Source organism: Prunus mume, linkage group LG3 (genome assembly GCF_029339155.1).
Source record: "Prunus mume cultivar Tortuosa linkage group LG3, ASM2933915v1, whole genome shotgun sequence".
Classification (NCBI taxonomy): domain Eukaryota; kingdom Viridiplantae; phylum Streptophyta; class Magnoliopsida; order Rosales; family Rosaceae; genus Prunus; species Prunus mume.
In genome coordinates, this window is record NC_142700.1 from 27,609,344 (window position 1) to 27,681,191 (window position 71,848).

The 71,848-nt window shown below is 37.3% G+C and overlaps 6 protein-coding genes across 6 annotated transcripts; 3 read left to right on the forward strand and 3 right to left on the reverse strand.

Moving 5' to 3' along the window:
* The first annotated feature begins 4,984 nt into the window (after window positions 1-4,984).
* On the forward strand, window positions 4,985-11,673 carry LOC103327122 (thiamine diphosphate-binding fold (THDP-binding) superfamily protein). Its single transcript, XM_008229410.3, has 9 exons — window positions 4,985-5,453; window positions 6,391-6,528; window positions 6,642-6,824; window positions 6,993-7,150; window positions 7,262-7,361; window positions 9,655-9,766; window positions 9,906-10,045; window positions 10,154-10,339; window positions 11,265-11,673. The coding sequence occupies exons 1-9, from the start codon at window positions 5,208-5,210 to the stop codon at window positions 11,430-11,432; spliced, it is 1,431 nt and encodes a 476-aa protein (XP_008227632.2). The 5' UTR covers window positions 4,985-5,207; the 3' UTR covers window positions 11,433-11,673.
* Window positions 11,674-21,543: 9,870 nt separating this feature from the next.
* LOC103327119 (3'(2'),5'-bisphosphate nucleotidase 1-like) lies at window positions 21,544-28,269 on the reverse strand. Its single transcript, XM_008229408.2, has 8 exons — window positions 28,000-28,269; window positions 26,998-27,073; window positions 25,020-25,093; window positions 24,716-24,921; window positions 23,509-23,719; window positions 23,331-23,429; window positions 23,088-23,241; window positions 21,544-21,841 (listed from the first exon to the last, which is right to left on the reverse strand). The coding sequence occupies exons 1-8, from the start codon at window positions 28,207-28,209 to the stop codon at window positions 21,678-21,680; spliced, it is 1,194 nt and encodes a 397-aa protein (XP_008227630.2). The 5' UTR covers window positions 28,210-28,269; the 3' UTR covers window positions 21,544-21,677.
* A 2,141-nt stretch (window positions 28,270-30,410) lies between these two features.
* CHX15 (cation/hydrogen exchanger 15) lies at window positions 30,411-33,480 on the forward strand. Its single transcript, XM_008229412.3, has 2 exons — window positions 30,411-30,783; window positions 31,042-33,480. Exons 1-2 carry the CDS (start codon window positions 30,550-30,552, stop codon window positions 33,382-33,384), a joined length of 2,577 nt encoding a protein of 858 aa, XP_008227634.2. The 5' UTR covers window positions 30,411-30,549; the 3' UTR covers window positions 33,385-33,480.
* A 4,512-nt stretch (window positions 33,481-37,992) lies between these two features.
* On the forward strand, window positions 37,993-39,672 carry LOC103327118 (U-box domain-containing protein 26-like). Its single transcript, XM_008229407.3, has one exon. The coding sequence runs from the start codon at window positions 38,137-38,139 to the stop codon at window positions 39,496-39,498; it is 1,362 nt and encodes a 453-aa protein (XP_008227629.2). The 5' UTR covers window positions 37,993-38,136; the 3' UTR covers window positions 39,499-39,672.
* A 1,752-nt stretch (window positions 39,673-41,424) lies between these two features.
* On the reverse strand, window positions 41,425-43,760 carry LOC103327117 (uncharacterized). Its single transcript, XM_008229406.3, has 3 exons — window positions 43,353-43,760; window positions 41,825-41,963; window positions 41,425-41,735 (listed from the first exon to the last, which is right to left on the reverse strand). Exons 1-3 carry the CDS (start codon window positions 43,737-43,739, stop codon window positions 41,551-41,553), a joined length of 711 nt encoding a protein of 236 aa, XP_008227628.2. The 5' UTR covers window positions 43,740-43,760; the 3' UTR covers window positions 41,425-41,550.
* A 19,101-nt stretch (window positions 43,761-62,861) lies between these two features.
* On the reverse strand, window positions 62,862-68,428 carry LOC103327106 (ras-related protein RABC1). The gene is made up of 6 exons (XM_008229393.3): window positions 68,106-68,428; window positions 67,912-67,980; window positions 67,045-67,110; window positions 64,160-64,281; window positions 63,492-63,620; window positions 62,862-63,225 (listed from the first exon to the last, which is right to left on the reverse strand). The coding sequence occupies exons 1-6, from the start codon at window positions 68,239-68,241 to the stop codon at window positions 63,115-63,117; spliced, it is 633 nt and encodes a 210-aa protein (XP_008227615.1). The 5' UTR covers window positions 68,242-68,428; the 3' UTR covers window positions 62,862-63,114.
* Between the last annotated feature and the right edge of the window lie 3,420 nt (window positions 68,429-71,848).

Consider the following 71,848-nt stretch of genomic DNA (forward strand, 5'->3'; position numbering starts at 1 on the left):
ATGTGAAAAACAAACGTCTGTTCTAATAAAAAACGACGTTTTGGAGCATTCAACGACCGCAATATATTTACCGACGTCTTAAAGCAACGTAACAATGAAGAACCACGACGCTATTGTGAAACAGTTATTCAGGATAACACGTCGGAGAAGCATAAAGAACCGCTATTTAATTCAAAATAACACGACTCTAATCCCATAATACCGACGTCTAAAAGACGAGATACCTAACTTGAATGTTACAAAAGACGACGTCGTCATAAATTTACCATGTCACATGTTCTTTCATAAACTAAGTGGAAAAGATGAATTCACGACGGTATTTGAAGTCCATTGGTAAATTTGTCGACATTAAGATATATTTGGACGTCGTTCCTTTAAAAAGACAACGTTATATTGTCGACGTTAAGATATATTTGGACGTCTCTTTTCTTATGATAATGCCGTTAAAATTGCTTTACACGGTGAATTTAGGATAAACAACGCTGTCTAATATGAATTAGACGATTGTAATTTTGTTAATGATGACGTATAAATTATGAAACACGGCTTTCTTTTTCATGATAACGACGTTGTTTATTGACGACAGCGTCGTCTTTATAAATTAATGTGTCGTAATTAATGATCCCAACATTTTTCCACGTCGTTTATTTTCAGATCGTGTTGTTAAAATTATTTTACACGGCGGTGGAATGAGAAACGATGTTGTCTCAAAGTCATTAGACGACGATTATATTTTAAAATATGACGTATAAATTCATGTAATACGGCTCTCATTTATTTGGAACAGACGTTGTTTATGTAGTTCAACGTCGTCTCTGTAAATACATGCGTCGTAAGTAATGACCCTAACATCTATTTCCACGTCATCATTCATAGAAAAATCGAAGTGGAAAATTTATTTCACGACGGTTGTTGGAAATGTAGTGACGTAGTAGGTGTCAATAACGTCATCTATTATGTATTTAAAGACGTCATATTTTTATTTGTCCTGAAAGGTGTATTTAATGGCGTTGAGTTTGTCGCTGTATGTGTATCTTGTGGCCATATTCTACTAATATATGTCATATGTTGCCTTTTTAACGACGTTGTTTTGTTAGAGTTGGTCGTCTACTCTCATCCTCGACTGTTTTTTTATCGTCTACTCTCATCCTTGACCTTTTTTTTTTATCTCTTTTTGCAGTATAAAGACGTCGGTTTTTATTTGTTGATGACGTTGTTTGTTTTAACAACGACGGGTATTTAGCGTAGTGGTTTGGTTAGGGAAAAGATGTCAGTGGATTCCACGACCATTTGAAAACGTAATACACGACGATGAATTCCCGTCGTCTTTTTCCCTTTTTGTAGTAGTGAACCAACACAAGTTGTCACTTGGTCCTCAAGGATGTGAGACATGTTCCAGACATGCGTCCCAATCTAATCTCCACTGGATTACTTGACGATGAAGGATACACCAATGTCTTTGCTGAAGGGAAATGGAAACTCAGCAAGAACTCTCTTGTCCTAGCACGAGGGAAGAAGGAGAACACCTTATACATGACACATGCAAAAGTCAGTAATAGGTACGTAAATGCTCTCGCAGAAGACTCGATCAAGCTATGGCATAAACGGCTCGGTCACATGAGCGAGAAAGGGCTGCAAATTCTAGCCAAAAGAGAGGCATTGAGTGGGATGAAGAAAAGCATGCCTCTAAAATCATGCACACATTGCTTGGCTGGAAAGCAGCATAGAGTTTCGTTTCAACATGGTCATGCACAAAGAAAACCTAATGTATTGGATGTTGTGTGCTCTTGTGGTCCTATGACCACTAGTACTCTTGGTGGTACAAGATATTTTGTTACCTTCATTGACGATCATTCCAGGAAGGTATAGGCTTATGCACTTAGAACAAAAGATCAAGTGTATGAAGTTTTCAAGCAGTTTCATGCTAGCATTGAACGAGAGACTGGTAGAAGCTTGAAATGTATTCGCATCGATAACGGATGAGAATATATGGGGACGTTTAGAAACTACTGTAGAAGTAATGGAATCAGGCATGAACAATCTGTTCCGAAGACTCCTCAGCATAATGGCATAGCTAAAAGAATGAACAGAATAATTGTTGACAGAATAAGAACAATGTTATCTCATGCCAAGCTGCCTAAAAGCTTTTGGGGTGAAGCCCTGATGACTGCGGTTGATCTAATCAACCTTTCTCCTTCAGCACTTTTGAATGGTGATGTCCCGAACAAGTTCTGGTAGGGAAAAGATGTTTCCTACAATCATCTGAAAGTTTTTGGTTGTAGAGCTTTTGTTCATATTCCTAAAGACGAGAGATCCAAGCTCGACGCGAAGTCGAAAGAATGTATCTTCGTGGGATATATGAATGAAGAATTCGGTTACAGGTTATGGTATCATGTAGCTAGAAAGATTATTAGAAGTAGAGATGTTGTCTTCTTTGAAGATCAGAACATTGAAGACATTCGAAGAGGTGATATACCTGATAATCCTAAAGAATATCAGCTAACTTAGATCCAGTTTCTTCTCCATTAGAGCAGAATGGCGGCGAGATGAATCAATGATACTGATGATCCAGCTAGTGATCCTATTATAAATGAACCAGTTGATGATGACATGAGTGATGGTCATACAACTGATGGTATAATGGATGATGTAGCGGGTGAGGGGCTAGAAGCACAAGTCCATGAAGAGCCAACGACTGAATTCCAACCAAGAAGATCTACCAGGGTACAGAGACCACCGAGTAGGTATTCTCCAAATAATTACGTTCTCCTAACAAACGGGGGAGAACCAGAATGTTGTGAAGAAGCATTGGCTCATGATCAACAAGATGAGTGGTTGAAAGCCATGCATGAAGAGATGCAATCTCTGCATGAGAACCACACATATGATCTGGTGAACTTACCAAAAGGTAGAAGAGCACTCAAGAACAAATGGGTGTATCGACTAAAGACGGAAGAAAACAACTCTAAGCAAATTTAAGGCAAGGCTTGTTGTGAAATGTTTCAGTCAAAAGAAAGGAATTGACTTTGAAGAGATTTTCTCACCCGTAATGAAGATGTCATCCATACGGGTTGTACTCGGTTTGGCTGCAAGCCTGAATCTCGAGATCGAACAGCTCGATGTGAAGACAGCTTTTCTTCATAGAGATCTTGAAGAAGAAATCTACATGGAGCAGCCAGAAGGTTTCAAAGTCAAAGGAAAAGAAGATTTGGTATGTCGGCTGAAGAAGAGCTTATACGGACTTAAACAGGCACCTCGACAATGGTACAAGAAGTTTGATTCCTTCATGATTGAACACATAGATCGGAGGACTACTTCGGACTATTGTGTGTTTGTGAAAAGATTTGATGATGGTGAATTCATCATACTTTTTCTCTATGTCGATGACATGTTGATCGTAGGACAAAACAGTGACAAGATTAGCAAGCTGAAGAAAGAGTTGAGCAAGTCTTTTGCTATAAAGACTTAGGACCCGCAAAATGAATCCTCGATATGAGTATATCCCGTGATAGAAAAAATCAGAAGTTAAAGTTATCACAAGAAAGTTATATTGAGAATGTACTAAAGCGGTTTAACATGGATTAAGCAAAACCAGTTACTCCATTTCCTAGTCACTTCAAGCTTACTTCAAAGCAGAGTCCTACATGTGAGAAAGAAAAAGAAAACATGGCTATGGTGCCATATTCCTCAGTTGTTGGTAGTTTGATGTATGCAATGATTTGCACGAGGCGGACATAACGCGCATCGGTGTTGTAAGCGATTCTGTCTAAACCAGGCAGAGAGCATTGGAATTCTGTGAAGTGGATTCTCAGGATATCTCAGGGAAAACTCCAAAATGAGTTTATGCTTTGGAGGTGGAAAACACTGAATTGATTGGCTACAGATGCACGACATGGCGGGAGATCTTGATTCTAGAAAATCTACTTGGATACGATTACATTTTCAGGGGGAGCAGTTTCATGGCAATCAAAGTTACAGAAATGTGTTGCTCTATCAACTATAGAGGCAGAGTTTATTGCAGCTACTGAAGCGTGCAAAGAAATGCTATGGATGAAGCGATTCCTACAAGAATTAGGGCAAGAGCAGCATAAATACATTTTGCATTGTGATAGTCAGAGCGCGATCCACTTGAGCAAGAATCCGAGTTTTCACTTGAGGTTGAAGCACATTGATATGCGATATCACTGGATACGTGATGTGTTGGAGTCTAAGCAATTACAGCTTGAGAAAATCCATACGATGACAATAGTTCAGATATGATGACCAAGTCCTTACCTAAGGACAAGTCCTTCTTTACTTTTAGACATGGTTATGTACTCTTTTTCCCTTCGACTAGTTTTTTGTTCCATTGGGTTTTACTAGCAAAGTTTTTAACGAGGCATATTCCATACATTGTGGTCTCCAAGAGGGAGTGTTGTAAAGAAAATGGTGGAGCTCACATAAAGAAAAGAAAGAAATAATATTCAAAAAGTTTAATGATGATGTTGAAAGCCATCTAATTTGCCTATAAATAGGCTTTCCATTGCTTAGCCATCCAATTTGCCTATAAATAGGCTTCCCATTTCTTAGCAAAACACACCAACGGAGAAGAGAGGAAAGAAAGGAAGAGTGAAAGGAAAGAAGAAAAAATTCTATTAGTGTAAACACCAGAAAAGTAAAATAATTCTACTCCCATATTCAGTGGTACTTTTCATACTCTGATTATTTTATTTTTATAACAGAATTAAGATAGTTATTGTTCATTCCACCCCGATATTTCTCTCCCTACTACACCCACATTCTCCTTTTAAAATTTCTTTTTATATATTCGTATGTTTAACTAATTAAAAGAGAGAGAAAAAAAAACTGTAAAAAGGGAGTAACCAATGGATACCGACACCGAACAAAATCATTATCTTGACGTGTCGGATATTACGTGCATCACATGACCTTTGGAGGACAGGTGTCGTTAATAAAAGTGGAAGAAAACGAGAAGATAGAATTTGGGATGGGGATGATTCAGACTTGACATGGCACTCTTGCGGAGTAGGCATGGCATTGGCATGGGTACAACAAAATAATACGAGGATTTTTGTGTCGTGCCAAAACGAAAGGCATCTTCTGATTTGGCACTGACAACTGACAGGCCACTCTCCCCTATCTCTCTGAGAAACAAGAACACAGAAACGAACATAGACATTGGCACCAGTTTGTTTGGTCTTGTTGAAATGCATCAATGGATGAGGAAATCAGGGACCATTGTCAACCATTTCAAATCTCTGCTCTTGGTTACCAACAGTCTCAGCTCTTGGAGGAGTTACTCGTTTGTTAAAGGATCTCAATTTGCTGCTTCATTTGCTCACAATCTCCCAGTCGCTGATGGAGATTTCATCAATTCATCAACCCATTTCTGCCCCCGCCGCTTTGAATCCGTGAAATCAGAAAAGATGGCGAATAATGTTGATGACAATCAGGTATTGTGAAAACCCCAACGCTCAACTCAATTTCAGCTTCCTATATAACTTTGGAGCCTGCAAATGTGTCTTGCGTTTTATTTTCTTTAAATTATTGTAAGTGCTCAATAATTGGTTGGTTAATCATGGAATAGAACCTTAGTTTTGCATAATCCGCACACATTACTCTTTCGGTTTGAGTAAGCTTCTACTGTTTGTAGTTATGAACACTGAAGCGTTCTCCTTGTGCTAAAATGCGGCACTGATTCACTGGTATTAGTTTTTTTTTTTTTTTTCTTTCGATTTTTATTGAATAATTTGACCCCTTTTCCAGTTTTCTGCAAATTTGGTTTCTACAGTTTTTCAGTATGTGTGCATAAGATGCAGCTTTCGCACCTCTGGTTTTTCTTACCGAAGCCAATTTTTCTGTAAAACATAAGCAATTTCATTGAATAAGTTGCGGCAAATTCAAACTCTTGAACACTTCATCCAGCAAATTCAAAATTAAGGACTTTTTTGAACCAAATTACCTTGGCATTTGATTGCCATCACTTTGTGAACATTGTAACCTCAACTTTAATGCGTACTGCAGAGAACTATAAGCAAGCACCTAAGTTTAATACGAACTAGGTAAAACTAAACATGCACCGTTCAATTTTTTCTCGTTTCTCTGACAAAAGGGTATCACAGCATATGGAAAGAATACTCCAAAAGGTCACTTGATCTGTTGTATACAACCATAAAATAGTTTGCTATTATACCTCTCTGGTGATGACTTTTGGTTTTGTTACTTCTCTGAGATTTACTACTGCACTTTAGGACCCGTTGAGGTGCTATAGGTATCTTGAATGAATTAGAAGATGAGACATTCTTCCATAGTTTCTTGAATTTGCTTCAGAGAGGACCCTTGAGCTTTCACAGCACACATATACTCGCTAAAGATCTCTTTTTATGACAGGCTTTAGAGCTTCCAGAAGGAAAGGTCAAATTCACTCCTAAATTGAGGTTCATATCTGAGACGGCTGATGAGCGGGAATGCTGCTATCGGGTCCTTGATGAAATGGGAAACCGAATTTCATCCAGCAACTATGTAGAGGTATTGTACTCCCCCTCTGCCTTGCTTCCAATAAGGAGCTTTTGTGTTCTTCTTGATAAACATAAATAAAACCCGTAGGAACCTTATGACTTATGGGTTAACAATTTAAATAGGTCAGTAAAGAAGTCGCTATAAAAATGTACACCGACATGGTTACTCTCCAGACAATGGACACCATTTTCTATGAAGCACAAAGGCAAGGAAGGATTTCCTTCTATGTGACCGCAGTTGGGGAAGAGGCCGTCAATATTGCATCTGCTGCCGCACTCAAAATTGACGACATTGTCTTTCCTCAGGTTTCTACCGCATATACGCATATAAGAACTTTCTTTACTATGTACATGTGCCACACCTGCAATCCTGCTCATTAAGATTTTAATTCTTTTTGGCTTATGAGATGATTCAGTAGCTTTTCATGTGAGGGGTTGAGAATAATATGACAGTTTTCTTTGGCATGCATGCAGTACAGGGAGGCTGGAGTGTTATTATGGCGTGGTTTCACTATACAAGAATTTGCAAACCAGTGTTTCAGTAACAAAGCTGATTATGGGAAAGGCCGGCAGATGCCAATCCATTACGGGTCTAACAAGCACAATTATGTCACTGTAGCCTCAACTGTGGCGTAAGATATAAATTTTTTTATCCAGGATTATTTTTTTGGGGCTGAACGTTGTCAATTATTTCACTAACTCATAAAGATCACACACCACAAATAATTTATTTGGCTTTCCAGTACACAACTACCGCAAGCTGTTGGTGCTGCGTATTCCTTAAAGATGGAAAAACAAGATGCATGTGCAATTGCGTATGTTGGTGATGGTGGCACTAGCGAGGTAAAATACTACTGAACTTTAACCTAAAAACTGCCACCACCTCTTTCCCATTTTAATATTCCTGAGGTGAAAATATTTGAACGAGTGGAACATGGTTTTTTTTTTTTTTAAATAGAAACATTATATTCAAAATAGGGTAACAAAACACAGCAGATGTGGGTAAGGGATCCACATGAGAATGCACAAGACAAGAGAAACTGCAGCCTCAGGAACAAAGCACCAAAGGAACAGCTAAAGGCAAAAACATGAAAACGCCGCACAAGCAAACATCAAATCACGACCCCTAATAAGTCTAGCATAATAGACGAAACAGCCACATTTCTAAACACAGGAGTGATGGACGCCCACAAGGCCGCCCAGAACTTCACTCTATCCCACAACTCGCTCGCCTCTACACCTTTATAATCATCAAATATTCTCCTGTTGCACTTCATCCATAAATTCCAGATCATAGTTCATCCATAAATTCCAGATCATAGCCTGCAACAAGTAACCCCATAGGACTTTAGCTTTCTTCCCTCTACCCAGAGCATCTATCTTGCACGATAGCAACTTGAAACAACCTTTAGGTGTAACCCAAACAGCATTAACTTCCCCAAGCAACAACCACCACACCTTAAGAGCATAAGGGCAGTGGATGAACAAATGGTCCACAGTTTAACCATCAGACTTACAGAGAGCACACCAACGGGGAGATAAACACATAAAGGGACGGTGCCCCTCCGTACTCTCCCACGAGCAACCTGCCATAAAAGAATTTTAACCTTTGGTGGTGTCTTGGTCTTCCATATTTGAGAGTACGGAGAGAAATCCTCCTTGTAGTCGTCCTTTGGAGTGAAGGAGCAAAACGAATGGCAAGAGAACAAACCCGAGTGATCAAGCTTCCACCTTCTTTTATCAAGTCTAGAGGGAACCAATCTAACCCCATCCAGGATATCCAGTAATCTAATCACCTCATCAATCTCCCCCACAATAAGATTCCTTCTCAAGTCAAGATTCCAATTATGAGGGTACACTCCAGTACTCACGAAGGAGGAAATGCTGGACTGTTTATTCCTAGAGAGAGAAAAGTGTAGGGAAAACCTCTTTGAGCACACCTCCCCTGCACCAATCATCTTCCCAATATCTCACACCATCCCTGCCTCCCACTACAAAAACACACTCTTGAAGGAAAAGGGTATACCCTCTGGAGATGTCCTACCACGGTTTACGGCACGAGCCACGGGACACAAAGTTTGCGTCCCATCTGTTAGAACTCATCCCATAAATACTCTTAATTACCCTATGCCAAAGAGAATTCGGTTCATTTGGGAAACACCATACCCACTTGGCACATAAGGCCGCATTCCTGGCTTTCAAAGGAGTCACCCCCAAGCCACCATTAGTTTTTGAACTACCCACCACCTCCCAGTTCACCAAATGTCTTATTTTTCCGTCATCCATACCTTCCCACAAGAAGTCTCTCATTAACTTCTCCACAGTTTGCACCACCCAGGTCGGCATCTTATAGATAGTGATACTACTTAAAACCGCCTGAATCAGAGTAAGCCGACCCCCTTTGGATAAACACGACTTTTTCCATTTCTGCAACCTTTTTTTCCACCTTTTCCACCACCGGATTCCAAAAACTAAGGGCTCTAGGATTCCCGCCAAGAGGAAGACCCAAATACGACATCGGCTAAACCCCCACTTCTCAACCCCAATCTTCAGCCAACCTGGACAGCTCCCTGTCGTTATAGTTGACACCAACTAATGAACATTTCGGTTTATTGATCTTGACGCAAAACAGAATAAGTCCAGCATCTAAAGTAAATTATGCTAGTATTCCAGCTTGTCCCCGGTTGAAATATAGTGTCATCTGCGAATTGGAGGTGAGACACCTCCACCCTCTCATGGCCAACTACGAGCCTACTTAGAGCGTCAATCACCAAGGTGAAAAGGAAATGGGAAAGAGGATCCCCCTGCCTTAAACCTCTAGAAGCTTTGAACAGTGGAACATGGTTATTAACTCCTCCTATGTTTCTGTTATTTGAAATATCATAGTATTTGAATATATGTATCGTATTGATACCAAACTAAACATCATTTCAATATAGTTGTAAATCCACTTTAGTAATGACTTAGTGTATTTTGCAATAACCCCAGTCGGAGTCTAGTTAGAGGGGAGATGAATTCTTTCTGGAGAGATGATAAAACAAAATGGAATGTTTGCAATTCACAGTGACGGGCATCACTTTAATTTATAGGTCATTGGTTTTGGTTATTTTGTTTCTAATATATCAAATAATGTTAGGGCGATTTCCATGCTGCATTGAATTTTGCGGCTGTTACGGAGGCTCCGGTTATATTTTTCTGTCGGAACAATGGATGGGCTATCAGTACACCTACTTCAGACCAGTTTCGGAGTATTCTTCCTCTCTGCTTGTTCATGCTTGTACTTGTTTTTGATATTTGTATCACAACAAGTCTCTTGATGACTAGAAGCAAGTAATGTTTTTATCCTTATTTTTGGGTGGGGGGTTTTGGGGTTTCTTCTATTTTCAGGTGATGGTGTTGTTGTCAAAGGTCGGGCTTATGGAGTTCGAAGCATCCGAGTAGATGGTAATGATGCACTTGCCGTGTATAGTGCAGTTCATGCAGCACGTGACATGGCTATCAGAGAACAGAGACCAATCTTAATTGAGGTGAAAAAAAAAAGGATTCTTGTTTGATTTCTGGTCTCGTGAGGCATATTGTTGAAACGTAGATTCTTTAACTTCTGATGTTTGGTTTTGATTTTTTTCCATTGGCAGGCGTTAACATATAGAGTGGGACACCATTCCACTTCAGATGATTCGACCAAGTATCGTCCAGTCGAAGAGATTGAATGGTGGAAAATGGAACGAGACCCTGTAACTCGATTTAGAAACTGGATGGAAAACAACAGTTGGTGGAGTGATAAGGCAGAATTAGAGGCTAGAGGCAGTGCGAGAAAGCAGGTAAATCCTACTATTATGTCTGGAACAACTTGAAAAACAACAAACAACTAGAAATCAGAAACTCTTCTTCCATGCCTTAGTTCATCATTCTCTCCAGCTCAAAAGCTATTAGCGATGCCACATTTGAGGCAGTGCCTCAAAGCAGGACAAATGACGAGCTTTATGCTAAAAGTTATGAGAGATTTTTTCCAATATTAAAATAAATATTTTTGTGTTAAATATAATAAGCCAGGAATTAGATGAACTCATTGAAATAACACAAGAGAATCCAGCACTTAGAGAATATTGACTTTTACACGGAGCTTGAGTTCGTTTTGAACAATCTTTGTGAGGTTCTTCAAAAGTGAGAACATTCCTTTTTGTATGAGAAAGTTGTTTCCCTGGGTACATTCCGGCTTCCCATTTTCTATTTTCTAACGTTTTTGCAAACTTACCTTCTTCAAAATTTCCAATTTTAGGAGCATAGAAGGTAATTATGCAATTTCAAATTCTTTTTTGAAAGCTTTTTCCTCTAAAGCAGGCACAGTCCTGCCGAAATGATAAGTTGCCTAGCTCATTTATCTTTAATAGTATGGCCATGAAGAATTATATTCATTGGAAGATATACTGATATAAATAATGAGAAATTTATATTGTTTTCCAGTTAGTTTTTAAATGTAGTTTCAAGAATTGTTAAAAAACCTAAACAAAACAAATTTAGGGTACGGCACCTAAATTAACCATTAGAAATGAGATGAAAGTTCATGCATGCTCCATGTGGTTAGTCCTACTTACACAGAATTCCTGTAAAAATAGAAAATTTTCATTCATTTGGAAGAAACTAAAACAGACAGTATTTAAATCTTCTAATCCTTCAAAACTTGTTAAATTTGAACATATTAGAGAATTGTTTATTTCGATTTAAGATCATTCCTTTGTGTTGCAGATATTACATGCAATCCAAGAAGCAGAGAAAGTTGACAAACCTCCAGTTGCTGACATTTTCACAGATGTATATGATTCTCCCCCTTCCCATCTCTGTGAGCAGGAGAAATTGCTAAGAGAGGCGATTAAAAGACACCCCCAGGATTACCCATCTGATGTTCCTCTCTGAATTTATCCCATTATACATATATGCGCATACATCATACATGCATAAATTATTTAATTAAAAAAAATATTGACTTTGACTTTGGCTGTTTTCCATTGACTTTTAGTCTTGAATATGGATATGAATGCTGAAATATACAGAAAGGGATAATATGTATAAAGATTACGTATGTGTAATTTGATAGAAAACTGAAAATATCTAATGAAAACTACGAGTTAATAGAAATACAAAATATTTATATTTACTGTCATGTATTATTTTTTGATAATTTTTGGACAGATAATTGGACTGGGTTGGGGCCTTCGGAAAAGTTCATGGTGAATTTTTTTAGGGTCAAACTTTCATCGTAGGTCAAGGTTTTTTGTTTTGTTTGGAGAGTGGGTTGGGGTGGGGATCTAGTCTTAAATTCTTTTGAGATGCAGATGTTAAATTCTTGGCTATATATATTTGCTGTAGATGTTAAATTCTTTTGAAGTTGAACCGAGAGTCATAGGCTCTCGACCTTAGATTTTGGCATTGTAGTAGAAATTGTTGGTTCTTGATGTATTAGTCTAGAGATCGAGTTTAGCATCAAGATTAAAGCTCTTGGGCAAATGCAGTAGCCTCATGAACAATTCAAGGACAAAATTTTCACATCATAATGAAAGTCTTTTCGTAATCCTCCAGCAGAACAACTTTCCAATAGAGGCCAATCATTAAAACTCGGAAATGTTTATGCAAAAAATCTTCAAATCCGGTCGCTTTGTAATCTCTATTTTACCAATGGTGGTCGATTCGGACCACCTAGCTGAAAACTGGGAAGCGAATCTGAGTTCTCAACGAGGAAGGAGAAACCAGTCTAGGATCTCATCATCAGAATGAGGTTGCACCAAGGCGACGAAGCCTTACTATTGTTCTTAAACTGTTGTAGAATCTCTTGAAGAGTTGCCTCAACTTCCTGTTGATGTGAGTTAACCTAACAAATCAAGGAGATTTATTTCCTAAGTTAATTAGGTGATTTATTTCTTTTTCTTTTTTATATAGTTGACAATCCTTGTATAATTATGAGATATTCTCCTATTTAATACATGTATCTATTTTCCCGGTAAAGCGCACTTACGAACTCCTATATATTCTTCCTTGCATGGTATCAGAGCGGCCAATCCTAAGTCATCTCTAAGCCCTCAAATTCAGACACAAACCCTAAATCAAATTCCTTAACTCTCATATCCAATTCTGAAATCAAAATCCCTAAACACATACCTAAATCTCATATCGTTCCACTTGTAATGGGCTACACACCGTTTCCACTCACAGGAGGTTCTTCCACCTCCAACCCTCAAATCGTCACTATTCAAGGTGACAACTCCTTACTTCCTACCGATGTCATCCTGAATGAGACCAACTATGCCTTATGGTCTCAGGTCATGGAGATGCGGATTGTTGCACGTGAAAATTTGGGATACCTAACCGGTGCCATTCTGAAACCTTCTGAGTTCCCTCCAACCTACAACAAATGGTGTACAGAGAACTTTCAAGTCAATGGATGGCTAATCGACTCTATGTCTCCAGACTTTATGGGTCGTTTCATTCGATTAAGTACCGTCAAAGAAATCTGGGAGGCCATCAAGAATACCTACTATGATGGTGGAGATTACTCTTATCTTTTTTATTTGAACAAATGGGCATTCACTACCAAATAGAATGGTGCACCCGTTCATACATACTATAGCAAGTTGCAAGGCATCTTTCAAGAAATTGACTATCAGAGTCCCATCTGCATGCACTGCGTCATCGACCTTACTGTACGCCACGCAAACCTCGATCATCTCTGCATTCAACTTTTTCTTGCAGGTCTTGACCCTGACGTTGATCAAGTCCGAGGGGAAACACTATGCAAAGATCCTAAATTAGACATTGATCAAACTTTTGCTATGTTCATAGAGATGCTCCACAAAGAATGTCCGTGATTGGTGCTCAGGAAGCTTCTCTCATGGTGGCTCAAAGTCAAAAGGGGTCGCAGACTTCATCAGGTGACTCTTCTCATAATAAGGCCTCGACATCTTGTCTAGAGAAGAAATGCACCCACTGTGGAGGAGACAAACACACTCGTGTTGGCTGTTACGAATTGATTGGGTACCTTGATTGGTGGGACCGCTCTAAAGCTCTACAAAGGAATATGAGCAAATCACTCAACACATCTTTAGAAACAAATCTTGTAAGTCGTGTTGTTTCAGCTATACCGGTTTCTACATTTGCCTATATATCCACAACATGTACCAAAGGTTATATTTTAACTACTTCATCCAAAAAAAGAACACATGGATTATTTACTCAGGAGCGAATGACCATATGACATTTGATCCTCGACAAATTATCTCTCATACATCATCTCCCCAGTCGGTGGTGTCTAATGCTAATGGTATCCCCTTCCCCCGTGATTGTGGAGGGTTCTCTATCAATCTCTCACTCCCTCAATTTGGATTCTATGTTGATTGTTCCATCCTTTAACCATAATATATTGTTTGTTGCCCAAATTACTACGGCTTTGGATTGTATTTTAACCTTTTGGCTAACTCATCGTGTTTTTCAGGACATCTTTTGCAGCAAGACGATTGGTTGTGGTACTAAGAGGGGCAAACTCTACTACTTTGACTTGGGGCCTGACAGTGAAGCCAAAGTCTGTCAAACTTTCAAGATGGGGGGAGCTAGTGTTGAGAAACAAAAAGACAAAGTGTGGTTATGGCATAGGCATTGGACATGCTTCGTTTGGTTATTTACAGAAGGTATTTCCATCCTTATTCTCCAGTTTTGATATTTCCAGTTTTAAGTGTGACATTTGTGACTTGGCCAAGAGTCATCGTATTCCTTTTCCCTTAAGTTCAAATAAAAGTTTGGTTCCTTTTCCCCTTATTCATTCTGATTTTTGGGAGCCTGCTAAAATTGCCACTTTAGCATGGGCCCAATGGTTTGTCACGGTCATAGATGATTGCACCCACATGACCTGGGTTTCCCTTCTCAAAACCAAAGGGGAAGTCAGTTTAAAATTTCAATAGTTCCATAAAATGGTGGAGACTCAGTTTCATGCCCAAATCTAGGTTCTCCGTTTTGACAATGGTGGAGAATTTCTCAACCATGATCTCAACAAGTTCTTACAGGATCATGGCATCCTACATCAATGCTAGTGTTCATATACTCCCCAATAAAATGGGGTGGCTAAGCGAAAGAACCGACATTTACTGGAAGTGGTCCATGCCTCCCTCATTGATGCCAACATGCCTCGGTCATTTTCAAGAGAGGTCGTCCTCTCTGTAGCTTACCTTATCTTGAATTTTCAAACTCCTTTTCAAACACTTCATCACCATATCCAAATACCTCCCAACCCAAAAATTGAACCACGGGTTTTCAGCTGTGTTTTATGTGTACACTTACATGATAACCAACAAAACAAATTGGATCCCCGAGCAGAAAAATGTGTTTTCATTAGCTATCCCCCTCATCAGAAAGGCTACCGATGATATCACCCCAAAGTCAGAAGTTATATACCTCCATGGATGTAATGTTCCAAGAACACGACATATATTTTTCAGAAGTACTGGAGGAGAATCTAGAACCAAGCACCCTGAAGTTTCTGGATTACACTCACATGACCTGGGTTTCCCTTCTCAAAACCAAAGGGGAAGTCAGTTTAAAGTTTCAATAGTTCCATAAAATGATGGAGACTCAGTTTCATGCCAAATCTAGGTTCTCCGTTCTGACAATGGTGGAGAATTTCTCAACCATGATCTCAACAAGTTCTTACAGGATCATGGCATCTTACATCAACGCTAGTGTCCATATACTCCCCAATAAAATGGGGTGGCTGAGCGAAAGAACCGATATTTACTGGAAGTGGTTCATGCCTCCCTCATTGATGCCAACATGCCTTGGTCATTTTCAAGAGAGGTCGTCCTCTTTGCTGCTTACCTTATCTTGAATTTTCAAACTCATTTTCAAACACTTCACCACCATATCCAAATACCTCTCAACCCAAAAATTAAACCACAGGTTTTCAGCTGTGTTTTATTTGTACACTTACATGATAACCAACGAAACAAATTGGATCCCCGAGCAAAAAAATGTGTTTTCATTAGCTATCCCCCTCATCAGAAAGGCTACCGATGATATCACCCCCAAGTCAGAAGTTATATACCTCCATGGATGTAATATTCCAAGAACACGACATATATTTTTCAGAAGTACTGGAGGAGAATCTATAACCAAGCACCCCGAAGTTTCTGGATTTTTTCAAAGTGGAAAAGTCTTAACCTAAAAGCAATCAGTCGCCTCCACCCGATTTTGAACATCCTGAGACTCTGCCACAAAACGACCGGTCGCTAGTGCCAAATGGCCAGTCACCTCCACGTTGCCAAAATCAAGAAGAGGAAGTTTACCAGTTTTCTGAGATTTTTCCACGCATGACCCATCTTCAACTATAGTACCACACCAAACACGTGTTGAGGAAGTCATTCATGTAACATCTCCCCTTAAAATTGATTACACTAATGAAATATATCATGATGATTTGATTTCAGAATGCATAAAGGATGCAAATACCCTTATATACCAACTTCCAGATAGGAAGAACCATGGTAAACCTCGAGTATAGTACGAAGCAGATCCTAAACCAAAAGGAAAATACCCCATCAATAATTATATATCTCTAAGCAGATTATCATATTCATATGTACACTTTGTAAAGCAGTTGGCTGATATATATGTCCCAAGCAGTGTGAATGAAGCACTAGAAGACTCAAAGTGGAGAAACCATGAATGAGGAAATGCGAGCTCTCCAGAAGAATGCCATATGGGCGCTCATGCCTTTACCTCATGGAAAGAATAATGTAGGATACAGGTGGATCTATACTGTGAAACTGAAAGCATATGGATCCATTGAAAGATATAAAGCCAGATCGGTGGCGAAGGGGTATACACAAAAGCATGGGGTGGACCACGAGGAGACCTTTGCCCCATTAGCCAAAATCAACACTATCAGAGTCTTACTATCTCTAGCAACAAATCTGGATTGGCCACTACACAAGTTTGATGTTAAAAATGCCTTCTTACATTAGAGACTTGGAAGAAGAGGTATATATGGATTTATTGTCATGATGTAATCTAGCTCCTGACAAGAAAGATCAAGTTTGCAAGCTTAGAAACTCATTATATGGATTAAAACAGTCTCTTTGGGTGTGGTTTGGAAGATTTACTAAGTTTATAAAGAATTTTGGATACACTCAAAGTAATTCAGACCACACCCTTGCCTATGTGGATGACATTGTCGTAACTAGAAACGACGCAGGAGAGAAACAGAAGCTACAAAAGTATTTGTCTTAGGAATTTGAGATGAAGGATCTAGGACCTCTGAAATACTTCCTTTGAATTGATGTAGCAAGGTCAAGACTTGTATTTTTTTTTTGTCTCAAAGGAAGTATGTGATAAATCTACTAATTGAAATAAGAATTCTAGGACGTAAGCCTGCCGACACACCTATTGAGATGAATCACAAGTTGTGTGAAGATATGGGCCACTTGCCAACCAATAAGGAACAATACCATCGCCTTGTTAGAAGGTTGATATACTTGGTACACACATGACCAAATATTGCATATGTTGTGAGTGTATTTAGTCAGTCTATGCATTCACCTAGTTTTTCTCATAAGAATGCAGTTGATCGGATCTTAACGTACTTGAGGTCAAATAATGGAAATCTTGAAGTTTTTGGATATATAAATGCAAATTGGGCTGGATCCATTACAGATAGTGTCACGCCCCAATCCACGGATTTACGTAACCTTGGATTAAGACGTGATTCACACCTTAATTATAGAATTTAATAAACACTATAACTAAAATGTGAAGAAGCATTTAAATAAATAAAATAAATATTTCACCTAGAATATTCAGCAGAAACGACAACATGTGAAATCTTAAAAATTTTACATTATTTTACAAGTTAGAACTACTCGAGAGTTCACTAAAAGAGCAGTTCATTATTCATCCACGAGCTATATACATAATACACTCTATAGATACGCCAAAATCATCACGAGCTCTAGATTTCATGTTCGGTACCTGCAAAATCTGTTAGGGGAAGAACGAAACCACAACTCAATAGGGACATAAACCTTTTTTTACAGGAAATTGATATAATTAAATTAAGTGACATACAAATATCACATTATTAATAATAATGCATGAATGCTCTTTATCTAATCCCGTTAATTCATATAACTGGACAAGCAGACTTGCACGTCCCATACCATGCTTATACCACTTGGTCCCGAGTGCCCATTTATATGAACTAACTCTCATTTCAATCATCCCATAATTCCCCTTTTGTTAGTCATCTTGTCTAACTCCCTGTCGCAAGTCCCGAATCACCCAATAAAAACCATGTGCACTGTGGGATCGCTGAGACCTGGTACCTGCCAAGAGTTAGACTCAACTACACAAAAGATTATTTCAATTACCCTCTTTTTCATCATTATTTTCTCAATCCAACAACTCCAACCAATTTTCATGACATGATATAATTATACATTTCACATATCCCATGTATCTCACAACAATGTAACCATTTAAAACATCACCAATGTATATACAATTATGCCAACATTGTTCAAATAGTTAACAACACGTAAACACCCAATAACAAGGAATGTCAACCAAACTGTAATACCATGCAAAATATAATGCTCACGAAATTTTATTAAATCAATCTCTGTCAAAGGCCCCCAAGAAACCTCCTACCTTGACACCAAAGCTTTTGCTAGAAATGTAAGGTGTTTCCCAATTTTCCACCGCATTCACAAATTCAGTCTTCCACTCTTTTTCTTGACAATTCTACTTCTTTCTACCTCTATTTCTCTCTCGCTTTCTATTTTATTTCCTCGTTCTATTGCCTCTACACTTTTTTTGAAGAGGGAAATGAGAATTGAAGAAACAAATGTTGTATTTATAGGACTCCGAGGGCGGTAGCTGTGAGATAACTTCAATGCTTAAGGATCATCTCCTTATTTCTTAAAGCTCAAGTAGCTTTTCCTTCACTCTAAGTCAATAGAAGGATAAGAAGAAATACAATGAAGACACGTGTTGATGACTCAACCATCTAATTCATTGACATCTAATTAGTTTGCAAGCAAATAAAACAAGTAAACCATCTAATGCATATTTGATTGACACATGCTAACTACGTGGAGTATATAAAATAACTCAATTACACAACCATGCATGAAATTCTAGATAGCTATGGACAAAATCCTACTACCATTAACTAATATTAATATTAAAAGCAAATTTTAAGAAAATCATCAAAACCATTTAATTTTAAAAAAAATGAATTTTCACTAGGAGCAATTAAATAAAACATAGACTTCCATAAAATGATTATAATACTATAATTTATTATAAAAGTATAACAATTATAATTATATTTTAATGCTTACCAAAGTAATAAAATATTAACATTTTTAAGAATAAGGATTCTCACAGATAGACGTTCTACATTGGGTTACTTTATATTGCTCACAATCTAGTTTAACATGATCGAACAAAACATGTTGAGGTGAATAGACATTTCATCAAAGAAAATATTGAGAATTATATCATCTACCTACCCTTTGTAAACTCAGAAGATCAATTAGCGGATGTCTTGACAAAGGTTGTCTTTGGACAAGTGTTTAATGACTTAGTTACCAAGTTGGTCATTGGTGATGTGTATGCACCAACTTGAGCAGGAGTGTTGATGTGAGTTAACAAATCAAGGAGATTTATTCTAAGTTAATTAGGTGATTTGTTTCCTTTTTTCATAGAGAGCATTTTTGCTTACCACTTTAACCCAAGGTGTACCATCACCACCCTTATCAACACTTGACACGTGTTTATGAGCATAACCATGGTTTCATAAATATAAAGTAAAGAGTTAACTATAGTTAGGCATATGGACATATGTGAAGTGTTTAGAATGATGGTGAGGGTACACATTGGGTTAAAGTGGTGAACAAAATTTTGAGAGCATTTTTGCTTACCACTTTAACCCAAGGTGTACCATCACCACCCTTCTCAACACTTAACACGTGTTTATGAGCATAACCATAGTTTCATAAATATAAAGCAAAGAGTTAACTATAGTTAGGCATATGGAATATGTCAAGTGTTGAGAATGATTGTGAGGGTATACATTGGGTTAAAGCGATGAGCAAAAATATTTCATTTTTCAATGTGTACCATCACCACCCTTCTCAACACTTGATAATCCTTGTATAATTACAAGATATTTTTCTATTTAATTCATGTAGCTATTTTCTTATAAAGCACACTTACAAACTCCTACATATTCCTCCTTACGGAGAAGAATACAATCATCCAGAAATATTCAAACCATATTTATATTTTAGCACTTCCTTCGTACCTTGACTTACTATGACAGGCTATTCTTTATTGAATCCCCTGATTACAAATGAACAACAGGTGACTTTTCTATGCACAAGAGTTGGTTTATAGGATCCAACGTGCAATACAAATTTACTAATTACAAATGAAGCCCCGAATAACACAATTTTACATAATGAATCCTAATATTCATTTCACCCTTGACTAGGGTTGTGCGGTTGAACCGCAATAACCGAAAATCGACGATTGTTGTTGAACAGAAAGTCAATGAGGTTGTGGTTGATCAACCGGATAGATCAGTGCCAGTATCGAATACAATATCCAGAAACCCATATCGTTGGCTACCGCAACCGACCGAGCATATTACAAATAATAAAAATAAATAAATAAAATTGAAAATTCCATAGAAATTGCAGCAACAGAGAGTGAGTGAGAGAACATGGAGAATGAGAGACATAGAATAGGGTTCTGCACAGAGAGAGAGAGAGAGAGAGAGAGAGAGAGAGAGTCAAAGATAGAGGAGGAGAGCAAGAGACAAACATGGGAGAGAAGAAGAAGAAGAAGAAATGACACTTTGATATGATGGGAAAGAAGAAGAAAATTAGGGTTATGAAAAAGACCAAGAAGCTTTGGGCTTGCCATCAAGTCTTGAGCCAATGGCCCAATATATTCTTTTATTTTCAATTATAAAAAAGCCCACCACCCAAACTCATTTTGGCCCAAACCCATAACAATAATAAAACCCTAAAGCACCCTAACCAACCTCACCGATGTCTTCTCTTTCCCATTGTAAATAATAAAACCCTAAATCACCCTAACCAACTTCTTCTTCTTCTTCTTCTTCTCTCTCTCTCTCTCTCTCTCTCTCTCTCTCTCTCTCTCTATTGCAACCTCTCAGTCGGTTGCCCGTTAATCATTTCGGTGATGTAACCAGACCAAAAACAACCCTACCTTTGACAAGGAGCGTTCCTACAATATGACTAATTACCAATAATCTCCTACATACTGTTCTTACTTTTTAAATCAAACTAATAATATGGCATCTTGGTTAGACAAGATATGCAAATAAATAGGAAATTACCCACTAGTGCAGTGATTTAAAGTAATTGCTCCCTCAGACAATGTCTAGGTTCGAACCCTAGCGTAAATTGTGTGTGAGTTTTGTATATTATCGCTCCAAATGAAAAATCCATTCGATTCCAGAAAAGGAATCGCCTTTAGGCCCCGTTTGATTCATAGGAAAGGAGACTTGGAGATGGAAAATCAATTACTTTACCATGTTTGGTAAGTCCAAGCATGGGAAATCATTGACTGGCTCATAGGAAAGTAAGGGAGAAAGTGAAGCCATCCTCCCAACTTGGGTTTTGTTTTCCCTCATCATGTGAAAGTTTAGGGAAATGAACCAACATTAAATACACATTTTTCATGACCATTTTGTCCCCATTAACAATTTAGAATTATAATATATCATTAAATATATTCTTTTTTTATTTAATTTAATATGGGTATAATTGAAAATTTATACAAACTTTATTTTCCTTTCCTACTCAAAACAAACATGGGAAAGGAAATAAAGTGTTATCTCCCGTTTACTTTCCCAGCATTACCAAATGTAGGAAATGAATCTTCCATTTCCCATTCCTTGGGAAATGACATGGGAAATTATTTCCCCTCAAATTCGTTTCATGAACCAAACGGGGCCTTATTATAATAATAATTATTATTATTATCATTATCTTAAAAAAGATTAACTGTTATTTAATTGGCGACTCTCCAATCATTATTGTGGCTGAAACTGTGATAATATAAACATCCGAGTCCCGCTCTGAAAAAGAATCACAAGGATGAAGCTCTCTCTTCCAGAGATTCTTTAACTGCCTTCAAGAGTAATGGCATCAATTTCTGATTGGTAACAATTATGCCTGTTTCAAGATCAAGATATTTCCCTTTTGAAAAATCCAATGGGTTCCCTGCAGCATCTGCCACCACACCCCCAGCTTCTGCAATTTTTTTTATTGCAAACTAGGTATCAGAAAAGCAGGAAAAAAAAAACACGAATACAAATTGCTGCTTTAATCTCTAACACTGCAAACATCTTAACATGTTCTTGAATTATTAGCTCCTGCGCTTACAATACAAGGATAACAATAGTTTGAAGAATGATTCCCTAATAGAGGAATAATTTTGGAAGCTCACTCATGCAATTGTAAAGGGTCTGGATAATCCATACAATCAATGAAGATATTTATAAATCATCTGTTCTTTCCAGAACTAAACACACGCAACAAAACTAACAGAATCCAACACAAGAAAACTTATTTATGGCTTAATCTTCTATCCATGGAGATTTCAAGTAACCATTCATCAACTGTAGCATCTGTCTTGTGCATGCAAGAAAAGTGAAAACAATTTAATCTCTCTTTCTCTCTGGCATATTAACAACTCCTAGATATGATAACTTGAAAACACTCCTAGGCCTTTTATTAAACTTGGGCTTTATGTAATGGATCCATTCCATGTCAAGGAGGCCACTAGGGCTAAGTCTGTCAAATTGCCATAAGACCGTAAACTACATTAATGAAAATAAATGATGTAAATATGAAGGGTATTTCTTTGCAAAATCAATATTCACCAGGATGGGGCACCTTTACTCCGACCCCTTTTTGTGACTCATATTTGTAGCAGGAAGAGATGCTGTCAAAGCTTAAGAAAGATTTCAACTTAGCGAAATTGGAGGAAGATGACAACATAGCTTGACAGGAGGGATGGAATCCCCTTTTGAGAAATGTCCCTTCTGGTGGGTTCATAGCTGATGTGGGGTTCTATATTATTTTTGGGATTGACCAAATGATGGAAACTGACTCGAATTTGTGCGATTAGCACATTAAACATAAACTAAAATTATTTCATTTTTATGCCATTTTCTAACTTTACTCAATCCATACTATTTATAATGTGTTAACAGAGTGTTTCTATCTGATTGCCTATCCAGCCCTAATTATGAGCTTCAAATGATATGTCTAATCATACCCTCCTCTGGGAATGTGTAATCTTAACATTGTTTTCATCCACCATGTTAACATTATAAACTCATACTCATCACTACCCCTGTAAACTTCATCCCCGTCGTAGGAGTCGGAGTTCACAGCCTACATGTTATGCTGTAAAGCTTGGTCGAAGACCATTCCCACACCACCAATTGAGATGAGTTAAGAGAAGAAATAACTATTGGAAATAATAGTTTACCAGTCACGACGATGCACCCAGCAGCATGATCCCATATTTTCTCACGATATCCTTTACGAGGGAAACGAAGATATATCGCTCCATCTCCTCTGGAAAGTGCCCCATACTTTGCCTGGCTGTCAATTCTAACTGGCGGGGCTCTGACGCCAAGTTTCTGTTCATTAATAATGTTTTTACTAACAATAATTCAATAGATAAACAAACACAGCACAAATTGTTAAAGAGGAAAGGAGAAAGCAGTACCTTAATAATGGTGCCAGACAAGTCATGCAAGGAGTGTGCCACTTCAAAAGATTCAAAAAGTGAAGCTTCTTCAGGATTCTCAGTGGCGCTGACATGCACCTTAAGGACAGATATAATATTACTTATGTCAAACCTTTTCAGAAAAAGAATGCAATGAACTACCTATACAAGTGCTAACCTTTAGCAGGGAAGAACCATCCAGTGGCTGCATATATGTTCCTGTACCAACTGTAGCAAAGAAAAGACAGCCAACTTTATCTTGTGAAGACTGCTGATTTTCACCACTAATGGATGTCAGAGGAAGATTTGGACAGGCCAGGACACCCAACACAACTTTTCCTTCATCCAGCAATGCCAATGCTATGGCATATTGATCTCCTCTAATAAACCTACTCCATAATAAGCTATTTATCATGGCAGGCTTAAGAGCATAAATCAATATGGAATAAATGGCTAGCAAGTGAATCGAAGAAAAAAAGTATAAATTAATAGTTAGGTAAGGTAATAAAACCGGGTGAACCATAGCAAATAAAATTTCAGCAAATTACAAGAACTCCTCGAAAATGAAAAAGTATATATGGGATCACATCTGGGCCCAACCCTGAATGCAGTCCAATGATCCAAACCATCCACTTGTTAGGTCTCTATTCGAGGATTATCCTTGGAAACAATCAATTAAATCTGAGACCATTTAGTCGTCTGACTATGATCAACTAAATAGACGACCCCGATTTTTCTAATAAAACTGAAGCATGAATGATGATAATTCTCTCTTTCCAACACTGTACAAATTATCAAACTTTTCCCCGCAGAGACTTACTTCATTAGTGATAGAACTCAAATAATCTTTGACTCACAGTTTGCTTCACATCCTAATTTTTCCAAATTCAAACTTGAACACAGGAAAAATGTATGAAAGTTGTGCAGAAATAACCTCATAAAAAAAAAAAAGCAAAAGTGCTTCAAAACACTAAAAAAGCTAAAGTACAAAGAATATGAGAAATGACGAATTAATAGAAAAGACCCATGTCTTCTTCAATGAAATAAACAAGTCTGTACCACTCCAAAGGGAAGGATTGCAGCTTAGTTTAAATGAATGCATGGTCGTGTATACGCAGAAACTTTGGCAAGTTGACAAAAAAGATTAATAGTTTCGAGATAATTCCATACATGTAATGTCCAAAATCTAAGCCCTAGAAGGCTAATATATTTTGGTATCAGATTTACACTCATCAATTCATGTTACATGCATCAGGCATACATGCAAGACATAACAGCATGAGCTGTTCGGCAGGGGTAATCACATAACATGTAAATGAAGCATTCTTCTCAACCTTCAACAAATACTAATGATAGAAGCTTATCAATTGTGTCTAGAAACTTACCCTTTGGTACCATCTATGGGATCTAAAACCCAGTGCTGGCCCCTAGAACCACCTTCAGATTTCCCATTGTCAATGGCCCTAAGAACATCATCAGTGGTTAAATTAGAAACACTAGAATATTCATTGTTTGCAAGAGTATCATTAACAAGTGTTCTGATGCGCTGTAGTGTCTCCTGGCCACTGTTACCACGAAGATCTCCCGAGTCCTAAGACATTTAAAAGTTGAAAAGAAGATTTACAATTAAAGGAAGAAAATAAAACAGTTTCTGCATGTCTCTTTATCTGCAAAAATGTACATATTCACCTCCTCAGCCACTAGTGAGAATGATTCAGAAGGAAGTTCCCTTTCCAGTACCAAACTAACAAGAGCCTGTGAACCTGGCAAAAGTAGCCGAGAAAGAAAGGCAGTCATTTAGTTTCTTTCATATTACCCAAATTGCTTAGTTAAGTGTAAAAGAACAGAAATCACAAACAATGTGACTACAGTCCTTGATGTAACATGAATTTAAACCCTATGTATATAAAGGAATAGGCAGAGAATGGTAAAACATTCAAAATACACAAAATGCCCTTAGTTAAAGAAAATATTAAGAAAGGAACATATTAATTAAATTAGGGTAATATAGTAAATTGATATTTTATATTTTCAAATTTTAAAATAAACAGCAAAATGAGAACATTTTTTTGAATAGAAACAAATTGTATTAAAAGAGGGACAAAATGAGAACATGGGTCCTATTTGCATGGATCACAACTAGACCCATTTTCTCTTAATTTTAAATTGAATTACTAAAATTAAAAAATAAATATAAATAAAAAATAAAAAAACCAAGTGGCTGGTATAAATGGAAAGAAAATAATTGTTGACAGTGAAAGTTTCACTTATCTCTCCCCTGATGGATAATAAGAATTATGAAAATTTACAGTGAGAGTTTCAATTATATGTCCAACGATTTTTTTTTCTTTTCAAGGAATAAAAATTGCACCTATCTGCTTTTATAGTTAGGCGCAGACCAAAATACTGGGGCTTATGTGCAATCCACTTAAAGGACCAAGTGATTTTGATAGAAACATACATCCTCCATTTGCAGAAGATTAATGGATAGCATAAAAGCATACTGTGAAACAAGAGTGTCTGTCTACTAGGAATTATGACATAGCCAAGAAGATAGTACAATAATGATATAGCAATTCACATGTGCAGTAGAAGATTTATGGACAAGGTCCCCCTAAGACGGAAGCAACCTGATAATTTTTAAATCTGGAGTGCATGACAAAACATTTGTCTTTCCTATGACATCAAACCAACCTTCCATCAGCACACATACCATAGAAAGGCAGATTAAGAACTTTTAGAAGTATATAGAGTTTCTTTCAGTGAATAAAAGGGATACAGACTTAATTTACACATTTGCAAACGTTTCATTTACTTATCTATCGTTCTTATTTCATATAAGCACATGTATGTCTAGTGTACCATTAATCATTTAACTTCCTTTCATACCAGCTGGTGGCTACATTGGAAACTAGTTTTGGGAAATATTTAATGAGACAGGAAGATAGTGTGAGGCAATGCAAGTTTAACAAACATAAAATTATTCTCATCATCTATTAAATATCTAGACATATGAAACTATAGGCCTGAAAGCTCAAGCAAAGACGTCAGTGGTCACTATTGAAAGGGCCAAGCCAAAGAACCAATTATGCAAGCATAACCTGCAATCCATCATCCTTACATGGCCATAAAGAAAGTATAAGGTATGGGTATTTACTAAAATATTTAAGTTCGTATCCGGTTTATGGGCCTCAAATAGCCATCTAAAGCATTGTATGGTTCTTGACCAGATATAAAATTTGAGCTCAGCTTAAAATGATGGTCAAAGAAATGCAGCCCCACCAGCATTATACACAAGGCAGGAAACAACTATTACCATGCCACTGAAGTAAGGAGGGGAATTACCAACTGCCTCACCTATGATATGATGAACTAGATGCAGATGCAAGCAAATATGAGCACTGTTTCTTTTTTTCTTTTTCTTTTTTGAAAAAATCTAATAGAAACCATATGCAAAAAGCATTTGGACCTACAAGATAGCTTCTACATGTTATTATAATTCTGCCATGCGAACATCACAATGTGGGGTTACAAGATAGCTTCTAAGCTATCTGCAGATACAAATAGAAGTTTCCGTTTAAATGTCAAGATGACTGATTAATTTTAAAACCCCATGAATAACTTGCACGTAATTGAAACGCATTTACACAAGAGTTTGAAAACAAACCGTAATCTGCCACAGTGACTGGACTTTTATCTGATTTGGAATGAACGTCTGACTGCAACAGTGCCTTTTGTACCTTCTGAAGCACAGGAAGGCAATAATTGAAATTGACTTGGGATGACAAAATATATTGGTAAAATTAATACATATGAAAAACAAAAATTATATATATTTATCATTTTAGTGCTTACTCACAAATCATGTAAAGAGAAAAAAATCATATGACACCAAAAATGCTAGGGATTATATGACGGATTATATATATTTCCCAATGCGCACTTTATATGATTTTCAAAAACAAATGTTTCTGTCCAGAAATTTCTTATAAAAACAAACTAATCTATGGCACTTACAGTCAAACAAAGCTTATGTTAAAGATGCCTTTTTTTGTTCCTTTCATCTTGTACATCCCAGAATTCTATTATGCATAAAGTCAAGTCACATACTCATACGCATAATATATATGTGCACAGTGCACACACACATACACATAAACACATACATGGCCACCAGGGTTGAGGGATTTGCTTAATGAATAATCAGGGTTGAGGGATTTGCTCTAAAGTAATGATTTCCAGTCCTAAACAGTGAAAAATTGTATTTCAAGGAACAAAGCACACTAGGCGAGCACAGAAACACTCTGCACATGCCATGGGAGCAGAAATTTATTTTGGAGAAAGAAGCTTTTCTTGGATGGTATACAACCTTGAATTCATAATAGCAACAAACTATAGACATCAACATAAGGAGTGTACTGTATACTTATACTAGATGTCCATATTTGTATAAAAGACAAAGAATGGCAGATTCACGACATGGGTTTTGTCCTAAACAAATATTTTGCATTCTAAATTCCTCTCAATTTCCATTATCACGCATCGTCAATTGACAAATTTTGTTCTAGGTTTTGCTCAACTAACCCTTTCATTCTTTTATATATAAAATTTAAATAAATAAAGAAGCTCGTTCTCAAGCAAAAAGAGAGGGAGAGAAGGGGAGTATTGCCTGGCAGAGGAGAGCAGCGAGAGAGGCAGCTTTTTTGGCAGCAGCGAGTTCCTTTTCGTAAGACATTGAAGAAGATGCTGCTGCTGCGTGTATTGCTCTGGAGGACCTTTTGGTAAATAAGAGAGAGTGTGAGAATGAGTGTGAGATGATGATTTTGTGCTTTGCTGAAGGTGGAATTTTGGGCACTACTCTTAAGCAATTTATACCCATCTCTCTGCTCCTCTTGTTATTGTTTTTGTATTATTTACACAAATTATTTTGCCGCAGGGGACTAATAGTGGAGAATGCCCCTTTAATAAATTCCTTCATAGGAATGTGTCATCAACAAATTTGAGTGATAAGAAGTGGTGTGGGAGCAGCTGCGCCATCTCAACCGCCAGAGCAAAACTGTGGACATGTAATATCCATAACCCACTATGGCCACCGAGACCTCTATGTATTGGGATTGTTGGGTTGGGCTGCATACTTTAAGTTGTCTCATAGAACTTAATTTTAGGAAACCCAAGACGTTCAAGTCCAATGGGCCTTGAAATTCGGTTTCAATTTTAAGGGCACGTGATCGAAAAAAGACCTCCTGCACACGTCGAGGGGAGGCTAGTATTCATAAAATAAGGGTAATAAAGTGAATTAACTATATTTATATTTAAAATTTAAATTAACAAAATAAAATGAGAACATGGGTCTTATTTTCATGGGACACACTTTTAGATCTAGGGCTGGGCACCATCCCGATGTCAATCCTAGATAGGGGAATCGAGATGGGATGATACAGGATGAGAGTTTTTGAAAACACGTTCAAACCATACCGGACCCAAACGGGACTGATATGATTCGGTATCAATGTTGATACCGTAAAAATAAAAATTTTAAAAAAAAACCTATTATTTATTTATTTATTTATTTAGCTATTTACTTTTGGTAAATGAAAAAGGAAAGTAATTGAAGAAAATAGAAAGAAAAAGAAAAAGCAAAGTTTGGGTCAAATGCATATCAATTTCTTTCAAATATACCGTTAGCAAATATGTAAGCCTGAGAGAGAACTACAGGCAGTTGCAATATTCACAAGGGTTATTAACTTATTATTGTTTTGGGTTGGGGCTTTCCTTTTTTCTACCAGTTTGGAGAAGAACACAGAGAGAGAGAGAGAGAGAGAGACAGAGACAGAGACGGAGACAGAGAGAGAGATGAGGAGGAGCAGAAGAAGAAGAGATCGATCGATGGTGGAGGATTTGGGAATTACAGCTTCAAATCATGATTGAGAAATGAGAAGAGAAGAGAAGAATAGATAAAGGGAAGGAAAGGAAAGGATGGAGGAGAAACAAAGCTAAGTCGAAATGTCTGTGGGAGAGAGAGGAGGAACTGAAATTAAATTAAGATTATTATTTATACTATTCGGTCAGGTATGGCCCCAAACAGGATCACAAATATGGAATCGTTGTCATGCCAAACAATAACGGGATGACACGATATCATCTCGTTTACACGTCAACACCAAATGGGACAGCATGAGATTGGCACGGTTTCGGGATGGTTTCGGTATTCCGGTTTTGATGCCCACCCCTACTTAGATATGTTTCCTCTTTCTTAATTTTAAATTGAACTACTAATATTTATAAAATAAAAAGGTTGTAAAAAAAAAAATAAATAAATAAACTAATTTGCACACGTGTGATATTTGGTGACTATAGTAATATGGACAAAAAATTTGATAAAATCTATATATACAAAGCAAAAGGAAGAGAATGGTGAAAACATTCAAAATATCATAAAATGCCTTTGGTTAATGAAAACATTAAAAATTGAAATTATTAATTAAATTAGGATAATATAGTAAATTCACACTTTTTCATATTAAAAAAATTTAAAATTAAAAACAAAATCATATAATAGGTCCTATTTTTATATACATAACTACTCATATATTTTTTAATTCTAAAATAAATAAATAAATCAAACTAATTAGCCTTAACGTGTGCTAAAGTGCTAGTATATGATAATGTACGACATTGTCGAATATTGATGCTTGATGCTTGGCAGTTGACTAATGTGGAGCAAAGAAGTAGTGCTAAATTGTAAAGTAAAAATGAAAAACCAAAATTTCATGCTTGTTAATTAAAGATGTAGGATGACATGAAATTCTTAAAATAGGTAGATGCCAATTAACTGTGAACCACAGGCCACAGATAAAAGAAGCCCCCAAATGGGGCGGTCAACCATCAAAAGCTAGCACGGCTTCCCTCTTTCTCCCCTCTCATTCCAACATCATTTCCTTACAGAAACTTTTGTAAATTTCTCTCTATCAAGCTAAGAAGCAAGAGCCCCATTCTTAATTCCTAGCAATTTACCTCGTAAATAAAAGAAGTAGAAGGAAAAAGAAGAAGAAAAACAACAGAGACTTGTATGGTGTTGTAATTCCATGACATAAATTTAAGGAAGAGGTAGAAGCTAGGTATGTCCGTAGCATAGCGGTTTTTTATTTGTTATTATTTTCGTCGTGGTCGTGGTGGTGGCGGTGACATTGATCTCAAGGTGGTAGGAAATTAATTCAATATGGCAGCAGCGGTAGCTGCGGTGAAAGCCGCGGCAAATAATTCGACAGATGGTTCAATAGTGTGTTATGCGCCAACCATGATCACCACAAACGGTATATGGCAGGGCGACAATCCTTTGGACTACTCCCTCCCGCTCTTCATTTTGCAGTTAACTATGGTCGTCGTTACCACTCGTATCCTCGTTATCATTCTCAAACCCTTTCGTCAACCTCGTGTCATCTCAGAAATTGTGGTACATTACCTAATCTACCTATAATAATTTCCCATTATAACTAGTTATTAGTTGAAAGCATGCAAGTTTTTTTTGTTTCTATATCCATCTCTATATGTTCATCGATTGTGTATATAATAACTTCCCATTTATTCATTTAGTCGAAAAATAATGTAACCATGCACATATATATATGATTCATTTAAATTCCAAATTCTAGTAATGTTTCGGAATTAAACTAATTAATTGATGATTTTGATGGCATATGAATATATACAGGGTGGAATATTATTGGGGCCATCGGTGCTTGGAAAGAGTGATAAATTCGCCACCACAATATTCCCTCTAAGAAGTGTGATGGTCCTGGAGACAATGGCAAATGTGGGTCTCCTCTACTTCCTCTTCCTTGTTGGATTGGAGATGGATATTTCTGTAATTCGGCGCATGGGCAAGAGGGCCATCGTCATTGCCATTGCCGGCATGATCCTCCCCTTTCTCATCGGCGCCGCCTTCTCCTTCCTCCTCCACAAGCGAGAGCAACCCATGAACCAAGGCACTTTCATTCTCTTCCTCGGCGTCGCCCTCTCTGTCACCGCCTTCCCTGTACTCGCCCGCGTTCTCGCCGAGCTCAAGCTCGTCAACACCGAGCTTGGTAGGATCGCCCTCTCCTCCGCCCTCGTCAATGACATGTGCGCCTGGGCCCTCTTAGCCTTAGCCATTGCCCTTGCCGAAAACGACACCACCTCGTTGGCCTCCCTTTATGTCGTCCTCTCTAGCGCAGCCTTTGTCCTCATCTGCATCTTCATCGTCCGCCCTGCCGTGTGTTGGATCATCCGAAGAACCCCCGAGGGAGAGAGCTTCAGCGACTTCTACATCTGCCTCATCCTCACTGGTGTCATGATCTCGGGCTTCATCACCGACGCCATCGGGACCCACTCCGTTTTCGGGGCCTTCGTGTTTGGTTTAGTCATCCCCAACGGGCCTTTGGGCGCCACCCTGATTGAGAAGTTGGAGGACTTTGTGTCGGGGCTTTTGCTTCCTCTTTTCTTCGCAATTAGCGGTCTCAGAACCAACGTAAGCAGCATCCAGGGGCCCGGCACATGGGGGATTCTGTTACTAGTCATATTTCTGGCATGCGTAGGGAAAATTGCAGGCACTGTCATCGTCTGCCTCTTCTACCAGATGCCCTTTGACGAAGGCTTCACTCTAGGCCTGCTCATGAACACCAAAGGCCTAGTCGAGCTCATTGTGCTCAATGTCGGAAGGGACCAGAAAGTTTTGGACGACGAGGCGTTTGCCATTATGGTGATTGTGGCGGTCGTGATGACCGGAATCATCACCCCCATTGTCACCACCGTTTACAAGCCGGCCAGAAGGTTTATACCTTACAAACGACGTAGCATTCAGAGATCCATGCCTGACGCGGAGTTGCGAGTACTTGTCTGCGTCCACACCCCTCGAAATGTGCCCACTATGATCAATCTCCTGGAAGCTTCCCACCCCACTAAAAGATCCCCGCTCTGCATCTACGTCCTCCACTTGGTGGAGCTGAGCGGTCGGGCTTCCGCCATGCTCATTGTCCACAACACTAGAAAATCCGGTAGACCTGCACTCAATAGAACGCAGGCCCAATCGGATCACATCATCAATGCTTTCGAGAACTATGAGCAGCACGCCGGCTGCGTCTCCGTGCAACCACTCACAGCCATCTCTCCTTACTCCACAATGCACGAGGACATATGCAACTTGGCCGAGGACAAGCGTGTCGCCTTTTTAATCATTCCCTTTCACAAGCAGCAAACAGTGGACGGAGGGATGGAGGCCATGAACCCCGCGTTTCGAACAATGAACCAGAACGTTCTTGCAAACGCTCCTTGCTCGGTTGGGATTCTCGTGGACCGAGGCCTCAACGGCTCCAATCGCTTGGCTGCCAACCAAGTGTCTCATCACGTGGTCGTTCTCTTCTTCGGGGGACCCGACGACAGAGAGGCGTTGTCCTACGCGTGGAGGATGTCGGAGCATCCGGGGATAAGCCTGGCTGTGATGAGGTTTGTTCCTGGGGATGGCGCCGGAGGAGCGGAAAGAACTTCTGCTTCTACTGCTGCTTCCGCCACTACCGCTACTGATGCAGAAGGGAACAATTCAAGGATACTGTCGGTGGAGACGGACTTAGGGTGGGAGAAGCAGCTGGACGATGAGTTAATCAATGATTTTAGAATGAAGAATGCCAACGACGAGTCCATTCTTTACACTGAGAAGTTGGTGAATAACGGAGAGGAGACGGTGGCGGCGATTAGGTCAATGGACAACGTTCATGACCTGTTTATTGTAGGGAGAGGGCAAGGCATGATATCGCCTTTAACGGCGGGACTGACGGACTGGAGTGAGTGCCCGGAACTTGGCGCCATTGGGGATTTGTTAGCTTCTTCAGATTTTGCAGCGACGGCGTCGGTTTTGGTGATGCAGCAATATGTTGGGGATCAAGATCAAGGCCCTGCGGAAGATGTAGACACCCTTCAAACGCCAAACAGCCCAGACGAACAAAACGCGCAGTTTAACAATGCCGACCAAATCAACACCCGGTCTACACCACCCAGGCCCCAAGATGGTTTTAACCCTTAATTGTCAATTTTTGTTTTCACCGTTTTTCATATTCAATTTTCGATTGTTTATTGCGAAGAAAGAAATAAAGAAAGAAAAAACGTAACAATAACGATGATGTTGTTAATTACATCATGGCTTTTGTAATTAAACAACTAGTTTTTTTTTTTTTTTGGTTGTAACTTATCTTCTTGCCTTTGATCAGACATCTCTATTATATAATTTGCTTCAATCTTCTAGTGTTCAATCAATAAGCTCAAAACGGTTTGGTTCACATTGAGAGTCGTTGGCTCCTCCCCACCGGCAATGGGTGATTTTTCTCTGAGTTATGTCTCATTCATGAGGTTTTTACCTCTTTTCTCCTTTCTATTCATCCTCAATTTAATTTTCCCTAAGTTAAGCCCGAGCCTTAAAACCCTAATCCACAGTTACTCCCCCATCCACCATCACTGTTTTCTAGCCTCCAACTCTCACTTCTACACTCCCTCTATCCCCTCTCTATTATAGTATCCTCCACCGCGTGAGACTACTTCCTACAACCAGTTCTAGACCACCAACCTCCGCTCCTCGACTTCCATCAACTCTCTTCGGTGGCACAAACTAGGGTTGGGAGGCGTTTAAAGTGCAATGTGTGCACTCTTCGCTTGGATTATATCCTCCTTGGGCTCGCTGTGGGTGGTGTGGTGTTGTGCTATGGTTGTGGGCTTACTTTGATAAAAACAAAAAACATTGGAAAAGCCCACTTCTTAAAACTGGACTGCAAGAGGAAGACCCAACAAACTAGGATTGGTTAGAAATTACACAAGCCATATTGCAAAGAGAGTATTTTTACTCATCACTTTAATCTAAAGTATACTCTCACCACAATTCTCAATATTTGAAATGTGTTCATGAGCATAAACATGGTTCCATAAATACAAAGTAAAAAATTAACTATAATTAAAAACATAGACACGTGTTAAATATTGAAAAAGATAATGAAAATACACCTTAAGTTAAAGCGGCGAGCAAAACAAATAACGGGACAACAAAATAAGAAAACAAACCAAACGCACAGAAGACGACAGCAAACGTCACTATCCAGCTCCACCAATTCCACGGTCAAGTCAATAAAGCTCAACAAGGAGCCAAACGAACCAGCAAGAGGAATAAATAATCATTGAAGCTTTAATTAATTAATTAATCAATGGTTAATATATTTCTAGTTCCATGGATTGCGTGTGCCCCTCAACTACTCTGCTAATTTAATCTTTTCTTTGACGGTTCAGATTGTTTCAATTAACCAAAATCTTATTTTTTAATATATTTATATTTGAATGTTCTACTGGCAGACAAGATAGGGTTCAAATTCCAAATCGTTCTAATGTCTCTTTCTAGTTTGGCTCTGTTCTCAAACTTCTTCTATCTAATACCTCACCTATTTGCCTTGGGGAACAATTAATTTTGTTTTGTTGCCTGTTCTGCTCATTTGAAAATGACCAAAATAGGTTGCTCGTCTTTTCTCTCACATTTAGCAAATGGGCCACCCGCATTGTTTAATTGTTTATAGGCAATGTTAATTGCCCCTCTGTTAAGCATGCAAGCTGATACAATCCCACCTGCACTGCAATGCCTAAAAACTCCACTATCAATCAAATCAAACTTTAACTAGTCATTTTTTGTGTCTACTATAGTCTTAAAGCACGCCTAATCTCCCGAGTCAGTTATGGTTTTTTTTTTTTTAATTTATTGTAAGGGCTTTGTAGTTTAAGTGGTTAAGAATATACACTTGTTCACTCGAGGTCCTAGGTTCGATAACCCCCTCTCCCAATATCGCTTATGTAAAAGAAAATCTTTGGTTTTTCATTATAAGGGTTTTGTACCTCAAGTGATTAAGAGCATTTATTTATCGACTCAAGGTCTTATGTTCGTTTTCCCCCTCTCCTAATATCACTTATATATAAAATAAAATAAAATCTTTTATTTTCCATTTCAAGTGATAACAAAATTAAAAGAAACTAATGTCTTTCAATGGCTTTCATCATACTCTATTAATTGTCCTTTCTCCTAAATATCTTCTCACTCATGACTTATGGAATTGATCATCAATGCTACAATGGTTATGAATGAATGGACGAAAGGTGTTCAAATTTGGCACTTCTTCCAACATTGAAAACAAAAATACTCCTAAAGCACTTTTGTTAATATCGGTACAGCCGATGCATCACAAAATTACTTTTGAGTAAAATTATTATAAACTTTCATTGGTTCCTGTATAGAGTGAAAAGGGAAAAATGTTGAGGTATATGGGTTGGAAAAATATTAATTCATAAAAGTAAAATTTTTCAAAACTAAACTTGGTATCCATTATTCTACTTTCCTTGAATTGTGCTAGGTAGATCACCGTTGGATCATGACAAAGGGGAAGGGGCCCTACCAGCTGCAATAAATTGACTAATAAGAAGTAGAATTTGGTCTGAAAATTTGGTCTGAAAGTTTGGCCAGTCAAAGCATAGAGCAACTCTCCACAAAAACAAATGGATTCCATTTCGCATTCTTGTATAAGGAATCGAGTCATAAGAATCATTTGAATTGAATGCATGAGTCATAAGAATAATTTGAATTGAATACATGCACATGCTTAATTTAAGCTAACTTAAACATCAGATATCCTTCAGTTTCTATCACACCAGTGCTAAGGTCCTCACAAATTCTTTTTCTTGTCTTCTATATCAGTATTACCTTACCGAAAAGCGGATATGTAGTTGAAAAGTTTCTTCACTTTGAACAATAGTTGAAAAAAATTCTTCCCTTTGAAGATGGAGAAATTGTGTGGGAGAGATTACGTAAAATTTGAATAGTTTTTTTAGGTTGTTTGTTGCTAAGTAGTCGATATCTAGGTGTGGGATGCAAAGAAATTGTTAATGATGATGACCAATAAAAACCTACCAATGCCCAGAAAATAATAAATTAATTTAAAAGGTTTGGTTCAATTTAGGCGGTTTTCAAATAAGTTAAATAAGCCTAAACCAAACTAATTGCAATTTGGTTCAATTTGGTCCAGATTATAATTTTATACTATAAGAACCGAACCAAAGCACTCAAATTGATTTTATTTGTTTAACTGGTCCGAGTAAATTTTTTTCTCACCTCTAAATCCATATTCATAATAATATATGATGATGTCAATATACGTAATGGTGGCATATTTAATTAAATTCTAGAATTTCACTTATAAATACTAGTCTTTCTGCACGCGCTTCCGCGCTTGAGATGACTTTTTTTTTTTAAATTTAAATTTATTTTAGAATTAAAAAAGATAATGGGTAGTTGTGTTCTATAAAAATAGGATTCATTATCTAATTTTTCTTTTAATTTTATAATTTTTTAAATATGAAAAAGTGTGAATTTATTATATTATCCTCATTTAATTAATAATTTTAATTATTAATGTTTGGATTAGCTAAGAGCATTTTCTGGTATTTTGAATGTTTCACCATTCTCTGCCTTTTGCTTTATATATATAGATTATAGTTTTATTTTTCTTATACTTAAGTTATTCTTGAATCTTCAAATATCATGAAGGACAATTCACTTGATATAATTTTTTTTCCTGATCGAAAAAAGGAAATTTCATTAGCTGGAAACATTGTTATAATAAGGTCATCAACAATACAATTCATTAGCCACACAAGGCCTTCTTCTAACCAATAATAAGGACCTTGTTCGTGTAAAGCAAAACGGGCAAGTATGAAATCTTAATCTTGCAACTCCCAAAGATAATTACCCCATACCTATAACGGACCTCCTAGTAGATAAGGCGGCCAAGCATGAAATCTTGTCATTCATGGATGTACACTCTGATTGTAACCAAATTTTCATAGCCAAGAAGGATGTCCACAAGACGGCTTTCATATGTCTGGGTAATCATCGAGTGTATCCCTTTAATTTTGGTAATTATCAATTTAATAACGATTTTCTTGATATTGGCCACCGAATGGCCCGGATATTAAATTAACATCAAAGCCCGAGCCAGGATTTGGCCCAATAAGAGCTTAAAATTAGTTATGTGAAAATCAAGCCCAAACATGAATATAGTGATTTGTCTAATCCTAGACGTGAAACGTAGGTATTGCCTTTTCCTTTCTAACTCATACATAATTCTTTCTCCAAAATAATAAAAAACTCATGCATAATTCTTATCGTCTTTTTAACCTTTGACTAAATTACAAAAGGTTAGAAAACCAAGTGATAAAGCAGAGCTTGTTCTGTTCATGAACAAGAGTTTTGTTGATGTGATTTCTTTATAATTGCCATTCTCTCTCTCTCTCTCTCTCTCTCTCTCTCTCTCTCTCTCTAACTTTCTCACACGGTCACACGCACCCATGATTAGTTTCTCTCAAGGTCGTATTGGTGGGATTCAAAGTTCAACGAAATTAAATATTCAAACGGTGGGTCAGTTTGACTGAATGAATAAATGAGGAGAGACGTGGGGGGACCAATTGCCCCCAATTATTCTTCTATATTGTTAGTTGAAATCTCACTCTTTTTCTTTTTTCTTCACTGGGCTGGATAGGATAAAGATACAGGGTGGCCTGTATCATGTTAATGTTGGCTTGGCCCCCTCTTCTGTTTGTTTGCGGTTGTTCTCTTCTCATGCCTCCCACTGATTGATTGCACTCAAATTTCCTACTTCTCTCCTCCTCTTTCTTTCTCATTCTCAGTCTCATTCTCATGTGTTACTTTGTGAACTCCAAGCTCACAAAGTACTCTCTCCTCTGAGGCTCTTCTTGTATGCATCTGCACATTCTCTCTCTTTCTCCTCATGTCTGCACTTCTAATATCTCACATCTCATCAGACATTCTGCATTTTTTAATTTTGCGTCACTTGGGTTTTGCTTTCATATGAGAAAAGTTGATGAGATGACCATTCCCCACTTGTTCAGATGCCCAATTAGCCTGGACTTGTTCAAAGATCCAGTCACTCTATGCACAGGTCAAACTTACGACAGGCCAAGCATAGAAAAATGGCTGGCTGCAGGCAATCTCACATGTCCAGTCACAATGCAGAAACTTGATGATCCAGCCCTTGTGCCTAATCACACTCTTCGCCATTTCATCAATCAGTGGCTGCAAATGGGCAACCAATTTGATCCTGATTACTTGGAAACAATTAGTTCTTTAGCTTCACTCAAACACACCCTTGAATCCCATGAGGTTACCTTAAAAAGCAAGGTTCAAGCACTCGAAAAGATTCGAGCTTTGTCCCAATCAGAATCACCCTACACAAGTCATTTGTTCCTGCAGTTGGGATTCTTGCCTCTACTTCTAGAACTTGTGTTTGGAGGAGAAGAAGCCAAACACAAACAGAAACTGAAACAGGAACTCCCTCAAGAGTGCTACTATATAAAGTTTGTGGAGGATGCACTTTCTTGCACTCTAATTCTGCTACCTCACGGCAAATTGGAGTCTCTGAATATGCTCGGAGAAGAGAGCAAATTAGCATCCTTCCAAGCTTTATTTGCTCACGGCACTGCCTTGATCAGGATGAGTTTGTGCCGTCTCATAGAGGTAACATCAACATCCCCGGAGACAAAAGAACTCTGTTATATGTTTGGAAAGAACCATCAGCTCTTGCATCGGATATCAGTTCAGTTGCTTCAACAGAATTCAAATTCAGAGGCTGCAGATGCTGGAATCAAAGCCATATCAGCATTATCTTCCTTGGAAGAAAACAGAGAGATTCTGGTCAGACAGGGCGTGGTAAACGGACTCATAACATATATTAATTCAAGCACAGAAAGACGCGAAAGAAGCTTGGCACCATTGGCAATGGCCACACTTGAGAAGCTTCTAGGATTACAGAGTGCAAAAGAGGCAGTGATTAATTATAACAATAACAATAATAATAATAATAATTTGAATGGCGTTCATGCTCTTGTAAAGATGGTTTTCAGGGTTTCGGATGATCACCAAGGCAGTGAGAGTGCCGTTGGGTGTCTAATAATTCTATGCAATGACTCTTTATTGGCGCGAGAAGAAGCCATCAGTGGTGGAGTGTTGACTCAGTTGCTGTTGCTGCTGCAGAGCCAGTGCAGCGGCCGGACCAAAACAAAGGCAAGAATGCTGCTCAAGCTCCTCAGAAGAACCAACTAGTCGTCTCAGTCATCAAAAGCTTCTGTGTAGGCTTAGTTTCTAAAGTTTTTGAGTAATTAATTAATGTCTATACAAGTCCTATCTGGTTTCTAAGGGCTTCTGTGTATATTTGGTCTCCATGTGGAGACAGACATCAAACTATCAGTATGCCTGTAGTTCATGACTCATTGAAAATCCAGGCCAACAAATAATTGCTAAACAAGATAACTTTACAAACTTTGCTCATGTGACCAACTAATGCACTAACCAAAGACACAGGATCTAAGAAAACAGAATTACATCCGCTCAATTTTTTTCGAGTTCTTATCTGTGAATTACACCATGCTACTACGAATTATACTATCATATATATAAACATATCTGACTTAGAAGAGAATTAAAAAAAAGAAAAAAAAGAAACACAAGGTTTGCCAATCGAATCGCACTTTATATCAAACGCCGGCATTTTTTTCTGTCACAAATTTGTTAGTGTTCTATAAACTAAAACCTATTAGAAACGTTGTTCCAGTGGTTCCAAATATGAGAGTTGATCAAACCATAGTTGGGGCCCATCCAGGACCACCTCGTGGTTCAAACAAAAAAAAATATGAGAGTTGATCCCGTCATTGAGTTTTACATAAGAAACCCTTTTGGGTTACCCATCTCAAGCATGCCAAACTAAATAAAAAAGAGTAGTTGCCAAACAACCATGCGATGTTTTCCTTACAATGAATGCGGACATGAAGAAAATAAATAATCCATAAAATTAATAAAATAAAATAAAAAGATTATATAGGTAAAACGTGATTTCAAAAGCCATGGTCAAACACTCAAAGGTGATAAAAGTCCACATTTTCGATGAGGAAGGGCACCGAAGTTATGATGGTGCACCTTTTGGCTCAAAAGCAAGGCGAAAGGTGATAGCATTTGCTCCTCCATAAACAAAAGCAATGCTACATTACCAAACAGCATTCCATACTTCAAACGTGGAGCGCCTCCAGTTTGTGCATTTCTGACTTTGACACTCAGTGAAGTCGATAACAACGTTACATTGAAAGAAGATGGAATGATGGCCACATGCATGTCTTGAGTGTAGAACTTCTCAACATTTCAAGTGCCCGACTTTACGGGAAAGTGTCTCCATGTTCTCAATTGGAGAAATTATGAAATTTAGGTCTGTAAATTGGGGTTTTAGGGTTCTTAGTGAATTTGAAATGTCATTTTGTGCACGTTCTCACAATGTCACCGCACTATTAAATGTCGAAAATGCCATGCACAAGATATGCAAGTACTGCCTTATCCAATTTCCATTTAATTTTAACGACATCAGTGATTGTGATCAAAATTGCAAAAGCAAGCAAACTACAAGACTACATACTAGAGTCGGAAAACTGCTAAAACTACACTGACCAAAAGTGCAATTTGGCCTAAAAGAAATGTTAAAATACAGTCTCAAACAACTTCATATGATGAGTTTATACATGAACTGTACACCATCAGAACGATGATTCTTCATATCATTAGGCAGGCTTTACCTTGTTTTTTTTTCCCTTTCAATTTTTGCTATGGCAGCTTTTACGCTTATGCATATGATTCAGACTGGAAAGACTGAGACTCCAAAGGAAATGAAATGTCAGGTATCTTCAATAGTAAATCCATGAATGAGTTTACCTACAGGAACTTTTAACTTTTTCACGTTTTCTTGTTAGCTTGACGAAGGCACATCTTTCACAATTGCGTTACAAATCTTTGCACTCTCTACACTAACAAAGGTGTATAGCAATAATTACTGGTACATAATGAAGCGTTAAGATTATGATAAAATGGAAAAGAAATGAGAATACTAATAAAAAGGAATAAGTTGTCTTTAATCGCTGAGATAGCCATGATATTAGAACAGAAAGGTAGCCAAACAAAAAGGAGAAGCATGATATAAGACAGCTGTAATTACAATGAAAACATATCTTAGTGTAAATATTGACAATTTGCAAGTTACCAAAAGATTTCCAACATGACCATGACTGTTTGGTTCATAATAGAATTACATCAAACATAATTCTACTATACCAGTCTCTAGGAAAGTGTGATGAAGTGATACAATGAACTAACCAAACTTGGAGGCCAATGTTTTGTTTTTTTTACATATGAGAGATCCGTGTAGTGAGGATCAAGAAGAGTTGCAATTGTGAACTGGTTTTCTGCGAGAAGTGGGGCATGTTTGTCCGCATACAAGGCTGCTGCTAGAGCTGCATGCACTTCTGCAGTAAACCCAAACAAAACTGATTTCACTAAGAATTGATGAGAATTTCCTTTGCTTAGCTCAGGAATGCAATATTTACTGAAGTACCTGGATATCCCTTCAAAGATATAGAAACATCCTCCATTTCTGCAATTGCTTCTTCTCTGTTGCCCACCTCGTACAAAATCAATGATCTGCCTACTCTTGCATAGTCTGAAAATGCAAAGTCATTGTATTTCTCAATCACCTGAAAAGATATACAGGCGACGTCAATGATATAAAGCCTAAGCTTTTTGGGGCAAGTCAAGCAGAAACTACAAATGTGATGCAGGAAATAAGAAATAATTCAGGTCTACCGGTATTATGGTTGACCCAAAGAACCACATCATCCTACACCTGGCTTGATCAACAATTTGCAGCTAGTATGCTTCTGGGCTTTCATTAATCAATGTTTCTTGATTAAACTCAGCTTATATGCGTCTCTTAACCATTGCTGGTTCTGCCCACTAACCACTAGGTGCAAAATGGTTCCTTACTGAAAGGTCTCATAGAGAACTTAAACAATGCGGCGAAAAAGAAAACCACACAGCATAATTTGGACTTTATAGAGATAAAAAAACCAAATGTCTTCCTATTGCACACTTATGTCACACCACGTGACTATACAACCATCATGATGAATGAATTCTATAACATGAGTTGGTTTCCGTTTAGTTCAATTTGGGAGGGGAAGAAAAAGGGGGATTGAAATAATTGGACAGGCAGAGAGTAGAAGGTGGCATTATCTAAATACTGAAACATGACATATGCACATATCAAGACGTCAAGACAATCCATAAAGATTACAAAATAGAAGACCAGAATACGAAATAGGAAATAAAAACGGGTGAACTACATTTAAGCCATGCCTTGTGCTTGTCTAAGTTGGATCTTCTATTTATTTATTTCTTTGTTTCTTCCAAGTAGGTCCGGCTTTGCCAAGCACGTGACATGGAGCCAAAGGAAATATCAGTTCAAAATCTGAAAACTACTTTGATAAAAACGTGATGGCAGGTCGTCCTGTATCCTATCTAGCTCAGACCAAAGGGAAATATGGCCATCCACACACCTCCACGGACATATATGAACTAATTGGATTAAGCTTTATTTGATTCTTAAATAGAATATGAACTAAGAAATCATTGTCCTATTATTGACCCCAAAAACTGCACAGAAATCACAAGAATAACACGTCTTACGTACAAATATTTGAGAAGGCACATACGGCTTGACACTTGACCTGCATCTTCCTAGCCTAACGTTAAGTGGGTCACATGACAATCTGACATTGAAACCATTGGCTTCATTCGATGGACACTGTTCCTTTATCATTGACAGTCATTTGATTTTTATATGATTGATAAAATTCTAACTATAGAATCAGGTAAATGGTACCAATGGCAGCTGCTTTAAGCTAAATAATAATTGCCATTTTTAACTTCCAACAGAGAGCTTAAAAATAGCTACCCAATTATTAGTCAATGCCCATGTTTCCAAAGAAACTAAATATTAGCCAAAGCCCATGTTTCGAAAGAACCCAAATTAAGCATACAAAGAATTCCGAAACCAGAACTGAGGCAAAATCTAAAGTGAGTACCTGAGTAAAACAGATAAGAGCTTGGTTAAAATCACCGAGAGCCTGCAATTCCCTCCCTTTCTCCAACAACTCCAAGGCATCAGATATTCTCCTAGAAATCGCATCACTTGCGTCTCTCTCTGCAGCGCTTATCGGGTCGAAGTTTGACAGAGCAGAAGAAGAACCGGAAGGGGTTGAATTTACATCAATACTGTTGCTGCTGATGTCACCACAACTGCCTTTACTTGGAAGCAGAAAAGTAGCTAGAGGGAGCGTGAAGAGGACCAATCGCCTGCTCAGTAATGGGGTTTTGGAAAAGGGGTTTAGGGATTTTAGGTTTGGAGGTTGAGCTAATGAAGAAGAACAGGTCATGAGAAGATGGGGAATAGGTGCTTTACATGCGCCCATAATGTGGTTGAGTTTGGTGCCAACGCTTTTGCAAGCTTATATCTAAGGGTGATTTTATTCCCACCCATCAATCCTATTTTTTAACCCAACTATAAGTTTACATACTGAATAATCTATTTTACCCTTATACTTAATTATCATAAAAGATAAATATATTGTAAAAGTAAATAGAAAAAGTATATGAGAGGTAAGAGTAGTTCTCAATAGCTCAATGCTCAAGTGTCATATTCATCTTTAGTGCCTACTATTTATAGGCACATGGCTATTCTTGAGATTTTGAGGGTCTTGTGCGAAACTTAAATTGCGACATCACATAATCTAATATTAAAATACTATTAAAATTTGTCATAACTTAATGTCATAAACAATTTTTTTTATAACTAAAAGTCACCATCAATAAATATGTAATGACAATCAGAAATCAAATTCATAAAAATTTAAATGTTTCCAGTTGATGAAGTTAAATGTTTGGTACAAAAATAAGCTCCTTGTGCCCCTATAAGGTCCCTTGCTGCCTCCAAGAAGCAATCTGTGTTTAATAGGGAAAAAAATTGGCAATCACAAATTAAAGAGTAGTTGCACACAAATCTCATTAACAAATTAAATTATATTGCATTAAACACAAAAGCAACAACAAAAACATACTTGACTATCCAAAATTCATTCACATTGTATTTGTTGTCTTATTTGAAGAATTAAAACTATTACGAGAACTTTTCCCCCAAAAGAAAAAAAATAGTCAGTACAATACTAATGTTTGAAAATTGATATTGTTGAATTTTTAGAAGAGAAATCATCAATCAAATGTTCATAATCAAGTTTTTCGAGAAGTTCACTTTCAATTGAAATCAAAGCTAGTCCGTTTAATCTTTCTTGCGACATAGTTGATCACAAGTAAGATTAAATGGACTTACAACCAAAATAAAATACTTTGTTAAGATCCTTTGAATACACTAGCCAATCTCTATCATGTTGCTCTCCATTTGGCAAATGACGAGTGTAAAATGTTGAAGAGAAACGTCTATGTAAATGATCTTTAAGACGGAATTTGGGATCAATATTATCCCAATTTCTTGGATCATAAATATCCAATGGAATGGATTGGCTTGGTTCTTCATTGAATAAATCAGTGACGTTCTCATTGTTATCATTTTCTATGTCTACATCTTCAATATCTTCATTGTGATCATCAATATCAGCATTTTCATTGTGATCATTCTCATTCTGCTTAGCATTACCCTCACATTCATCCATATTGTTTTCAACATCTTGTAATTCCTCAACATCATCTTGTTGTTGTTCATTGAAAATATTTTCATCAATTGCAGCATGTGATTCTTTAACAATGAATCTATCAAAAGCTCCTCTTTGAGATTGAGTCAATTCCTCGATTTTTCTTTTTCTAAGCCGTTTTGTATATCAAGAAACGTATTTTCTAGTAGGTGGCATGTTTAGATTACAAAGAAAAATTCTAAAACCCTATAACCTGGAAGAAAACCCCAACAAGAAATAGATAAATATTTTCTACAAACTATATTATCATATAATCAATCATCAACATGATAATAATTTAATAAAATAAGTCATGTAATATATAGAATAGATTGAAATTTAGATACATACCTGAATTTGATTTGAGATTTGAATCTAACTATTTGATTTTGAGTGGTCTTTATGAATTTAGGAATTTTCTCTTTTTGGTGTTGAAATTCTTGAAGTTGAAAGAATAACAAAAATTGTCAAAGGATTGAAAAAAGAACCAAAGAGAGATTGATGAATAATGATGATTACTTACCAGAAAATAAGAGTTTAAGAGAAAGAAGAAGCCATGAAGTTTTTTTCGTTTTGTTTTGAATGAAGAAAGTACTTTTCTTGGAGGAGAAAACCTTTTCTATTTTATTTTTAAGAACCATTGTTTGGGGGATATATATACTCCTCAGGGAGAATCAAACTCTGGCACTTTTGTTAAATAGATATGCTCTCCAGCCAACTCCCTAGACACGCTGTTGTGCAAATATCCAGACGCTATGCTATATATATGATTCCTATAATATTAATATATATATATATATATATATATATAATATAAAGAATTTTTTTCGGGGGCCCTGTGCGGTGGCCCCACTTGCACCACTCTAGGGCCGCCCCTATATAGGCATAGGAAATACATCACTATTTACCACCCTTAAGTAGTGGGTTACAAAACATAATAACCAATGATAAATATGGTATTTAGTCCATAGGTTTCAACCTTATAATGATAGGTATAATGATGAGTATAATAGAGGAATTACAATGGACTTATGGTGGGCATCCATAACCTCTGAGGTTACAACACTCCCCTTGGATGTCCACCATGCATGGAGTATGCCTTGTTAAAACCTTGCCAGTAAAACCCGGTGGGACAAAACCTAAGCGAAGGGAAAAGAGTACATATCCATGTGTAATATAGAACATGTGACACTGCCTCATTAAAACCTTGCATGGAAAAATTTAGTGGGATAAAAACCAAAACGAAGGAAAAAGGGTGCAGTGTGAAGGTCTAAATTATGACAAGCTCCCCCTGATGTTGGCAAAATATCCTTGAGTTGACGCATTCCAATATGGTTGACCATCTTTCTGAATGTTGTAGTTGGCAGTGCTTTCGTGAATAAATCTGCAAAGTTGTTGCTGGATTGTATTTGTTGAACATCTATGTCATCATTCTTCTGAAGTTCATGCATGTAGAAATTTTTTGGGAAAATGTGCTTGGTTTTGTCACATTTGATGTATCCATTTGTGATTTGAGCGATACAAGTAGCGTTATCTTCATATAGCAATGTTGGAGAATCTTTGATTGAAGACAACCCACTTGTTTCTCGAATATGTTGTATCATAGATCTCAGTCATATACATTCCCGACTTGCTTCATGCAATGCAAATATTTCAGAATGGTTTGAAGAAGTGGCGGCTAATGTTTGCTTTACAGACTGCCATGATATAGTAGCACCACCATAAGTGAACACATACCTTGTTTGTGATTTAGCTCTATGTGGATCAGAAAGATAACCAGCATCAGCATAGCCAACTATTTGGGATTTTGACCCTTTTGAATAAAATAAACCTATGTCAATTGTTCCACGAAGATACTATAGTACATGTTTAACACCATTCCGATGTCTTTTAGTTGGTGCAAAACTATACCTTGCTAATAAATTGACAGAAAAAGCTATATCAAGCCGTGTACAATTTTCAAGATACATTAAAGCTCCAATTGCACTAAGGTATGGTACTTCATGACCAAGTAATTCTTCGTTATCTTCTCGTGGGCGAAAAAGATCTTTCTTTACATCAAGCGATCGAACAACCATGGGGCTACTTAATGGATGGGCTTTATCCATATAAAATCGTTTTAAAACTTTTTATGTATATGTTGATTGATGGATAAAGATTCCAGTTGGTAAATACTTGATTTGCAGGCTGAGACAAAATTTAGTCTTCCCAAGATTTTTCATCTCAAATTCCTTCATTAAATAAGCAGCAGTCTTTGTAAACTTTTCAGGAGTTCCAACAAGGTTCAAATCATCCACATATACTGCAATAATAGCAAATCCACTTCCAGATATTTTAATAAAAACACATGGACAAATTGGATTATTTACATATTCTTCTTGTATAAGATATTCAATAAGGCAGTTATACCACATTCTTCTAGATTGCTTTAATCCATACAAGGATCATTGTGACTTAATTGAATACATATCATGACATTTTGGATCATTTGCTTTAGGCAATTTAAATCATTATGGGATCTTCATATAGATATTAGTCTAAAGTGATCCATATAGATATGCAGTAATTATATCCATGACTTTCATATCAAGTCTTTCTGTGACAACCAAACTAATCAATAAACGTAATGTGATTGCATCAATCACAGGGGAATATGTCTCCTCATAATCAATTCCAGGTCTCTGCGAGAAACCTTATGATACAAGCCGTGCTTTGTATCTTACAATTTCATTTTTCTCGTTACGTTTCCTTACAAACACCCATTTGTATTCAACCGGTTTCACACCTTCAAGTGTTCGGACTACTGGTCCAAATACTTTACAATTTTCCAAGGAATTTAATTATGTTTGGATCACATCTTTCCATTTTGGCCAATCCTCTCTATGTCGACATTCTTCAATAGTTTTTGGTTCCAGATCCTCATTATCTTTTATAATTTCTATAGCAACCACGTATGCAAAGACATCATCAACAATAGTTTTCTTTTTATTCCAGCTTTCTCTTGTACTCATATAATTTGAAGAGATCTCTTCTGATGTATGTACTTTTTCTGGTGTATGTGCCTCTTCAGGGGCTATATCTTCATCAATTTTAAATTGGTTAGTTTTTGGCTCATTGAGGGTACTAATTTGTTTTGGATTTTTATCTTCTTCTGGAATAGGCACTTCTTGTGTCCTTTTCTTTTGGGGATTTTTATCTTTAGCACCAACAGGACGACTACGCTTCAAGTGTGCCCTTAATGTACTATCATATTGACCTTCAGGGATATCAATCTGTTCTAGAGTATTTACAGCCGGTATATGAGATTTTATTACTTTCTTTATGTCAGTAAAAGCATATGGTAATTGATTTGCTATACTTTGCAAATGGACGATCCTTTGAACTTCACATTCACTTTGATTTGTATGTGGATCCAGATGAGACAATGATGATTCATTCGCTGTAATTTCACGCGTTTTTCAGGAAGCAGCACCTTTTCTTCCCTTAACGGCAGGAAAATTGTCTCATCAAAATGGCAATCCGCAAAGCGTGCTGTAAACATAGCACCCGTCAGGGGTTCAAGATATCTAATTATGGATGGAGAATCAAATCCAATGTAAATTCCAAGATGTCTTTGAGGGCTCGTCTTAGTTCGCTTTGGTGGAGAAATGGTAACATATACAACACAACCAAAAATTTTTAAATGAGAAATATTAGGTTGTTGGCCCAAAACAAGTTGTAGGCCCAAAACAAGTTGTAATGGAGAATATTGATGATAAGCAGTTGGTCGGATGCGAACCAAAGAGGCAGCATGCAATATAGCATGTCCCCAAGCAGAAGTAGGTAATTTTGACCTTAAAAGTAAAGGCCGAGCAATCATTTGAAGGTGTTTGATAAAGGACTCTACTAATCCATTTTGAGTATGTTTATGTGCAACCGAATGTTCAACACCAATGGCAATAGACATGCAATAACCATCAAATGCTTGAGATGTAAACTCACCAGTATTATCAAGACAAATTGTCTTGATTGGATAGTCAGGAAATTGTGTCCTCAATTTGATTATTTGAGTAAGAAGCTTAGCAAATGCAATAGAACGAGTAAAAAGTAGGCAAACATGTGACCATCTTGATGAAGCATCTATTAAAACCATAAAATAACGAAATGGGCCACATGGTGGATGAATAGGTCCACATATATCCCCTTGGATTCTTTGCAAAAACGTTGGGGATTCACTAGCAACTTTCAAGGGAGATGGTTTAATAACCAATTTTCCTTGTGAGCAAGCCTGACGTGGACAATCACTAGATAAAAGAATCCTTTGGTTCTTTAATGGATGACCATGTGAATTTTCAATTATTCGATGCATCATTGTTGACCCCTACTGGTCAAGTCGGTCATGCCAAAGCCAAAGCATAAAAAGCTTTGGATCACTGAACTTCTATTTCATTATGGTATTTGATTCTATTGCACTTATAGTTGTATAATACAAGCTAGATGAGAAAGCTGGAAGTTTTTCTACTACATGCTTCTGGCATGAAACAATAGAAGTAATAAGCAGATATTCTATATTCCCCTCATTTGTAGTTTCAATATGAAATCCATTAAGACGTATATCCTTAAAACTAATCGGATTTCTTCTGGATGACAGGTATAATGATGGGTATAATGGAGGAATTACAATGGACTTATGGTGGCATCCATAACCTTTGAGGATACAACAAAATAATATTTAAAAAATAAATGTATCTTACCACTAGACTCAATATAACAATAAATGCTCCTGCAACTCTAGTTAGATTTATTTCTCACACTTTTTCATTGACTATCATGTTGGTAGACTCTTGTTGTCATAACTAAACCCTAACAAGGTTTATAAGCTTATATTGATCGAAACATACCTAGTAGGTACTCACAAATGGGGAAATTGAAGTTAGGGAGTCTTCGAATGAAGTATGAGTTAATTTTGTTCGCATTTTTCAACTGTTACTTTCATGTTGATCACTGTTTACGTTCAGTAGACTAGTATTGAATGCGATAAAAAAAAATGGTGGTGTTTAACTGAAACATCAAAACGAGTTTGATAGTACATGATTGAAAAATAAACTCATATTCGGTGGAATTCTTTTGTAAAATTGAAAGGAGTTTGGTTATATAGAACCAAATTTGCACCTTTTATTTGGTGGTAGCCCACCGAAATACATTCTTTAGTTGGATGAGCATACCTAATATGAGGCATATTATTTCCATATGTTATAATGTGGTTTTAATCCTTTTAAGCATGCATCAATGCCTTGCATGTCTTCCTTACTCAGTTAAGTCAAGCGATACCAACCTACGTGAGATTGGCATTGGTTTTGTTGATGATGATCATTATATCCTGGTATGAATTTATTTATTTATTTAAATATTTTCTTATGCTACTTTAATTAATGATTTCTTGTTTTGTAGGTTCATTTGTCTTCAACTCATCCTATGCTACTGGTTTCTAGGATGTGGCATGAACAAAGTGACACATGCAATGTAACACATTTGTACTGAAGGTACGAAGGTTCAATTTAAATAACTTACAGGAATGGAGAATGTAGCTACTACATATACAATGGCTTTTGATATTGAAGAAAATGTACTCACTATGGATATGTTGTCCCTTGATACTGAAGTACCCACTATGGATATGGTGGCCCTTGATATTGAAGATATTATAAATTTATGACATAATGAAAGTTTATGGTTTTAGATCTTAGTACGTTTATTAAACATGTACCGCATAAATATTGAATGAATCATTATGATTTGGTTGAACAACATCGACAAACAATTCAAAATTCAGTAGATAGTTACTCAAATGTTCAATTAGCACTTAATATACGTGCTGACATTTCTAATGCAACCAAATACCATGAGTTCTGATTCAAACATAGAAAAACTTCTTAACACAACCAAAGTACTAGTTCCAATCTAGTAATTGCTACCATAAGTTCTTAATACAAATGAAATTATCGCTTATGACGCTGATATGTCATGGTAGATGGTATGTTTGTACCCTCTAACATACGTTGCAAGGTCTCAATTGCTTGATAAACTTGGGCAGGTTGTGTATGCAATGCATCGGCTTGCCCTAATGCCACGATAGGCCTAGTAAGGGTCAACATACTCTCATCACGCTCCTGTAATGAATATGAAATCAATGCCTTAGTAAAAATGAAAAAACCGAAGAAGTGAAAATGATAACAAAATCATAGTTTTTCCTAGTAATATGAACTCTCCATTGTAAAATGTGTCAAATGCACCTCTAAAATTGGGATTATGGACAAATGGATATTCTACGTGGAGGTACCACTCAAATACCCATGCACAATATATGATGGACGACTCACTGGTACACTACAATTCACCTCTCCCATTCTCCCGATTCTCCCACATTCCCCATGAATTATCAATATACAAGTTGGCACCACTACCAATTCTATTAGGGGCACTTATTTTGGGAGGAATCCTCTGCACCCGACCAAATTGTCTAAGATCTCCAGATGGTAAGGCTGTCACGACCATATTCGAAAATAAGGAATATTCCCGAATCATGGTGTGAGTCATGTCATAGTCATAAGAATAAAATCCTACAACCATGATATGATGAGAAATAGAGCCACAAATAATACAAATTTACTCAACAACACAAAATTAGAGTCGCAGTAGATCGTAGTTAAATACACACTAAGATCTTTATTAAGCGGTTGACTACTTACAAACATTAATTACACAAATCAACAATAAAAGCCTAGTAGCTTAGAGCATCTCCAGGAGACTCTCCAAATTTTGCCCAAATTCTAGTTAAAGTAGCTAGAAAGCTCAAAATAGCTAACCACTTAAAAGGTGGTTCCTCCAGCAGGCTCTCTATTTTTAGGTAACCTTAAATATTTTATACTAACGGCTAGTTTTTTTTTTCTTTCCAAAATGACATATTGTCTATCTATAAATAAGAGCATATCTTCACTCATTTTCCTTCATCTACAGGAAAATAAAACAAATTCCTTCTTCATTTCTCATTATGTTATATGAACTCCATTTTCTCATTAGTTCTTAATATTATTTATGGCACGTTGTTCTATAGGAAGTCATTTTCTACATAGTATTGTCTTTGACAACGATGTCCTTGATGACCAATATGAAGATGATTTGCTTGCACTTATAGAAGCAGCGATTCTAGCCAATGAAGGACGAACATCAAGATGTCGTGGTTCTGCCCAAAATTCAGAAATGATTTCCTACGTGTTCGTTGAGTCGAAAATTATCATACTACCTAAGAATCATAATGGTCTCAACCCAATTTCTTAAACATCCTTTGAAAAATTTACAAAATGTTACGTAATGACATTTTTGTCCAACTTGAAATTAAACACACTTAATCCAATAGTCTCAGTCCAAAATCACTTGATAAAATACCCATAATTATTCTTCACCATAATATGGTTTTTCACTTATATATGAAAATCCACTTTTGAATTTTTCAGGTTATTACAAGGGCTCAACAACATCACAACACTTGAGCATCCTTGAGTAGAATGCAACATCTAGAAATGGGTGATGTTCCCTTTTTGTAAGGTTCTCATATAACCTGAAATATGATAATATAGCATGAACTAATGGCAAGCACAAAATACCAAAATAAATATAAAAAATTAAACAAAGCAACTGAACAAAGTTTGATGATCATGGAAGAAAAACACACCTAATCAACAGTCAAATCGTCAAGCCACTGTCTATACATCCATTTTCAACAATTTCATACGAATTTCACTAAGAATACTACTATATTCTCTAACACACATCCAATTTTTAAATATAACCCATCTATTGAGCAAAAGTTTTTGCCCACCTATTAGTAGAACTTTTAGATGTGTTGCCTCAAAAGACAATATTAAGTACACACTCAAAATCAAATTCAGTTATTACGCACCAAAACATGAAAACAAATTTGATAAGCTGCAATCAAAACCATAAACGAATTCGGTGGTTACCCACCAAATATTCCTCCTAATTCCATCAAACCTAGTTTGAAACACATACATCCATTTTTTTTTAAAAAAAAATTATAAGAAATTTGACTGGCCAATTAGAGAACGACCTGTGGAGCAAGGGATCCACAAGGAGGTCCCACAAAACCTGACAAACCATTTACGTCCTACAAAGTACCATCGGCAGGCAGTGAGCCTTCGGTAACCCAACCTGCAAATCCTGGCTAAAGACTACTCTTCATAGTAATTTCTCACAAGGACACATGGTGCATTCCCAGGTAGTGCCCGCAATCCTACATCGAAATCTCACTCAAAGGTGCCCACCTCCCAAAGTCTATAAATAGGGGCTGAAGTCCCCAACACGAGGTAATTGTGACATTCAGCTGCCTAGCCATTACTCAATTCAGATCACTATTTACTTCAAACTAAGTACTAACTTAAACATTGGAGAGTCTTTGGCCAGAATCACACTGGTGCCCAAGACACTGCCGAACGTGGAATCATCTCTAAGTTGGGCCCAAAAGTGTTCAACCATTTTTGTGCATCAACAGTTTGGCTCCATCTGTGGGAATATTGTCACTAATTGATCCACAATATTTACCCAACCAAGATGGGTACTTCCTCTATTCCGTTATTCTTACCGTCTGACGAGTCACCATTAGGCAAACAGGGTCAGGCGAGTATAGCGATGCCCCCTCGCACGCCGAATGTAGGTCCCACTACACTCCAAAAAGCTACTGAAACCGAATGCGGCTCAAATTGCAATATTACGACAGGACATGGCAAAGATGCACGAACACATTCATCCAAAGTGGATGAAACACAAAAGCAGCTAAATCAGCAACAAACCCAGAACATTCAAGCCAATTAGTCTCTCTAGAGTGTACACACACCCAATGGGCAAAGGAAGGGGAAAGGCACAACGACTGCCTAAGCTGCCCCTTCCAAGCAGTTAATCATCCCTGCTCCCAAGAACAAGCCACATTTGCCCCAGAAGGTTTATTCTGATTGTCAGCATAGACTAATGGATTGACGAGAGGAAATGGGTGCGTCACTGATCAGAATTGAAGCATGACTTAATGATTCATGAATGCGGGTGTTGGCTGATCTGGAAGTCACATGGGACTTGGATCCAGAGCACATCCCATCCAAAACCCCCAAAAGTGCTTACCATTCGACAACTCCAAGTAGAGAGGAGTCATGTTACTTTGAGGTTCGCACGGGAAGGTAGTCACGCCAGACGATAAGTTACCAAGAAGAAAGGGATCTGCCCAGCAGAGATACAGTTTTTCCTCTCCTCCTGTAGAAGGTTAAAAAGATGGAAGATGACAAATTTCCCTCACAAGAATTGACCTGGAACAAGCTTCAGCTGAGACCATTTACTGATAGCATTAAAAATTCCAAGCAAGATAAAGATGTCCAAACTCTACGAGTACCATTTTACACAGGAGTCGAGCTCACCTGCACACATTCCAATCGACATTAGGATGCAAGGGTCTAGGAAATGAAGGATAATGTATCCTCTTCCCTTCTACACTCACCGGAGGAGCACTTAACTAGTTTATATGCTGGAGCCAGGTACAGTATATTCCTTTGATAAGTTAAAACATATTTGTATTAACCATTTTGTGATCCAGATTGATCGCTTTTATTCGGCTGACTATTTATACACTATTCGTCAACGAGATGATGAACCCTTACGGGAATACGATGCTCAATTTAGCCATGAATAGTCACTGTGTACAGAGACCGATGATAGGGCAGCCTTCGACACCTTCAAAAGTGGCCTTCGGTCATCTCATTTACGATACATGATTCACAACAGTAATTGTAGTACGTACGATGAATTAATGAAGCAAGCTTCCATGCATGTGAAAGCAAATACTTCAACTCAAAAATCGGGCCTTCGGTTAAGCAAGGAGATTCTGGTATTTATGATCAACAAAAGTTCTCAACATAGAAGCCTCCATATTCTACCCCCGACAAACGTAACACTTGTCACTCGGGCAATAAATGAAATGACGACTTTCAGCCTCGGCAAAGGGGCTACAAGAAAAATAGAGGAAAGTTTAACATGAACCATCGTCGAGGACCCCTCCGAACCATGATCAAAGGCATGAGGTTTTTACTTTGCTCAACATCACATATGAAGCCCTCCTCGTGAACGAGCAAGAGATTAATCCCAATGAGCGGAATAACAAGGATACAGAAAAAATTTGTTGGTATCATCAACATAACAACCACGATACCAAACAACGTATCAATTTGAAGAAGATCATCGAGTGCCTTATTTGGGAAGGCGAACTAGATCAAGACATCCTTGGCCTCGAACACGCACCCACTCTAATGCCCAATTGGCAGATCAACATGATTAGTACAATCAGCTATCGCCCCACCCTTGTTGGGACATCCAATCGATCCATGAAGAGCTATGTCTGTGCTGCCTATTACCCCCAAGTGTTCGGCATTGAAAATGCACGACACAACAAGGTGCCAAAGATCCAATGGGAAGGCATCACTTTCTAAGAGGAAGAAGAAGAAGAGATCATCTTCCCGCCTGACGATCCCATGATCATTCGAGCCGAGGTTGCCAATTTCTACTGATAGGAAAATATTTATGCGACTTTGCTATCTTATTTCTTTGCATTTACTTAGTTAATTCCCATTTATTAGAGTGATTTAGCTAATTTTCGTACTATTGTAGGTCCAGATGGCAAGATTGGCAAGAAAGGGCATTTTGGAGCATTTTAGAGCAGTTTTGGACTTGGAATGGATAGCATATGCATGGGCCAAGATGGATGGACGATTTTTGAAGTTCGAATAGGCTAGGAATGTGCTAAAAAGATGGGGAAATTAATTCAAGAATCAGCTTCTGGGAAGTAAAAACCCTAACTGATTTTATTTTATTTTACCTTATCCTAATCCTGTTCGACCTAAATTCCAGCTGGAAAAGGGGGGGATTAATTTCATATTAGGAAACCTAAAAACCCTAATTTCGTGGGTTTCTATTGGGCCCTATAATGCCTAAAGAAATCTGCCAAATAAAACCCTAATTTCGTGGGTTTTTGCTGGGCCCTTTTACCCTAGATCTACCACATATATAAAGGAGGGGTTGCCGCAGGAGAAGGGAGTTCTTTTGGTGCCGTAGCGAAAGGAGAAAGGGAGAAGAAGAACTTGGCGCCGGAACCTGCTGCATCCATTGGATTTTTCAGAGTTCTTCCCTTGATTAGTTCAAATGTTTATTCTAGATTGCTTTTCAATTATTATGAACATGTGTAACTGAATTTCTTCTTAGTTAGAGGTGAATTCGAAGCCATGGACATATGTTTTACATGAATTGATTACTTCCAGTTATGATTTCATAAAGTATGAATGTGATTTACTTTTCTGTTTTATTGAGGACTTATTCTTGCATGTTTATTAAGAATGCATACTTAGTTTGTATGCAGGGATTTGATGCTAGAATATAAGGGAATTTCACCTAATCGTTATGAACTTATATTCATAAGTAGTAAAAGTCACTAGTCATGATTGCGTTAAGTAAATTCTTGGCAGGAGTATCATGCTTTTCATAGTTACAATTGCCTTGTCAAGGCTTATGATTTTCATAGAACTTAATGATCTTTGATATGTATCTCTATCATGCTGTTCATATAGGGAACTTGATAAGGATAATTTGATTGCGTCGCTGAGTCCAATTCAATGAACTTAGGAAAATCTGAGAGTTAATTAGTGCATTCACAATTAATTTGGGGCTTTGTCATTCATACTTTATAGAAAGAGTAACTGGAGATCGATTTGTGTGCATATGTTCCATGTGTGGAGAAGAATCCTCTAGCTATCCCTTAATCCATATTTCATTCACAACTTAGTTGTTTGCTGCTGTCAGTTTTACTTTATTCTAAATCGTCCAAATTCCCCCCAATCATTGTTCCCTTAACTTAGTTTCCAGTTTAATAAGTCTACTTTGTGTTGATTAGCATCCCTCCTAATCCCTGGAATAGAACGATCCCTACTTACTCGTACTACGACTGCATAATTTATAGGGTTTAATTTGTGCGTTAGTTATTTCTCATGCCATCTACGTAGGGTGAGTCCTAGTCGATACATGCAGTTCGGTCAATGTTATTTTTGCCTATACTTTCGGAGAAATGATAAGTACATAAATCAGCAGCTCACTCATCCTCTTAGTTTTCCTAGAGACTTGGTTCAACTAGTTGGCAGTGTCAGCTTGTCCTTGGCATTAGGCACGTCGCTACACAAGACAAACTTCGTTCCATCGGCTTCATCATCGAGGCCACCTACCCCGTGTGGTTGGCCAATTTAGTAATGGTTAGAAAGGCAAAAGGCGGATGACATATGTGTCAAGAATATATCAATCTCAACGAAGCTTGCCCAATTTTAGACAACCAAAGTTCAAGTGCAAAAGTAGTAAACTGACAGACATAAAGTTTGGATCTTGCAGATCAGAAAAGACTCACCAAGAGTACCTAGTCTTTTAGATTACAAAAACAGAGTTCTTTTTCTCTGAACAAAAATATCTTAAAACAAAGGAAAGAAGAAAATGGAGTAACAATTTCATAACAATCTTTTAAAGAAACAATGAGATTGACAATGATTATGGTTCCAAAACAATACCATGCATTAAATTAACACATAAATGTTGAGAAAAATAGCAGAGAGAGAGAGAGAGAGAGATCGTAAATAATACTTCAGCCAAGAATAATCTCAACTCCTTAACAAATCACAAGTAGATAAAGAAAAATGATATCAACATATATTCCTATTAAATTACAGTAACATATCAATAAACCACAAAAAAAAAAAAAAAATTTAATATGGCAGCAATACAAAAACAATACCACTACAATACAACCACAATAAAATCACAATGCAATTGCAATAGCAAATCAACAATGCTACCTCACTATGATATAATCATAACAAGTTCTTAGAAAATCCCAATACCAAATGCAAAAATAAATTGACAAAGAACAAACACATTTGTTGTTTCAAACAAACAAAATCAATCCCAATACTTCACTCTCTACACAAAATACAGACAAAATCAATCACAATTCCAATTTTAATAATCAAATTCAATTTAACATCAAAAGTTACATATTCCCAATAATTCTTTTTTTGGAGAAGGTATTCTTGAAGAGGGCATGTAAACCCTGACTTCAAAACCCCCCAAAATTGGACCAAAATGCTCAAAAAATGGCCACCTAATGCCAAGACATGCTTGTGACAATTGTATAGCCAATATTAATAATGCTTGTGACAATTGTATAGCCAATATTAATATGTATTTGAGTATGTGTCTTTTAAGGGTAGTTAGGTCTTTTACTTATCTAGGGCATCTTTATATGCCTATATATTGTAAGTGTACAGCAGCTATATAATTTAATTGTTTTGTGAATATATTGACATTCTCTGCTTCTGCTTGAATTGTTCACATGGTATCAGAGTGATCCTCCTAGGTTGCTGATGGTTTTTTGTTCTTCCCCCTTATGCCTTCTTGATTCGTGTTGCTGTGTTTCCTTGTTGATTTGCTACTGCATTTTCTGGTGTCGTCTGCTCTTGTCTTCTTGGTTTTTCATCTATTTTGGTTTCCGCTGCTTTTGGTTCTTGTCTCTTCCATATTGTTTTCCACATGGCTAGTGAAAAAGATGATTCTCTTCAAGCTATCAGTGTGAAATTGCATGGTGCTAATTATTTTTATTGGGCCTATGTTATGAAGAACTTTCTAATGGGAAAAGGAATGTGGGGTTGTCTCTGGCGATATTGTTGTCCCATCTGATAAAAAAGCAGAAAAGTATGTTGAATTGTTGAGTACGTGGCAGATGCAAAATTCTAAAATCATCACTTGGATCAATAATTCCGTGGACATCTCGATCGGTATGCAACTTGCAAAATTTGGTACATCTAAGGAAATTTGGGAACACTTAGAAAGATTGTACAAGAGATCCAAGTTTGCTAAACGTTATCAATTATAAAGTGATCTTCGAGCCACCAAACAAGGAGATAAAAGCATTCAAGATTTTTATAATGTTATGACTAGACTTTGGGATCAACTTGCATTGACTGAACCTTCTGGACTTAGCTCTATTGATCTTTATTGTACATACAGAGAAGAGCAGCGCCTTGTTCAATTTCTCATGGCTCTCCGAGATGAGTTTAAGCACTTTGTGGTTCTATTCTTCATCGTAATCCCCTTCCTTCTATTGATTATGTTCTCAATGAATTATTAGTTGAAGGGGTTCGCTTAACATCCCATGCTGGCGCGGGTCTTCTTCCTTTTCCAAACCAGACAGTCTTCGCTGCCCAATCTCGGTCCTTTCCTTCTTCACAAAATAAGCCACGCCCTAGAGTTGCAGCTGATGAATGCGCCTTTTGCAAAGAAAAAGGTCATTGGAAATCTCAATGTCCTATACTCCTTAATAAGAAGTCCCAACCACATCAAGTCTTCCCGCCCGAACGATCTCCAACAATTGCAGTTGTTTCATCCCATTGCGAATCTTCCGCCAGTCCTACAGTGTCGCTTACTACAGAGAAATTTCAGAAACTTTGTTCTACCCATCAGTCTAATGCATTGTCCATGGTTTCCCATTCTTCAGGTTTGCCTTCCTCATCTTCTTCAGGTATATCCCTATCCACTTAGGTCTTTGACTCAAGCGCTACACATCATATGACTAGTGATCTGTCATTGTTTACTTCATTGTTTTCTTTGTCTACGTCAATTTCTGTTTTGACTGCCAATGGCACTTCTATGTCATTGGCTGGTATCGACTCTATCACAACTTCTGGCCTATGTCTATCTGATGTCTATTAAATTCCTCAACTCACCTTGAATTTGATTTCTATTAGTCAATTATGTGCTTCTGGCTATGTTGTTCAATTTTCTTCTACTTCGTGTTATGTACAAGATCCTCACTCCAAGAAGTTGATTGGGACAAGCTGTAGAGAGGGAGGATTATATGTGTTGGAGAAGCTCCAGATTCCTGCCTTGGTGGCTTCGTGTATTGATTTGTCGTCTTTTTGTTTGAGTCCTAAGTCGTCTAATTTTTTCCTTTGGCATTCTCATCTTGGTCATGTCTCTGGTTCTCATTTGAAATATTTAGTTTCTACAGGAGCTTTAGGCAATTTCAATTGTCACGACATTTCAAATTGTAGTGGGTGTAAATTTGCCAAATTTTCTACATTACCTTTTACCAGAAGTTCCTCTATTTCTTTAGCACCATTTGATTTAATTCACTCTGATGTGTGGGGCCCAGCTCCTATTTCTAGTAAAGGGGGTGCTAGATATTATGTTTCATTTATTGTTGACTACTCTCGTTATTGTTGGATTTATCTTATGAAACGCCGCTCTGATTTCTTTTCTATTTTTTCAAAATTTTCGCACCCTTTTTCATACATAATTTTTTAGTGTCATTAAATGTTTTCGGTGTGACTTGGGTGGTGAATATACCTCTCATGCTTTCACTGACTTGCTTGCCTCAGATGGTACGATACACCAATTCTCTTGCACTGCCACTCCTGAACAAAACGATGTTGCCGACAGAAAACATCGAAATATTGTTGAAACTGCCAGGTCTATGTTGCTTTCTGCTAATGTCCCAAAAGTTTTTTAGGATGAAGCAGTTCTTATTGCCAATCATGTGATTAATCGCATTCCCACAACTCTCACCTTTGGCATATCTCCATTTGAAAGATTGTATGGTAACAGTCTGATTATTTCTCATTGAAAGTGTTTGGTTGTACTTGTTTTGTTCTTCATTCTCTTGTCAAACATACAAAATTATCTACTCGCTCTGCTATGTGTGGTTTTCTTGGTTATGACGAAGGACAAAAAGGTTATCGTTGTTATGATCCTAGTGCACAAAAATTGTATGTCTCTCGTCATGTGGTTTTTCTTGAGCATATTCCTTTTTTCTCCATTCCTACTAGTTCTCCTACTTTATCGAATTTTGAGCTCATATATATATCGATCCTTTTTCACCTACTAATGATGATTTCTCTTATTCTAACAATGTTAATATGTCTCATGTTTCTAGTACCCCTTCTAATCCTTGTGTTACTTCTCCTCCTATTACTCAAGTGTATTCTTGCAGGAAACATGTCATAAGTTCTTACACTAATAATCCTTCTTCTCCTTCGGCGCTTGCTTCAACTTCTGTGGATGTGGATCCAATAGCACCTTGTTATACTTCATGCACTCATAAGCCCCCTCATCGGTTTGGTTATTCTTCTAATGATTTTAGTTAACAATGCTGTCATATTCAGAAAAGATAGTTTTGTTTGGGTTTGTTTAGGTTGCAGAAGGGATTCGAAGAGAGATGAAGTTGAGGTTTGGATTTGGGTAAAGAAGAAAACAGAGAGGAAGAGGAAGAACTGGGTTTTGAGGGCAAAGCTGTGAGTTTTGTAGGTTGTTTTTGATCTTCTTTTACGTGAGAAGAGACGTAGTTAGCTAGATGAAGAGAGAGAGAGAGAGAGAGAGCGAGCACAAAAACTGACTAAAAGTGTTATATGGCCAATAAGTGGGCAATAAATATGTATTTATAGGTGATATTTGCAAAATTTATGAGAAAATGTGGTGTTAAAAGTTAAAAAAAATGGTGGCATTAAGTGCTATTTTCCTTTTTTTTTTTTTTTTCTCTCTCCCCGTCTCTTCCTCTCTCTCTTCCTTGCTGCACAAACAGAACCCAACTCACCCTACCCCCCAAAATTACTGAGCCACCCAACCAACCACCGCAAAGGAGGGCTTCTTTCTCTATCCCCTCTGCGAATGAGGGGGGCCTAGGAGAGTGAGGTTGCTGCGATGGCGGAGAGGGACGCTCAAAAGGAGAGAATTTGGGACTTGTTGAGTTTTGGGGGGGTTGGGATTTTGGGGATGGAGATTTGGATTGGGATTCTGGGCTTTGAAATGGGAGATGAGGAAGGGGAAGAGATGGGTACTTTGGAGGAGGCCATGATCGTGTTGGGCATGGCTATTCTGGTGCTTTCTTTCTGGTTTGTGTTTGTTCTCTGGACTTTTTGGTTTTGATAGTTTGTGGGATTTTGAGATTTTGAGATTTGAGGGGTTGAGAGTGTAAATCTCATTCTTCATCTCTCTCTCCTCCTAATCCGATTTCATACCCACCAATTTCCATCCTCTTATTCCACGATTTCATACCTACAACAGAGGGAGAGATGATAGGAGGGGGACGAAGGCGAACGGCTGGCTATAAGAGTCCCACATTGGAAAGTTGAGAAACCTAATAAGGGCTTATAAGGAGTTGGCTACTCCCCCTATTGCCAATTGGTTTTAGGATGGAACCTCAACTTCCTTCATCGTATCAGAGCCAGGTTGCCCACGTGTGAAAGCCTAACGGCCACCCGTGCTCCACGTCACCCAAAAATGTGTTGTCCACGTGTTAGACTTGAAAATTCGTCACACGTGAGTCTCACATTGGAAAGTTAAGAAATCTAGCAAGGGCTTATAAAGAGTTGGGCTACTTCCCCCATTTCCAATTGATTTTGAGGTGGAACCTCAACTTCCTTCATGGTACCTTTTTTTTAATTTTAAATTTAAATTTAAATCTTATTAATTTTCTTTTTAAATATATCAGAAATATTTAATTTTCTATTAAAGTTGACTGTTCTTAATTAATATTAAATATTTTTTAATTAATGAAACTGTCGGAGTTAGACATTGGACTTGATTTGTTAAGTGACCAAATTTGATTTGAGCCAAACCCTAGTGACCAAAAATATATAAATAACTACATGTTTAACCTTTGAAACAGTATCAAGTGTTTGATGTCACAACCCCCTTTCTGTGCAAAGCACATAATAAATCAGTTGAAATGAATTGTATTATATCAGTAATTCTTCCAGGCCTCCGCCACTATATTAATTGTAATTGTGTTTGTACACAACAGATTAGTCCCACAGAAAGCAAAAGGAAAAAGCAGAAATCGCATAAACTATATTTTACATGTAATTTGCAGTTCATATAAAACACGAATACAATGAGAATAATTCCTTTTAGGAATAAAAAAGGAACCAATTTCCTGGTAGTTAAATATCTGAAATGCCAGAAGTTTGATACAGAGGTATCAACTTCAGCAACAGCTGCTTGTGGATGCATCTGACTGTGGCGGTTTCTCCTTAAAGATGTTGTTCTTCTTCATCCCTTTAGAACCCTCCGCTACGAGACTGGGAGTATCCAGAATCTGCATATATATGATTGCAGTTATTGTGCCGTCATTTGGTGCTCTAATTTTGTTTTGTTAGTATATTATTAAGTATTCAACCTATGTCTAAATTAATCTAATACAATTCTTTGAGCAAGTTTTATCAATGTTGTCTTGGCATTGTTATATGTCGCTATGCAAACAGTGATGTTTTCTTTTATTCCATAAACTTTCTCAATACACAAGTTCCATAGATTGGTGTAGACACAATAAATGAGATAAGAACAGTTAAAAGGTTTCCAAACCTTTAAAACAAGCTCTTCAAAGCACTGCTGCACATTAACTCGAGTTTTAGCACTACATTCAATAAAGAGACATCCAGATTCCCTGGCGAAATTTATTCCCTCTTTCTTTGTCACAACCCTGTCACTCTCCTGAAAAATAAGGATGATCTGAGTCAATATCAAAATCTCAAAAGGTACCTAACAAAAATATTGTACTGATTCAAGGCCATCTAGAATTTGGTGATTAACTTGACCGGTAATGTTTCTTGTGTTCATTCAGTTAAATGCTAAGTGTCTAACAAGTGGACGGAGCTCTAAAGTACAAAATAGGGCATCCTTGTGGTAACATAGCAGCAGCACGAGACAGAATCTCAAAAATTGAAGGAAAAAAATCCACACCAAATTTAAAATCATAATTAGAGGTATCCTGAAAATCTTATTTAAATTCTTGCAGTACAGAATCATGTCTTTAAATTTGCATGTTCTGCAAGGGGCTTCTAAAAATTAATATTTTAATACGAGCGTACAGAAGCAATATAAGAAATGACTCCAAACCTTTCGCATCTCAGTTCTCGAATATGTAAATACATAGAGACAGAGCACATATGAATGCTTGTGGTGTAATTCCTCCAAAAATGATTAAAACAGTAAACATCTCCTGATAAACTTAAATTGGAATAGTGAAATACCTTATCAACTTTGTTCCCAACAAGCATCTTGATGCAGTCTTGATTTGTTGAATAGAGTTCTATTTCCTTGGCCCATACATCACAAAGGTTTGTAAATGTTTCTCGCCTTGTTACGTCATAAACTGTGAGTTTCAAAAATCAAATGAGTACTTAACATAAAGAATTCCTGAATCAGAGGCCTAGCAAGTAACAAATAACTTATACTTTATCAGCTGACACATGGTTATTTTCTCATAAGTATTTCAACTACTCATGGAAAGTCATCTGCCTGTCCTATTTCAACTCACAGGACAACAGGTGTTTCAATTCAAGAGTCCAATCTTAGATTTTAGGACAAGTAGCAAGTCAAAGAAAAGCCAGTCACTTCCTAAATAAGGTAAGGCAATACGAAAATGAAACAATGGGGATCCCTCATTCTGCACTGTAATTCAAGAATGTGAACCGTCTATTTTCTATGTCTACAAACAAAGATCCTCCTTATAAAAATTTATCCAAAATGGAAAACATTATGTTCGTCTACTTATTTGATCATCGTTAGATGAACTAATGATTTCCGATTTGGCAAATTTTTAAAACAATGATCTATGAATGGAGACTTCAAAAGTAGACAGTTCAGATTATTGAAGGGGCCTGGATTTGTTTGTATCATAAAAGATTAAATTCTCATATTCTTTAGGTTTAGCAGCTAGTCATATTTGCACTATGACTGATGTTGTTCTGATTGATTATCCAACAGAAGAAGACTATAAAAAGAGAGCTTCCATGAGAGTCCATTTGAAATAATGTCAGAAATGAGAAGTCCATTACAAATGCAAGCAAAGGAAAACTCATTGACAAATCATATGGTGGTTTCACTTATTCTACCAACCATTTGGTGACAGGAGTGCACATAGTAATTTCAGCTTTATTTCTAAACTAAAACTAAAACTAAAGGGACAATGTTGGATAAAACAAGCTATGGACATTTTTCAGCACAATCTCCAAATTGATAGGTGGCTTTTGCAGATAAGTAAGCTCACATTCTCATCGTCAACCCTGAGTAGCGAGAGACATTGCTGTGCTTGACACAAGAAGGTGATAATAACAGGAATTCTCATAGTGGTTATGAAGGGCAACCTTATTTAATGCTCTTCTGACTAAGCAAAAGGAACTCAAAGGGGAAGATTGGCGATAGAGCAATATTAATCAAACACCTAGTCCATAACTATAGACAACAACAGTATTCTTTGCCTACTGAGCCTCATCCAAATATGTACAAAGTAGTATTGGTAAGTGATACAAATGTCAACTTACATCAATCTGTTAACCTATTCTATTGGAGGATTAGTTGATAATGTACAAGGTAATATGCTACCCTAAAACGTCTGTCAAAGTCTAACGGGCCAACCATGGTTATGTCATTAGAAGGTGCACTATTATGGTATATTTCATTATATATGGGAACTATGTGTTTAAGCTTGGGCCTACAGTCTCTCATGAAACTCAAGAGGACAACTGGTACTGTCCTTCTTAAACGCATTGAAGAAGATGATTCTATTATCGTCCACTAACAAACTGGAGCAGGTCAAGTTCCTTTCAGAGAGGTGAAATTACACAATAGCTACTATTTCTTGGTGAAAAAGTTATATCCTCTTTTGAAGTGCAAGAATAATCCATGGTAGTGTAATGAAAGGTCCATGGAAGTGTCAGTAAATAAAAATAAATAACTAAACCAACCAGTCAAAGGGTCAACCTAAGAGTTAATGTCAAATATTATATAGAATCAATTTATGCATAGAAACACTAAATGTCATTAAGTTTTTTTTATTTCTTTAATTTCTTGAACATTAAGCAACTCTGAAACTTTCTTTTTCCCCAAATCTTTTCTCGCAAAAACTATCACCTGATTCTCACTTCACACCCTGAAGTGTACTTTGCCTCGGTTCGCAACACTTAAAAATTTAAAAAAATGAAAAAAAAAAAAACACTTTGCCACATTTTGTCAACTTTTCAAAAAAAAAAAAAAAAAAAAAACCATTAAGCCTTTTTTGACGTGGCATGAGTGGACCCTTTTTTTCCTTGCACAAAAGTGAAGTTTTCATCATGTGGACCAAAGAATAATAAAATTTTCTTCTAAACTTTCTCATCTTTTAACAATATTAAAGAATGAAAAATTCAGTTGGACTTAAAAAGAAGTTCCAATAAAAAAAAAAAAAACTGTGGTGCCAATATTTTTATTATTTTTGGTCTGCATGGCGCCAACTTGGGTTCACATGAACTAAAAATGGGCCCACTCCTGCCATGTCAAGAGGCCTAATGGATTCTTTTGATAGAGAGTTGAAAAAATTGGGAAAGTGAGACATAGATGAATTTTAGTGAGGTAAAGTAAGTTCAAAGATTTGGGTGGCATGAACATAATTAAGCCATATTATAATCAAAGTTCGTGGTTTTGTTCTGTAGTATACAAGCACATTAATTGTAAATCCCATACACCTCGAACAATTCCGACTTACTTTGAGCACACATAAATACCCACAGAAGTTCATAACGGCAAGAAGAATAACATTTAACATTTAAAATGTGATTCTTAAGCCAAAAAATATGGTACATGTCAGGCTTCTCCCACGTCTATAGAACCAAAACACACTGATTTAATCATAAATTCCAAATAAGTGAATGCCCTTTGTTTTTTAACATGCTATCAAATTCATCACGGGGTAGCTACTACAATTCCTCTTCCAAAAGTTTTTTTATAATTCAATATTTCAAAGGACCTATCCTCTAAAAATATAAATAAAGAGCAAAACTAAAGAGAAAAGGCAGCATCATATTCACAACTTTGCAAGAAGTCATTACTTGCAATTTCACTTGTAAAATAATATAAAACATATGTATGTAACGCTTACCCATAATGATTCCTTGTGCACCTCTGTAATATGAACTTGTCAACGTTCGAAATCTCTCTTGACCAGCTGAGTTTATAAACATTTAGAACCTGTTAGAAATGGCAGTCCAAGCCCTCCTCTTTACAAAAAGAGAAAATTGGTGAAGGATAGCTTACCTATAAAATAAACAATAAAAAATAAAACAATTTACAAGAAAAATGAATTCCTAGCAAAAGAAGCAGTGAACAATATCCAAGGTCATGAATAGCTTATCCGTACAATGATGACAAGATGATCTCATGGAATAAGACAATGTCAAGAAGCATACAAGCCAAAAGCCAAACATAGATTTGTAAAAGAATGTTTAAAGGCAAATCATAGCATTGGCATGACTGCAGAAATTTCTCAAACTTCAATTCAGCAGAGCTGAATCGGAATCCTACCACTCATATTAAATGTTAGCGCAGAAGAAGTCTTCTGATTCATTCCCAACTGGAAATAATTGGAAACACATGTAGTTGCACACGAGCACTTAAACAATTTGAGTTCAGAGGAAAACCACTATAAACAAAAAACATAACAAAAATTAAATGCCGGGGAAAAAACAGAAACTTGAATGCACTTTCGTTTGGTTAAAACACTCCAAGCAACAAGAGGAAATGATTAACAGGCAATCACAAATAATAACAAAAATCCTTCAGAAACTATATTTTGTATTTAATTCAATCCTTTTTGTTTCCATTAACGATCCCACATTTCTGGAATTTATCATACAATTTTGGGTAATCAAAACTTCCAAAATGACCTCATCACATAAGAGCAAGCACTAAAAACTGTAAAATCTAAAAAATGTCAGAAATTTGAAGATGAGCGGTGATTTGGGATTACCTGTATCCCAAATTGCAAGCTTGAGCTTTTTGCCTCCAAGAGTAACATATTTCACCTTAAAATCAACACCTACACCCACCAAAAAATGAAAATAAAATAAAATTGGGAAAGCATACAATTTCAATTTCAAGAATGTGAAAGAGAATATGAAGAAATTGAAAGGGGAGAGAGAGAGAGAGAGAGGAGATGCAAACCGATGGTAGGAGAAAGATCTTCAAAGGAATCGGAAGTGAAGCTGAGGAGGAGACTGCTCTTACCAACCCCAGAGTCCCCAATCATCAACAGCTTGAACAAGTAATCGAACTCCGCTTGATTCGAACCCCATTCCATTTCTCAAAATCAATTTCACATCCAAGATTTCAAATTTCAACGCAACGCCAAGATCTATCCAACAACAAACTCCTGCAACGCAACCAAGGACACAACCGTAATTCCAACACTCCCACCGAGTTTGCTCATAACTCGGAAACTTTCCTTCCCTCTCCCAATACCCGATACTACCAAATGCCTTTTTTCCTTTTTCCTTTTCTTTAAAAAAAAAAATCATTTTACTGCCCTCAGTTTCCTCCATATTTCATCATTGTGTTAGTTTTTATATTTTATATTTTTGGCTTTTATTTTAGAATAATGCTACACTTATCACATTTTCATACCATCTTATGTAGCAAATGAGTTGTACATCCACATCAATAAATCATAAAAGAAAAGAAAATGGTAAATTAATTTTAATTAATGTAGTTGTCCACCTCATCTGCCACATGATGTTGTATGTGAATGTGATATACAAATGTGATCAGAGTAGCATTACTCTTCATTTTAACATATAAATAATCGAACTCTTCAAGATTGTGGTCCTACAGTTAGAAATGCCATTTTTTTTTTCTTTGAGAAATTGACCTACATGCTCATTAAACACAAACTTTAGTTCAAAAAATACTCACCTTACAATAGGGATGACAACAGGCCGGTTCGGGGGGCTGAATATGGCAATAGGCTTGCATCCCTATCCCTGCCTCCACCCCATACTCGGTAAGAATTTTCGGGGAATCTTCATCCCTTTTCCCATCCCTATCAGTGTCGAGGGGCTATCTCTCAAACCTGCTTTGAATCCCCAAATTTTGTTATCATATGAAAAAATGAAGTTTCTTAAATCTAAATTAATTAGGGCTAGTTCTCCTCATGCATGTATCTCTCAAGGAAATATAATGAGGCCATCATATATGGACTTTAGAAGCAAACCAACATCACAACCACACATCTTTGACAAGGAGTATTTGATGGTGATGGGTAGAGGGGCAAAATAGGAAAAAAAAACAACAACAAAAACAGCCAGCATGAATTTTCCCATATTGGAGAGACCAACTTCGTTTACTTTTAATAGGCTTTTAGGCTTGCTTTTCATTTGTCAATTTGTACATATTTGCTTTTTATTCAACTTGTATAAACATTATTATTCTTTAAAGGGTAAACTACAGTAAATCCCCAACCTATAGGGTTATTTACGAGTTCATACCTGATTTTGGGGACATTTACGAGTCCATACTCAACGTCACGGAAAACCTATAAATTGCCCTCTCCGTTAGCGAGTCCGTTAGGAAATCATTATCGACTACCGCTAGCCTTCGCAATTCAGGAAATCTATTAAGGGAATTTTCGGCATCTCATGTCCTTGGGTTTCGCGCCCAAAACAACACGTGGCCTTATGTAATTCAAAACAAAAACAAAAAACCCCTGAATCATGTTCCGAAACTCGTCGTCCATAACCCCTTCACCAAATCGATTTCCCCCCCAAAATCGAAACCGATTGCACAAATTGAAACCTAATCCCCATTTCGCATCAATCGGAAGCACAAAGAAGTGCAGGTTGTTGTAATTCGAGATGTCGTATTCGTCCTCGTGGTTGTCGTGCTCCTCGTAAGTTGAAGGCGCTTTTAACTTTTCTTGCTTTTTGGTTTCCTCATAAAGGGTTAGATGCGTGCGGTTTGATTTTGTTTGAACCTTTCAGTTGCTTTGAAGTGTGCTTGATAGTGATATTTGTGGTCCATGGTCCATTTCTGTCGTTGTGTTGTTGGAAAAGCGTAAAAGGTCTATTTCTGTCGTTGTGTTGTTAGAAAAGCATAAAAAAAAAACACTTTTTTTTTTTCAAAACAAACTGCTTTCGATTCCAGACAATACTTAGTGGTCCAAAACCTTTGCATTTGTTTATGTCCTTGTTTAGTCACCCTATATATTGAACAATTATGTATTGATAGGTTTGACTGTTATGTGGCTTTGTAGGTAAAGATGATAAGTTTACTATTCGAATGAACCATGGGGGTTCTTTATGTGACAACCTGTATGTAAATGGGACTCTGGATTTCATTGATTTTTACGATAAGGACCAAATGTCTATGTTTGAAATTGGTCTGATGGTTAAGGAGTTACGGTATGATGGTATAGTGTTATATTACTATGAGCTTCCCAACTCTTCTTCTGTAGAGAAGCTTATGTTTGATGAAGATGTTTTGAAAATGTGTGAATGTGTGCCAGGAGTAAGGGAGATAGATATATTTTTGACACAGTTGGCTGATGACCCTTATACCTTTTTAAACAAACATAGACAGATCGAGCTGCAAAGGGTGGAAGGTTCTAGGGTACAAAAACAGAAGTCAGTGGTGATTGAGGATATGGGATGTGCTGATTCTATTCCTCTTGTTCCTTATAAGACAAAGAGCAATGTTGAGTAGCCAACTAAATATCTTGAGCCACATAAGGTGAAGATAGTGGAGCAAGTACCAATGGAGGATGTTGGGGATTTTTCAGAACCTGAGGCACCAAAGAATGCAAAGGGTAAAACAGTGGCTAAGGCACCAAAGAAGGGAAAGGGAAAGGGAAAGGGTAAAACAGTGGCTGAGGCAACAAAGAAGGGAAAGGCTGCAAGGTTTTCAAAGGATAAGGAAGTGGCTGAACCTGAGCCACCAAAGAGTGTAAGGGCTACAAGGTCTTCAAAGGGTAAAGAAGTGGCTGAACCTAAGGCACCAAGAGGGCAAGGGCTACAAGGTCTTCAAAGGGTAAAGGTGTGGCAATCGCTAGTGTAACAGACAGGGAAGATAGTGATGCATCCTTATCAGATGCATCTAGTTTTGTTGACAGTGAGTATGAGGGGATAACATTGAAGAGATAGCTGAGGAAACTATATTTTTGCAACAGTGGATTACAGACCATGGCCCAGTTGAAGATACTTTTCAGCCTCTTGAAGATGAAGAGATAAATGAGGGTGAAGGTGGTGCTGTTAATGAAGGTAATGTTGTTAATGAGGGTGAAGGTCCAAGTGGGGAACAACCTTTACATGCTGGTCCAAGTGAGGACCACCCATCACATGCTGGTCCAATTGGGGACCACCCTTCATAGACTGGTCAAAATGAAGACCAACCTTCACAGATTGGTCAAAATAGGGAGCAACCTTCTTGGATTATGGATTTTCACCATACAGATCTTCAAGACACCAGATTAGAAGAAGGGGATCAAGCAGTGGAGGTTGAGTTAAGAAGTGTTCATTCAGATGAAGATGAGGAAACAGTTGCAAGGGGGAAAAAATTCAAACACTATAACCATGGAACAAACAAACAAAACCCTGTATTTGATACTGGAATGATATTCAGTGATGCAAGGTTTTCAGAGAAGCTATTCGTGAATATTGCTTGTTGAGTAGGAAAGAGGTCACTTTCACCAGATAATGAAAAGTATAAGTGAAGGCGCTTTGTAAAGCGTGAGTGTCCATGGCAGATTTATGTAGCTTGAAAAAACCCTACAAGTCGAAGCTTGGTGGTGAAATACTATAATCACAATCACAATTGTGTCAGAGTATTTGAAAACACACAAGCCTCAAGTAAATGGTTGAGAGATAAGTTCCTACCTAGAATTCAGTCAAATCCCACGATGCCTCCACAATCTATAG

Excerpts from the sequence above, each read along its gene's own strand:
- LOC103327122 (XM_008229410.3), top strand. The coding sequence starts at position 5,208 with ATGCATCAATGGATGAGGAAATCAGGGACCATTGTCAACCATTTCAAA. Across the intron at positions 5,454-6,390 it reads ATAATGTTGATGACAATCAG|GCTTTAGAGCTTCCAGAAGG; the intron begins GTATTGTGAAAA and ends TTTTTATGACAG. Across the intron at positions 6,529-6,641 it reads CATCCAGCAACTATGTAGAG|GTCAGTAAAGAAGTCGCTAT; the intron begins GTATTGTACTCC and ends CAATTTAAATAG.
- LOC103327119 (XM_008229408.2), bottom strand. The coding sequence starts at position 28,209 with ATGGGTATAAATTGCTTAAGAGTAGTGCCCAAAATTCCACCTTCAGCA. Across the intron at positions 23,720-24,715 it reads CCCATAGATGGTACCAAAGG|GTTTATTAGAGGAGATCAAT; the intron begins GTAAGTTTCTAG and ends ATTATGGAGTAG. Across the intron at positions 21,842-23,087 it reads TGGGTGCATCGTCGTGACTG|AAGCTGGGGGTGTGGTGGCA; the intron begins GTAAACTATTAT and ends AAAAAATTGCAG.
- CHX15 (XM_008229412.3), top strand. The coding sequence starts at position 30,550 with ATGGCAGCAGCGGTAGCTGCGGTGAAAGCCGCGGCAAATAATTCGACA. Across the intron at positions 30,784-31,041 it reads GTGTCATCTCAGAAATTGTG|GGTGGAATATTATTGGGGCC; the intron begins GTACATTACCTA and ends GAATATATACAG.
- LOC103327118 (XM_008229407.3), top strand. The coding sequence starts at position 38,137 with ATGCATCTGCACATTCTCTCTCTTTCTCCTCATGTCTGCACTTCTAAT.
- LOC103327117 (XM_008229406.3), bottom strand. The coding sequence starts at position 43,739 with ATGGGCGCATGTAAAGCACCTATTCCCCATCTTCTCATGACCTGTTCT. Across the intron at positions 41,964-43,352 it reads CTCTTATCTGTTTTACTCAG|GTGATTGAGAAATACAATGA; the intron begins GTACTCACTTTA and ends ATATCTTTTCAG. Across the intron at positions 41,736-41,824 it reads ATCTTTGAAGGGATATCCAG|AAGTGCATGCAGCTCTAGCA; the intron begins GTACTTCAGTAA and ends GGTTTACTGCAG.
- LOC103327106 (XM_008229393.3), bottom strand. The coding sequence starts at position 68,241 with ATGGAATGGGGTTCGAATCAAGCGGAGTTCGATTACTTGTTCAAGCTG. Across the intron at positions 67,981-68,105 it reads AGATCTTTCTCCTACCATCG|GTGTTGATTTTAAGGTGAAA; the intron begins GTTTGCATCTCC and ends TGGTGGGTGTAG. Across the intron at positions 63,226-63,491 it reads TTGAAGAGCTTGTTTTAAAG|ATTCTGGATACTCCCAGTCT; the intron begins GTTTGGAAACCT and ends ATATATATGCAG.